Raw genomic sequence first — 72089 nt, forward strand, 5'->3', positions numbered from 1 at the left:
TCATCGGAAGATTTAGAACATCTGGATGGTGGTTATGTGATAGATGCCAATAACTAAGATGCGTTGTAACAAGGCCGCCGTGTTGCACTCTATTTCTTGCAAGATCTTTAAGTACTTGGGTTTGTGAAGCAGTGATGAACTCACTTTTTTTCTCCACTAATGCACTAATCGGGCTAGTATTGCACTAATCGGGGTTTGACAGTATCCACTAATGCTCTATATATTTGAAACACGCGTTTCTCCCAAAAAAAAGCGAAAAGAAAAGAAGAGAAGAGAAGAAAAAAAAATCATCCCGATGGGTTATCTGACAGTCGAACAGTTGAGAACAAATCTATGCGGCCGAGTGATAAGCACCGGGCATTATGCATGTGTTATCCCAGCACCCAGCTGATATAACCAATAACACAACTAGTAACTGAAATCGAATGGTTATTGATTTGGGTGTTAGCTAGCATTAGAAAAGGTGGTCTTTAATATTTTTCTAATCTACTAGCTGCACCTAATACTCTTGGTTAACTTTTTTTTTTGAAGCATAATTTTCTTCAGTATGACATCCCGCGCATCCTTGTGTCAGTGCATACTGTTCCCCATTCATCCTGCCAAAGCTGACCACATATCATGACGAAGCTACAGAATATGGTAAGTGCATACTAACACGAAGCTAGCTAGAAAAATGTGGCTCTTCAAAGCAGACCTAATTAATATTCACAAAGACTGTTAGGCGTTAACCACAACAAAAAAAGTTGGTGTGTAGTTATAATAATCTAAGTGATGGTTCCATGGTAGATAGTATGGATGGACTTGGTAAAGCAGGCAGCTGACAAATTCGATGTCTATAAAAGGTGGTGAATGCCCTGAGTAACGGAGTCTCAACAACACACCACATTTACATGCAGAAAAGGTCGAGAGTACTGCCGACCTACAGAATAACATGGATGGTCCTATATATTCCTATACACTCACATCATCACGTACTACTAACAGAAGGAAACAGTAGTAATAAACCACCAACAATTACCAAACTCGATCTATTATAAGCATTGGTTGACCTACTATTGTTGCTTAACAGTAATAACTAGAATTAAAACAGGAATGAACTGTTCTAGTTATTGTACACAGTGAAATCAGTTTCTAAGTATAGAAAAAGAATTATGTGGTAGTAATGACAATGAAAACTGGAGCTAGATACCCTAGATGGAGATGTTACACTGACGTTTCTCACGCCGTTGACTACTTTCAATGTAGTAAAAATAAAACCTACCAACAATAAAGATAATGCGTGTGGTTGCACAGTCATTTTTTTTTGAAGGAATTTGTTAATATGTTGAAGCCTTGAACAGAAATTTGATAATCAGAAGAGGGAAATGGAAGGAGAAGTCTAAATATTTTGGATTTATGGCGGCAACATGAAAACAAACAATACTACAATATTTTGTTAGAAGAAATGTAGTCATCAAGTGAAATGCCATAGGGACATATATTGATCAAGAAAGGGAACAATGCCGTAGTAAGGCACGTGATTTAGAAGTCAAGAATATGAAATCCCATTGGTATTGTTTTTTTCTAAGGTATAGGACAATTAATGGTGTTGGTGATGATTGAAATCTTATCCGATTCTCTTAACAATAATACTAGATTGACCAAGAAAAATATTGTTAGAAGTCTCGTGTCGAGATGCTTTGGTCGAAAGCTTAAAATTGCCCGGCTAAATTGGGCCCTATTGTAATTAATTTGGACCTATAAATTATTTCATCTATCTAATAGAAAATGATAAGGGGTGTCTAAATTTGCTGAAACTACCAATTTACCCCCTAAAAATATCAATACTACCAATTTATCCCCGTTAACTCTTAACAATAAAACTTAAACAAAATCAGATTTTCATTTCCATCCCCTCATAAACTGTTTCTTCTCTTCTTCTTCTCCCTCTTTTTTCATTTTTTTTAAAACCAAAACATCGTCGATTATCGACAATCCAAAAACGATTAATCGTTTTTTTTCTTCTATAAAATGTCGAAACGACCAAGATACAAACAAGCCACTGGAATTACTTATTCTAGTGAGAGTAATCCCGAAATTGTTCAAGCGATTGGAACTGCTTTTAATTATCTTGTTGCAACTGCTTTTGCAAGACAAACTTGCCAAAAGGCGCATATATTCCGTTCAGAAATTGGATCCTCTGAATAGTTACATTAAAATTGCATGTGTTGAAAAATATAGTACAATTCTTCTGCCTTATTTGATAGATACTCAACCTTTTATTTCCAAAGGTTGTGTCCTTTTGTTTTATTATTTGTGTGGAAAGTTGTTAGTTATCATTGGAGTTGCTGGTTAGAGTTGCAATTTGATTAGTGACCGTTGGATTAGCCGGTTAGATTGCGTTGACATGGAAAGTTAACGCTATGTGGCTTCACCAAATGCAAGAGTGATTATGGCGTTGACATGTGGCTATTTGGGTCCTTAATCAAAAAGAAAGATAGCTTTGACGGTTGCAGAATTAACCACTTGGATAAAAATCTTATTACAATCTATCCCCTCTTGTTGATAATAAATATGCTAACCAAATCTAGACTTATATCTATCTATCGTACCATCCGACTTTTGCTTTATCTTATACACCCACTTAAATCTTAATATGTTCATGTCAGATTCTTGAGCTACAATATCCAATATTTCATTTCCTACTAATGCTTTTTCACGGTCCCTTGCAATTTAGGATATTTAATTATTATTTAAAATGTCTTAGGCTCAACAACAGTAGTCAATAACGATGTATAAGCTTGAGCAATTGAATTTTTAGCTGATGCATGAGACATATGATTTGGAAATATTTTCCACTTTGAAATGCCTTTTGAGCTCTAGTAACTATAATACTAGTAGGATCAGACTAAGATGTAAGTATAATTTCAGTAATAAGACAAGAATCTGGATTTGAGTCAGGCATATAATTTTAAAAACAAAACTGAGACTCATTAAAAAATTTATGCCTAAAAATATAAGTCTTTTTAGGCACATGATTATAATATCTACAGTGCTTATGAAATGGACTGTAACCAATGATTTACTTAGTTAAAAGTTTATCAGCTCTTGAGTAAGTTAAACGAGGATAACGAACTGTACTAATTTTTTTGGTAAGAATAATTTGGAGGAACACCAAACAAGACCTTAAAAAGAGATTTATGATTGAATATCGGTGTCTTGTTTATGAGGTAAATGACAGTGAGAAAAATATCATACCACATTTCTTTTGGACAAGAATTACTAAACAGAAGAGCATTAACCATCTCACCCATCTCAGTAATGTTGATATTATATTTTAGCTAGGTCATTCTGTTATGGGGTTTTAAAACAAGATATTTTAATAAGAATACCATTTGACTCCAACAATACCTTGAAAGGACCTTTTACAAGTTCTGTTGCAACATAAACTTGAAAAGTTACTTAAAAATGATTTCTTGTATGAAATTTAAAACGTGTAAAACATTGTACAACATCTTTCTATAGCTCCAATGGATAAATCCAATATAATCTGATAAATTCATCCAAAAACATAATATAATGCCTACAACCATTCAAAGAGATAATAATAAAACCCCACACATCACAATAAACTAAAGAAAGTGGCTTCTTCTCATGAGGCTCGGCTGTGCTTGAGACGATCAGATTAAGCCGACTAGCCTTTCTTGAGCTGATAACGACTAGTTCATCCCTTATAAATTCAACCATTTTCAACTCTAAAATCACACTATGCATACCCAATTTTTTTTTATAGATTCACTTTAATTTCTTGATAATCTCATTCTAATCTTGAAAAATGCCTCATAGATTTCATAGTCCTAAGTATACTCAAGAAGAAGATTTTTCTTATGTTTTTCAAATAAGAGAAAATATCTATAGTCATCAAGCCACGTGGCATTTGTGTTTTTGGCACAACATTTTGTAATGTTCGTAAAAGAAACGAGGAACCCGAAAATGCGTAATGCTCAAGGATTGTCAAGTCGCTTTCAAACAATTAATCATAAAGTCACTCAATTCCAAGGTCAGGTAATGCACACTAACCGCAATAGATAAAACGGTGAATGCGCTGATGAAGTGGTAGCGATATGACAGTTATATAACGACAAACTTTTCGCTTACAAAGGTTGTTTCAACCTCCTTAAAGAGTTTCACATATTCAACCACTTTTTCCGCCTTGATGCTCCACCACCCGACAACTGAATGAGGATGTTAATTAAAGAGTTTTATAATTTGGTTTTAATTAAATGATAAATTAGGTTTAATTTAATGTACATTGCTTTAAAATAACAAAGGTTCAAATTAGTTATGGTAGTACATTGATGGTGCAAATACAAAGAAATTTTTATTGGTTAAACATAGCACAGCAAAATAGCCAGTTACTAAAAGATAAAACGACAGTGAATCAGTTCATACACTTTAATCCAATATAGTTTGTTGTTATTTTTCCATTATCAAATGTAACCCAATAAGTACGATTAATTTGAAAATAGTAATCAAAATTTTAAATTCTAATATCTTCGAATTAAATAACATTATTACCTCTTTTTTGATAAGATATAAACCTGGACAATAAAAACTTAAATAAAGACTTCAATGAAAATCTCGTACAATCTTTGGCCTCATAGTTATCTTCAACTGACGTCACTTCCATCCAATATTTACTTGAACAACTTTTCTGTGGTTTCTGTAACTTCGGTTGTCAACTTTCAAAACTTGAGCTCTTGTTTACCTATTAACAACAAATTTTCCTAGGTGAACTTCTAAAATTTGCACCCTTAATTTCCTCCCTTTTACCATTTTCAATATTTTTAAAATTAACACATATCTTATCAAGAGAAGCCTTAAATTTAGCTTCAGAAAAATTAACCATTTTCAATATTTTTATTATATTCAAAAACCCGCCTATTATCTTCGATAAGATTTATTGTTTTGATCCGTGGATTTACGTTTTTCTTTAGATCTCGTGCGAACCCGTCTCTCAGGGGGGTTTTCGTAGTTTTTTTTTTTTTAAAAAAAAAAAGGATCTACTTGCATTTTAGAGAAAAAAAAATAAAAAAAATCTCTTTTAATAAAACTTTAACCCGTGTATTGTAACTCGTATGTATTAATCCTCTCCTAGAAGAAGGTATTTCGCCAACTAACCCGATTCACGCGGATATTCCCGTTTTTCGTTGTTTGAAATTCCTTGTGCAGAAAGAACGTATTGTGAGTAAAGAAGGCGAGTTTCTGCGAGATTTCATTGTCGACAAAAGGACCCGTGATGGAAAAGACGCAGGAAGCGGGAAAAGCCAAAGCTTCGTCAAAGGAAACACCCAGGACGACCCCGGTCATCACCCGAAGCAAGCAGAAAGGAGACAAAGCTAAAATGACCAGTCAAAGGCAAGATACTGCGGAAATCACTTCACCTATGAACGCTAATTCAGTTGCAGCAGCGACTCTCAGAGCAGCGGCAACAAAGTACGGTGCGGCTGCGGTAGTCCTGAAGGCTGCAGAGGCTAGAAAAACTTGCGCTATGAATCAACTTCATCAACCAAGAGAAAGGGTGGATGAATCCAGAACATTCCAAACCGTGCACCTTCCATCTTGTGGAATGCCACCAACAAATGATCAAAATCAAACCATACCAGCGGCTCTAGCACCGCAGAGGGGCACTCACCCCTATTTGGAAATGCCAACAACCGAAGCTGAACCTCTGCCACCTTTAGTGCAGACCGTAGAGGAAGGCGGCACCATGGCCGTAGTGGCACGCGCTGGGACTCCCAATCAGGGGTCCAACCAATCACATCGACTGATGGCTGAGCTTGAGGAACTGAAGAAGAGCCAGCAGGTTTACGCAGATGTTGTAGCCCTGTTGGCCAGAGAAAATCAAGATTTAAAGGAGCGGATTGCTCAAAGCACGAAGACCAGCCAACAACTTGATGAAGCAAATTCCAAAGCACCAGAGCCAAACCGAGACTGTAGAGTCGTCATAGCGGCTAATGGAGATGCGACTAGGGGAAGTAGCGTATCCGACCCGGATTATGACGACGGATAATCAGACGGTAACGAGCAGAAGAACTTAGGGCACCACCGCGCGATGGAAGAGCTACGAGATGATGGCCGAGATCAGGCAATTAAAAAATAGACAAGGCGGGGGTAGGTTAGAAGAGGTCATGAGAGAAGCTAACTCTACGCCCTTAACTCATCGCTTGGCCAACACCCCTATTCCACTGAAATGCCCTGTCCCAACGTTCGAATGCTATGATGGATCCAGTGACCCTGCTGCACATATTCGGTACTGCAACCGTGTCTTAGCTAGATGGGGTCAGAACGACGCCGTACTCTGCAGATACTTCCCGTCAAGCCTGAAGGGATCGGCATTATCATGGTTTGATAATCTGCCGCCAAACTCCATCCACTTATACGACCAACTCGCAGAGAAATTCTTAAGAACATACATGTACAACAAGACTGTAAACACCGGAATGGATAAGCTCTTTTCACTGGCGATTGGCTACAAGGAAACCACGAGGGAGTACACTAACAGATGGCACAAGATCTGCCAAGCCATAGGGAGCGTGGACCCAGTGGTAAGCATCAATTGCTACAAATGGGGATTAGACCGAATGAGTCCCCTATTTGTTGAAATTCATGGAAGCGTGCCTAAGACAGAGGGAGATCTTCGAATAATTATCGAAAAGCACACTCGACTTGAAGAAATTCAACGGGAAAACCCGAGGGCATATCCGCAGAGATCTCACCGCACCAATTCAGCGGAACAAACCAATGGGGCCAAAAGGAGTTGCTCAGTGGAGAGACCTCACGAAGATAGGAAGGAACGAAGGGATGAACGAAGAACAGGTGACCGAAAATTCGAAGATCAAGTTTTCACGAAACTCAACGCTAGCTATGCTCGTATCCTACGAGAAATCAAAGGGAGGAAAAACCTGGAGTGGCCATGGTCTAAGGGAAAGCAGCTCCCGAGATCCGAGAAGTCTAAAGATTACTGTGAATATCATTGTTTCAACGGACACCAGACCGAAAAGTGCAAGAACCTTAAAATAATGATCCAAAAATTAATTGATGCGGGAGAGCTCAAACATTACGTACGAAAGGATGTTACCGAGGATAGATCCAAGCGAACCAAACCAGTCCAACTTCCGGAAGGAAACCGAACAATCAACACCATCTCGTGTTCCGAAGCCACAGGGCCCTCACTTACAGCGCAGATAGGAAAGAGGGTACGGAAGCAATTCGAAGACCGCTGCGAATTGTATAAGGTCGATGGGATAGCGGTGGACGAGCACGAAGAATGGATGGAATCTCCTATCATCTTCGATGCCGAGGATATCGAAGAAGATATGGAAGACCATAACGATCCCTTGGTCCTAACGCTACCAGTAGCTGGATGTAACCTCAAAAAGATCCTCATAGACGGGGGGAGCTCCGTAAACGTCCTATTTTATGATGCATTCAAACGGATGAAGCTCCATGAGGAACAGTTAATGACTTCTTATTACACCATCTACGGATTCAATGGAGCAGCCACGAAGCCCTTGGGAGACATCGTTTTGCAGGTTAACGCAGGGCCCATGAAATTAGAAACCTGATTCAGTGTGGTGGACACCCCATCCACCTACAACGCCATTATTGGACGAAAATGGATACATAAACTCAAAGGAGTTGCGGCAACGTACCACCAATATCTCAGATTCCCAACACCTGGGGGAGTAATGGAAATCAAGGGAGATCGGGTCACTACGAGAGAGTGCCAGGCCACTCAGGATCATATCAACAACGATCAAGAAGAGCAGCAAAAAATCCTAAGAGTAAAAATTAAAGAAACCACGAAAGAGAAGGCCATAGACATGTTCCTCAAGGAAACTACAGGGAAGGGCTTGACGAAAGATGATAATGTCCTAAGCACAGAGACAAGTACTTCAACAACCAGCGAAGAACAGAAACACGCTAAATAGCAATTAAAGAACGTCCCAGTCCTCGGAAATCCGAAGCCTGTGTTCACACCAGTGGAGCCCGTAAAAGAAATCAACATAGGAACGGAAGAAAGCCCGAAGATGATCAAAATAGGGACCATAATGGACGAAGGAAGGGAAGATTCTTTAACCAAATTACTTAAGGAATATGCGGATGTGTTCGCCTGGAAGCTAGGAGATATGCCGGGGATTGAACCAAAAGTAATCCAACACGAGCTACGCATCAAACCGGGCACGCCCCCGTTCAGGCAGAAAATACGAAAAGTAGCTCCAGAGTATCATGAGGCAGTAGAAACAGAACTTCGGAAACTACTAGACACAGGATTTATCAAGGAAGTCAAGTACCCTACCTGGATCTCCAACATGGTCATTGTTCCTAAGAAAAATGGAGGGGTTAGAATATGCATCGACTTTACTAATCTCAACAAGGCATTCCAAAGGACAGCTATCCCCTGCCGAGCATAGACCAGCTGGTAGAAGCAGTAGAAGGATATGAAGAACTGTCATTCATGGATGGACATTCTGGCTACAACCAAGTGGCCCTGACAGAAGAAGATCAGCCACACACAGCGTTCTACACCCCACATGACCTTTATTGCTACACTAGAATGCCCTTCGGACTTCGAAACGCAGGGGCAACATACCAAAGGATGGTCGATGCTATCTTCAAGCCGTGGATTGGAGGAACCTTAGAAGTCTACGTTGACGACATGCTCGTCAAAAGCAAGCTTCGTAAAGATCACACCAGGATCTGAGGAATATCTTCGAAGCAATGAGAAAACATCACATGAAAGTGAATCCGGAGAAATGTACTTTCGGTGTCACCTCGGGGAAATTCCTCGGGTATCTGGTAACAAAAAGGGGCATCGAGGTAGACCCGGCAAAGATTCAAGCCATAGTAGAGATGCCGTCCCCAAAGAATTTAAAGGAAGTACAAAAACTCAATGGATCCATAGCAGCTTTGGGCAGATTTATTGCCCGGTCCTCGGACAAATGCAAACATTTCTTCAATATTCTCAAAAAAGGGAGCAGGTTCGAATGGACCGTTGAATGCGAGGAAGCATTCCAAAAAATCAAAGAACACCTAGCCTCAATCCCGATCCTGCAGAAGCCAGATCCTGACGAGGTTTTGGCACTGAACGTAGCAGCAACAGAAGACACAGTCAGCGCAGTATTGGTCAAAACCAATACAAAGATAGAACAACCTATCTATTACGTCAGCAAGACCCTCAATTCTGCAGAAAGGAACTATACTAAGATTGAACAGCTCATCCTCGCATTGGTATGGGCTACTCAAAAACTGAGAACCTACTTCCTAACTCACCTCGTCAGGGTCCCATGCAAAGCATCATTGGAAGCAGTCCTCAAAAGCACCGGAAAAGTGGGCCGAATAGCCAAATGGAACACCCATCTGGACCAATTCAACATCATTCATGAAATTCAACATTCTCGGAAGTCCCAAGTTCTGGCGGATTTCTTAGAAGACCTCCCCCTTGACAACGACGAAGAGATTAAGGGAATACCAGAAGCCAAGGAAGAAAACAAGAATCCAATGGATATCCTCGAACCTGCGAGTCAAAGACAATGGGAAGTCTTCGTCGACGGATCCAAAAATAAGGAAGGAGCAGGAATAGGCATTGTCATTATCACCCCAACCGGAGAAAGGATTATACAGGCACTTAGGTTAGAATTCAAAGAGCATACCAACAACATCGTTGAATACGAAGCTGTCGTACATGCCCTCCGTATAATAATAGAGATGGGGGTAACCGATGTAAGGATGACAAGTGATTCGCAGCTTGTCATACGGCAAATAGGGATCGAGTATAATGTGTACGATGACACCCTCTCATCTTACATGGCCTTGGTCCAAACATTGGCATCGCAAATCCCGAACATTAAGTTCCGGCACTTATGCAGAAGGGACCTCAGGCACGCGGATGCCCTAGCATATATATCATCCATGCTGAGGGATAAAAACGTCGAAGTTATTAAAATAGAAAGGGCATACGAGCCTTCGATTGCATCTCAATTCTCCTTCGCTACCAATCAAGATATAGTGGAAGAAAATATCGAAGACCAGGTAGGAGAAGACATCCATAACGACTTTGACGAAGAAGATATCCTGTCAAGAGCAAATCAAGACGAAGACTTCAGCAACGAAGATGACTGGAGAGTGATGATCCATGCCTTTCTCGAAAATGGAAGCTTACCTGCGGATCAGAAACAAGCTAGGAAGATACTCTCCAAAGTAGGAAGATATGATCTTCGGGATGGGGTCATGTACAAGAAATCCTTCCTTGGACCATTACTACGTTGCTTGTCCCGGAAAGAGGGGCATCGAATTCTAAAAGACATCCATTATGGTGACGCGGGGAATCATAGCGGCATGCGATCAGTAGCTGACAAAGCAAAAACGCAAGGATATTACTGGCCGACAATGATACAGGATGCCGCGAGGATGTCCCGACGGTGTGAAGAATGTCAGCGCTTCGCCAAAAAGATCCACGCTCCGGCAACAATGTTAAACTCCGTCGATAGCCCGTGGCCATTTGCAAAATGGGGCGTAGACATCGTCGGGCCTTTCATCGAAGGATCAGGGAAATGACGATTTTTGATAGTAGCCACGGACTACTTCAGTAAATGGGTGGAGGCTAAGGCCTTGGCCAGGATCAGAGATGTGGATGTGTTTACTTTCATATTCCAGAACATCATTTGCAGATTTGGTATACCCGCTGAAATTGTATCTGATAATGGTAAACAATTACAGGGGAAAAATATAGACATGCTCTTCGATACTTTCAAGATAAGAAAGAACAAGTCCACCCCCATATACCCTCAAAGCAACGGGCAAGCGGAAGCTACCAATAAGACCCTCTCCCTTATACTCAAAAAACAATTAGACGAGCATAAAGGGAGATGGTGTGAACAGCTGCACAATGTGTTATGGGCATACAGGACAACACGAAGATCCGCCACGGGGGAATCCCCGTTTCTTCTCACTTATGGAGCTGAAGCAGTCATCCCTACAGAGATACTCATGCCAACCACAAAGACCGATGCGTGGGAGAAAAATCTCACAACAGACATGATGTTAGAGAGATTGGACGACCTAGAAGAAAGAAGGGAAGCAACATTGCAGAAGATGGAAAATTACCAGCGAAGACTTGCAAGGGAGTACAACAAAAAGGTAAAGCTCCGGAATTTTGTAGAAGGGCAGTATGTGTTGAGAACAATCCCACAGTATCAACGAGAGAAGAGATGGGGAAAGTTAGCACCTACGTGGGGAGGACCTTTTATAATACATGATATTGCGGGAGGTGGTTCCTACTACCTTCGTAATCTGAAAGGCGAAGTCTTCAAACATCCTTGGAATGCTAAGTGGCTCAAACCATACTTCCCATAGGTGCAACGCAGCCTTGCAACTGCGTGAAGGGTACCAGAAGAAGAAGGGAGTGTGAACACTCTACATGTTTCTATCTCTGGACGAGGAATTGCATGCCTCAACCTATCAATCAAACAAGCTTTCTATGTATCCACTAAACCTATCGACAATATTGGGGAAAGTAGTTAATCTACAATCTCTCAGGGCTCCCCCGTCAGTGTCCATAAGTGTAAGACCAGGGGGAAGGCACCCAGCAGAAAGAGATACCCAACCAATCTTAAGGCAACGGGTCGACGGAATGGGTGTATGTAAATTTTTTAAACCCCATATCCTAGAACGTTGCATCGGCCCCCACCGTCTGGGAATCCTCTGGCCAAGGGTTCGCCGGCGGGGAGACAGGTCTCAAGCCGATCACGAAGGTACCTCCCTTCGGGATCGCACCCAAACACTTAAAATCCTTTTTTATTTTTAGAGTCTTTCATCACAATGCATAAAATAAAAACAAACCAACATTGCAAGTATATCAAGAAAAGGATCCATTTCATAAAGGACGATTACAAAAAGTGAAGGGCCAATTCAAGGAAGAGTACACATCAAAAAATATTCCTTTTATATGATACTAGCAAAAAATATTCTTTTTACATAATTACAAAAAGTGGAGGGATAATGACGCTGCGGTCTCTACAAAATGCAGCGGTCTCTACCTAGATGACGCCGCCCCATCAGCAGGATCGTTCCGAAGACTTGAAGGGACGCTCCCACCAGATGCGGGTCCCGAGGAGCCAGGAAAGGCAGCAGGAACTGAACGACGCAGATAATTCTTCACAAGACCATGCTCGTTCTTTAGGCCAAGTTCTATCTTCTCTAGCATCTTGTTCGTCTCCTCAGCCAATTGACACCGAGCCTTGTGCTTAATAACTATCGTCCTCTGTTGGGCTTGGGATAACAACGAAGACAGACGACTCACTTCTTTAGAAGCAGCACCGACGGCCTCTTCGCGGGATGTCGCCAAACTCTTAAAATGCTTAGTTTGTTCTTCCTGCTGCGCTAAGGAAGATTGAGCCTTTTCAAGTTTTTCATTAGCAACGCGAAGTTGTCCCTCGAGTTCTGAAAAAGACAACACCAGGGAGTTAGCACAGAAAAGACACAATCACACTCGATGGAATAGGGTTATACCTTCGACACAAGCCGAAGCCTCTTCATACTCATTAACAACTGCATCTCGCGCTTCATCAAGATGATCATATTCCGCGGATAATTTCTTATAATCTAGTTGAAGGTTTGTGAGATTAAATTGACTGCCATCTAATTCTACCTGCTTCATCGAATCCATGTGACGAAGGTGGTCAACTTCTTTGTTTATCTCTGATACCCCCTTGCTCAATCTGTACATACACACTTCAAGATTCCTCTCAGACTCAGCCTGATGAGCTACTTCAACGCGGGACGCGGCAAGGGCCTTGCTTAGAGCATGGGCTTCGGCACGGGCATTGTCCCTTTCTCTGATAAGACACATCGCACTATCCTCACCTCCTGGAAAAGGGAGGGATCGAGACTTTTGTAATTCCTCTTCCAGCAGTTGTATCCTAGACTCCAACAAAGAAGTACGCTCACGGGATTCCCGCAGACTATCACGTGTCCACAGCAGCGTACCATTAAATAAAGCACGGTCATGGTTATACAGATTTTGCATGTCGACCATCTGAACAAGCCTTGCGCGCCATACCTCAGCCCGAGCATCCCATTTCTTGGCTTCACTTTTAATTTTCTGAACAAGTTCTTTAATACGAGATTTCTGCCGTGCCCTTTCGTTTCGAAGCCATATCAGCTCGGGGACACCACCCACTGGAGATAGGGTGGGGAGACTCAGACAGAACAACTAAGAAATAGAGGAATGACGACACACTGCGAGGGAAAAAGAGAAAAAAAGAACCAAACCTGTGAAAGCTGAAACTTGGCCGCGAGTTTCCTCTAACTCAGCGCGAGCAGCAACAAGCTCTGAACGAAGACTGGCCTCCGCTTCACCCAGCCTTTCTTTCTCCTTGAGGCTTTTCTTCCGCTCTTCTATTTCCACCTCAGCCGCAGATAATTCCTTTTCTCTGTGACGAAGCTTAGCCTCGAGCTTCAGAGATTTCGCTTTGAAGAACTGATACAACACGTGGTTACAATGCTCACTCCTCATCATCTACACATCAAGACGAAAAACATTATTTCACCGAAGAATTGGATCGTCACGTAGAAGTACGTACGAAAATTTACCTCTAAGACACGCTGCTGAGGAAAGCCATATTGATACCCGTCGGCTATGGCCATCATATCTGCGACGGAAGTAGGAGGCTCCGACACAAGGGGAGCTTCGGGAACACTCAAATTTCTTCCCCAGGCCTCAGACACCCGCGCCTTGGAAGACATTTCCATCATACGACGGGTATACGCGTCAGAATCCTTTTCACCAACAACAACAGGGGCGGGATGAGGGACAAATAACAGATTCTTTTCTTTGAGCCAATCCATTATGGAGTCTTCACCCTCAGATGTTGGCGAATGAGGGAGATCCGCAGCAGGCGAATCAATCACCGACTTCCCCTTCTCTGACGCGGCCCCATCAGCACAAATGTCGGCATCCACATGCGCACCATGCTCCTCCGCGCCACCATCTTGAACAGCAGCATCTCCGTTACTAGCACTCCCGAGGACATCCCAATCATCATTGGGGGACAGTAGAGAGAAGTCCTCAGGAAAATCGAGGGCATCATCCATAAACTCCCCCGTAGAATACAGCCGATCAAAAGAAAACTCTTGAGAAAGGGTGGGGAGAGTCTCCGTGGCATCCTCAACAGGGACAGAAATATCACCAATAGCACCGGCGCGGTTTCTCCCTTCATCACCATCTTGACTCGCACAGACCTCTTCTTCAACATTGATAGGGGAAGTACCAGTACGTTCCTCCCCATCTGTAATCTCCTCATCCTCAGCAAACTCTTCGTTCACCGGACTTGTAACTTCTTCATGGGCCTCAGCCCCACACATCAAAATGGTAGAAGACTGCTTCGGCTTAATCTTTTTCCTCTTCGACACCTAAAAACCAAAAGAATTATTTTTCCCGAAGAGTTGAATTTCTAAAAGAAAGAGAAGCGCAGCTAGAATCCGCGTACCTGAGCAGTCGAGGCACTCCTCGGTGGAAGTATAGCACCAGAACCTTCCTCCTCGTCTCCCTCCACGACGTCAAGGGCATAAGGAAAATTCATACCCGCGAAGTTTAAACGCCAGGGACAGAAATCTCCATAACGAGCAGGAGGAGATTCACGCGGCTTGCTACTCTCAGTAGGACGCCAACCGCGGGGACCAGGAATCCAACCGTACGCCCTTGGACCAACCACTTCGATAACAGTAGCGTGCCATTCGTAGTCGTGGTCGCGCTTGATCCTCTCGCGGGCCGGGAAAAGTTTCCGCTGACTATACCCCTCCGTGCCGGGAACATACTTCAGCTTGGCATCGCTGACCTCATTTAACAAACGAATTTCGCCCCGAGGAGCAGCGAGATTCCGGAGGATGACACTCCACGGCTTACGGTTCCTACTGTTGACGTAATCACCGAAGGAGTTATTGAAATTCTTAGGAGTATACCATTCCTTCTCCGCGGGATTGGGAACGTAACAAGTCATTGTCATTTCCCCCTTACTCCGCAGATAGCATTCCTTCAGGGCGCGGAGATAATTCCCCGATAGTTGCGATACAGAACGGCTGTGAGTATTGGTGGAAGAGCCTTCACGACTAGCAAGCACATCATAGTAGAAGGAATCACCTGACTTGTACAACGACAGCATAAGACCAGCTTCGAAAGCGCCAACCGTGGTCAACAAATGAAATTCATCGAACTCATACTTTGAGATAAGCTCATAAGTAATATCATCCTCAGGGGCATAGAAACGAACTTCGAAGGCTTGAATCTCATGCTTTTCCTTGAAAATCTCGAGATCAATGTGCTTGAACGTTACTTTTTTCTTACTGACCGAAACGCTGCGTATCAATGGGGCAGCCTCATCCTCCTCGGCGGGGCCGGATGAACCAATGAAAGCCTCGGAAGCCTTCCCCTTCAAAGAAGGAATCTTTGAAGACTCAACCCTCGGAACACTACCTTTGGTATTCTTCCCTCTAAATGAACTTATAGGAGGGGGCGGCAGACGCTCGGGCTCTACAGAACGTAAGGGAGAAACATCAAAACAGACAGCACGGGTCGGTGACTGCGTACTCCTAATACCATCCCGCGGACGAGACACCGCGCGATCAACAACCCTTCGAGACCCAGAAGGATTGGTCGAAGTAACCTCTTCCCTAGAAGATGAGGCCTTATCCCCAGAAGAAACTCGACTTCTACGAACATCATCTTGAGACTCTCTACGCGGAGGAGATCTCGATAGACCAGAACCAGGAGTCTGATAAGGAAGCCGCGGACGGTCAGACATGGCTGCGAAAATATTAATCATAAACAAGTCAAAAACAAACTCAAGGATATTACCAACAACCAAAAAACCACATAAATAGAAACCCACACATGATAACGTAGAAACCCTAAAATTAGCATACATGATCAAAATTCCATAAAATCTCTACCCTAACAATGGCCTCCTTGATTTAAGACGAAGAACAGGGGCAAACTAGAATGCAAGCATTGAAAGAACTTCTTCATCACAAACAAGGAACAAAAGTAGCAGAAAATTTACAAATTAACATAGCGTAAAACCATGGAAACAAAGAAAAGAAAAACTTACCAGCAAAAACAGCAGCAGAAAGAACAAATCAGAAATAAAGAGGAGGCAAGTGTGATTAAAGCTCAATGGAAAGAATTTAAGGGCTGAAGAATGAAGACTGACAGAGAATTTAAGGGCTGAAGAATGAAGACTGACAGAATTTAAGGGCTGAAGAATGAAGACTGACAGAGAATTTAAAGGCTGAAGAACGAAGAACTAAAATTAAGAGAATGTTTAGGAAGAATGAAATTAATTCTCTCTCCTTAATATACCCGAAAGAAAGAGAAGAAAATTAATGAAGGAATGGGAAACGTGCCCGTTACATGAGCATTTAATGCACAAATAAAAGACGTGCCCAAGTATCTAGGAAAAGTTATTAGGAGAGATAGAAGAATAGGAAACGACTGTTTTCTTCAGGGCACCCATTAAACATTCAAGCCCAAAGAAAAGGGGCAAATTGTGTATACATATATCTCACCATCAGACACGTGTATATAGAAAAATACGTGGAAAGCATGCAGGCCAGGACATCAAAATACGATGCACTACGGAACACCAAATAAACCCCAAGGAGTTACTTTATCTCATCCCCAAAAGAAGCTAAGATCAACGGTGGAGAGAAAGTTAGCTGACACGGACGTGACAGGGGCAGAAGACACTTGTCTGACACGAGCAGGCATCTCAACTACCCTCATTAAACACTCTGAGCAGTATACGTGTCGATCAGCCCGTGGGACGAGAGAGGATGTCTCTGCGTGATCAAGTGACAAACGCGGACGTCTGCGTGATGGACACAAGACACTAGAAGATAAGGTTCCAACGGCCTCCAGAGAGGGGTCCCACACTCTAACCCTATAAATACCCCCTCTCCACCAAGAGGAAAGGAGATCGGAAAAATCAGGAAGGGAAAAAGAGAGAGATTGCGAGTGCAAGGTAATCCTTTAGAAGATAAAAACATGTAAACCCAAAAGTCATTCGACTACTCTTGTAAACGTGAAGAATATAGTGAAACAACAAACCCCGTGGACGTAGGCCTTAGTGCTGAACCACGTAAACCTCGGTCTCGTTTACATTTCAGCACTTTATACTTGTCTAACCCCATGGATCTTTACTTGTACGTTTTGCTTTCTTTGTTTTTACCTATATCCCGTGCGCAAACGCCTCGCAGGGAGTTGTTAGATGAGGCTATGATAAACCCGAAGGTTTTGAGCCAAGGAATCAACACTAGGATATCATCATCACAAATCACTCTAGATTACGATGATTGGTTGTGAGCATTCGGATGCCTTCGTGATTTCTGTGTTCACCGTCAACAATGACTGGATAGTCATAGGAGATCTCAATCTAACCAACCATGCTCATGAAAAAAGAGGTTCAGGAAGATTCAAAAAAACTGAAGCCGACACAATTAAAGGTCTGTTAGTAAGAACAAATCTCCATGATGTAGGGTTTGTAGGATATCCGTTTACTTGGTCAAATAAGAGAGGGGATGCCGAGTTAACAGAGGCAAGACTAGATAGAGGAATGGCTAACACGAAGTGGAGTGCAAATAACAAGAACGCAACAATTAAGCACCTCATTGTTGTGGGATCCGACCATGCTCCAATAATGCTTAATATAAAACATCAATCAAACTCGGGAAGCAAACCTTTCAAATTTCTTGGAATATGGTTGAGAGAAACTTCCTGCAAGGAGCTGATCTACTCAACTTGGAATACTGAAGTTTCAGGAAGTAATGCTTACAAACTGGTCCAGAAATTGAAACGCACAAAACACGAAATTAGTAAGTGGAACAAGAACTCTTTTGGTAATATCAAAAGCAACATAGCAAAGGCAAAGAATGACTTAGAAAAAACTAGTTCCAACTTACTCATCACCAATAGAGCCCAGGTTATAAGACAAAAAGAGGAAACTCTAGCACATTGGTACAAAGTTGAAGAGAGATTTTGGAAAGATAAGAGCCGTGAAAATGAAGTGAAGCTAGGAGATAGAAACACGAGGTACTTTCATAGGAAAGCAGAAAATAGGTTTAGAAGAAATAAAATAGAAGCGATTAAGGATCCTTGTGGTATTTGGGTTGAAGAGAGGAATCAAGTGGCTAGTGTTATATCAGATCATTTTAGCAAAGTAGCTACCTCTTCCTGTCCTCAACCAGACAATAGTTACTTTGACCACATCCATAGTGTTATAACCCCTGAAGAGAATACTATTTTAACCCATGTTCCTGACTTGGAGGAAGTTAAAAGTGTAGTTTTCTCAATGCAACCAGATACATCCCCAGGCCCTGATGGGTATACCCCTAGGTTCTTCCAACTTAACTGGGATGTAGTGGGTTCTGATGTGTACAATATGGTCCAAGGTTTTTTCACCACAGGTCACATCCTAGAAGAAATCAACAATACCTTCATTTCCCTAATACCTAAGGTCGAGTGTCCACAAACAGCTAGTGATTATAGGAGAATCAGTTTGAGTAACATCATATACAAGATCATTTCAAAATTTTTGGCCAACAGGTTAAAAGGTCTGTTGCACAAGATTATATCCCCTTACCAAGCAGCCTTTGTACCCGGTAGGCAAATTAGTGATAATGTGCTAATTGCACATGAGATGATACACACAATGAGGACACAAAGAGGTAGTGATTTCCTTATGGGAATCAAAATAGATATGTCAAAGGCGTTCGACAGGGTCGAGTGGAATTTTCTTATGAAGGTGATGACTAGGATGGGTTTCAGTCAGTCTTGGTGTAACTTAGTGCAGCAGTGTATCGGAACCGTGTCTGCTTCTGTCCTTCTCAATGGAGTGCCATGTGAGCAGTTTTTTCCTACTAGAGGATTGAGGAAAGGAGACCCTCTCTCTCCTTACCTTTTCATCATATGCATGTAGGTGCTATCTTGGGCTATCTCTGATGCTGAAGAAAAGAACCTCATTCATGGGATAAAAGTGAAGTGTAATGCTCCACCTATATCCCATTTGCTTTTTGCTGACGATCTGTTGGTCTTCGCCAATGCTACTGCTTGTGAGAGTGAAAACATCCTCCAAGTTTTCAATGATTTCAGTATTGCTTCTGGGCAGCTAATTAATTTTGATAAATCGGGCATCTTTTTCAATCCTAACTCGCATCAGAGCACTATGGATAGAATCACCAATACCTTAGGAGTCACTAGAATCTCTCTTAATGATAAGTACCTAGGTTCACCTCATTTTACTCACATTTCCAAGATTGCTTGTTTTGAAAATGTTGTTACTAGAGTCGAATGAAAGATGCAGAATTGGAAGAAGGCCATATCCTGTGCTGGAAAATCAACACTCATTCGCACCTCAACTTCCACTATTTCTCTCTATCAGATGAATGCTTTTAGAATCCCAGTTGCCATCACTGATAAGATATCAAACCTGCAACGTGATTTTTTCTGGCGTAAAGAAAAAAACACCTCTAAAGGGGTATACATCAAAGCCTGGATTACAGTTAACAAGCCAAAGTCTATGGGATGAATGGGTTTCCTTAACCTTCGAGTGTTTAATCAAGCAATGCTTGCAAAACTGAGCTGGAGATTGACAAAGGAGCCTGATTCTATTTTGGCAAGTGTCATGCGTCACAAATACTATCCTGACAACAATCTCTTAAACGAGTACAACAGGTACCCTACCAAAGTCTCTTGGGCTTGGAGTAATCCAAGTAAAGAAGTGCATAATGTGAGAGAAAATTCTATTTGGATAGTGGGCAATGGAGAAAAGATAAGAATTTGGGAAGATAGATGGTTCCCTGGAAAGGAGTGTCAGCTGAAGCCACTCGACAGAAACAACCTACAATTTATTTGGGTAAGTGAATTGATGTCTCAAGAAAAAAATGAGCTAACTTGGAATGTCATTGTGCTGCATCTGTGCTTTGATGAAGAAACAGTGAAAGACATCTGCAAAATTAGGATTCAAAAAGATAGAGAAGATAACCTTAGATGGAAGCTCGAGGAAAAGGGGAATTTCACGACAAAGTCCCTCTACAACAAATTAATCAGGAGGGGAGAACCTGAAGATAACCAGGAAGCAAGAAAATGGGGGAGAATATGGAATTTGCAAGTTATGCCAACGATACAAACATTTTTATGGAAATGTGCACACTCAATTTTGCCCCTAAATGCTAGGATGTCACAAATTTTACCAAGAATAAACAGCTCTTGTCCCATGTGTGGGACTCAGGAAGAATCTCTAACTCATCTTTTTATGAATTGTACTTTTGCTCTATCTGTGTTAAGTAACTTAGGCATGAACGTAGATATGGTGATGAACAATCATGTTGAGTTTCAAATTTGGTTTAATAACTGGTTTATTAGAACTGATATGGAAGAGGGGAGTAACCACACTTGGCCTGAGTTTATGGCAGTAGTTCTTTGGGGCATATGGAAGACAATGTGTGACCTTGTTTTCAAAAAGAAAAAACCTAGTCCTCAGTGGACTGGAAGTGTTATAACCACTATCATAGATAGTGGGATGAAGTACAGAGACCTCGAAGACCAGGAGGATGATATAACAATATCACACTCATCTGGTCTTACACCAGTCGACAATGATGGTGTCAGGATAATTATTGGTCTAGCTTTTGGGAACAACAAAGATCAATGTGGAGTAACACTAATAGTTTCAGATAATACAGGTACTTATACAGGAGCGAAATGCGCAGGAATCGCAGGAACAACAACAAAGGAAATAGAGGAGAAAACAGCTTCTATGGCAATCAACTGGACACGAAGAATGAACTTTAGCAGAGTGCAGTTCCAAAGTGACAATATGAAAGCCCTTGAAGTTGTTAGGAAGGACATCATCAACACAAAAAATGAAACACCAAGGTTGCATGCAGGCAACATGTCGAATTTCCAGTTATGTATGAAGGGAATCAAAACTCTAAATTTGATCCCGACTTTCGAAAATTTTTTTAGTACTAAGCTAGCGGCTATATGCTTGGACTAGAATTTGTCAAGATCTTGGGATGAAAACTCTCTTTCTCCTAAATTGTTAGGAATAGTGTACATTGTGTACACATATATCTCACTATCAGACACGTGTATATAAAAATATACGTGGAAAGCATGCAGGCCAAAACATCAAAACATGATGCGTCACGAAAGACCAAATAAACCCCAAGGAGTTACTTTATCTCATCCCCAAAAGAGAATTTAAGATCACAGGTTCAATGAAGACTGACAGAGAATTTAAGATCACAGGTTCAATGAAGACTGACAGAGAATTTAAGATCACAGGTTCAATGAAGACTGACAGAGAATTTAAGGTCACAGGTTCAATGAAGACAGACAGAGAATTTAAGGGCTGAAAAAAAAAGAAAGAATGAAAACTGAGAGAGCGTTTAGGAAGAATGAAATTAAATTTTCTTTCTATCCTTAAAATACCCGAAAGAAAGAGAAGGAAATTAAGGGAGGAATGGGAAACATGCCCGTTACATAAGCAGTTAATGCACGAATAAAAGACGTGCCCAAGTATCTAGGAGAAGTTATTAGGAGTGAGAAGAATATGCGACGATAGTTTTTCTTCAAGGCACCCATTAGTCATTCAAGCCCGAAGAAAAGGGGCAAATTGTGTACACATATATCTCACTATCAGACACGTGTATATAAAAAGATACGTGGAAAGCATGCAGGCCAAAATATCAAAACATGATGCGTCACGAAACACCAAATAAACCCCAAGGAGTTACTTTATCTCACCCCCAAAAGAGAAGCTAAGATCAACGGTGGAGAGAAAGTTAGCTGACACGGACTGACAGGGGCAGAAGACACTTGTCTGACACGAGCAGACCCCTCAACTACCCGCATTAAACACTCTGAGCAGTGTACGTGTCGACCAACCTGTGGAACGAGCGAGGATGCCTCTGCGGGATCAAGGGGCAAACGCAGACCTCCGCGTGATGGACGCAAGGACACAAGAAGATAAGGTTCCAATGGTCTTCAGAGATGGGTCCCACATTCTAACCTTATAAATACCCCATCTCCACCAAGAGGAAAGGGGATCGGAGGAATCAGGAAGGGAAGAGGAGAGAGAAAGAGAATTTGCAAGTGTAAGTTAATCATTTAGAAGAGAGAAACATGTAAACCCAAAAGTCATTCGACTATTCGTGTAACAGTGAAGAAGATAGTAAAACAACAAACCCCGTGGATGTAGGCCTTAGTGCTGAACCACGTAAACCTTGGTCTTATTTACATTTCAACACTTTATATTTATTTAGCCCCATGGATCTTTACTTATACGTTTTGTTTTCTTTGCTTGTACTTATATCCCGTGCGCAAACGGCTCGCACGGAATTGTTAGATGAGGCTATGTTAAACCCGAAGGTTTTGAGCCAATGAATCAACACTTGAATATCATCATCACAAATCTCATGAGATAATGTTTGGTTGTGAACATTTGGACCCCTTCGTGGTCTGTGTGTTCACATACATAAAGAGGTTGTGAACACAAAATCTTTAAAAGGTTAAGCTCGAGCGCCAATTTGACAGGGTGCATGTGCAACTTGCTTTAAACTAGATGGATGGGCTTGGTATAGTGGGCAGGCAGGCAGTTGACAATTTTCATGTTTTCTAAAAGGTGGTGAATGCCCTCATTTGCTTATCTAAAAAGGATTATAGGCAGCACTGCCATAAACATGAATGGTCCTATACCCTATACACTCACATCATCTAGTACTGGTGTAAGTACAGAGACAAAAACAGTATTAAACCACCACCCCAACAACAATTACCAAACAAACTTAATCACAAGCATTGTTAGTTGTTGTTGGTTAACCGTATTAACTAGCTAAAACAGTAATGGATTTTAGGCAGTTAAATCAGTTTCTAAGTGTAGTAACATGCACCCAGTTTTACCAGCCAGCCCCAGTAAATAAACAAAAGAATAAGAAAGAACAATTATGTGGCAGTAATTAATGACAAAGTTAAAAAGGAGGAAGACAGGGATGTATCACTGACATCTCTCACTCCGTTTAACTGCTTCTTCCAATGCAGTGAAAGGATAGTGGGACCCACGGTAAGAAAAAAAAGGAGGCAACGAGTGGGCCCCGCAGAGGTGATGTTTCTGAAGAGGAGTTTTTGATGATCATCAGATCAGACGAAGAGAAATGAAAAGAGGAGAGGCAGATTACCTTCCCGAGTAAACTTTTGTTTGGTTTGCTTTTTTTGGCAGTGTATCAGGTACGATATGTATGGGTCATGGGGACCATGGGTTAGATGCTTATTTCTGTATAAACGGAAAATATCGTTAGTGTGATATTCATCCTCTCTCCGGAATAATACCGGTATTTTCATTTTCGTTAGTGTGCTAATCTAGCAGATAGATTAGCAGTCCATGTCAGTTAGAACAATCTCCTATGACTGTGTTAATCTATCAGTTTGATTAGGAGTTCACATCAGCGCCCATCGCTGTTTGATTTAGCGCAACCAATTTTAGCCATCGGATGAAAAAATGAATCTCCCAGCGCCGAACTATTCATTAAAAAGGTGATTTTTGTGGCGTTGAACCATTCAACACTGCTAATTCAAGTGCGAGCAAATGCGAGAACTAGTGTTAACAAATAGACAACCCTTTTGTTTTTTTGAACTGCAACACTTTTCTGCTAATCTAGCCCATATGACTTAGCCTTAGACCAGTTCCCGTGGACTCAACAAACCTGTAGTATGTTCATTTTTTCCCCATTATGGACTCAACAAACATGAAAAACGGATGGACAAACCAACAAATTTGAGGGTTTATTCACTGAGGCAGTATAACAAACGCGCGCTTGATGTAGAACCGGGAGGCTGAAGCAAAAACGCTGGTGTGTGATGTTTGACCGCCCCTCACATTTTCTCTCTCCAAATCTCGGTTATTATATTTAGTTTTTTTTATTATTATTTGTTTTATTAGTTAAATAATAAGTGAGACACAATACTTATTAGTTTATATTAATAAAATCACTAGTGACACCCTAAAATATCCGATTTATTTTATTTGAAAATGATTCTTAGAAGTAAAAAAATAACATCTGCGAAATAATTTTCTTTTTCTGCTTCTAATTTCTGTTTTTGCTATCCAAACAAGCTAACTTTTAGGTAGCACATCAGAAATAGCTTTTCGATTTCTAGAAATCAGAAAAATCAAAAATTAGTTTGATTGTTAGATTTCAAAAGGATTTCTAAAAATCGAGAAATTAATTGTTTGCGGAGCAAAATAATTTGCTTCTAACTTCCAATTATGGAGAAACAAATCTGTATCCAAACGCGCTGTAAAGCTACGGTAACCAAATTAAACCCCAAATCTACATCCATGACAGTAACACCGTTAGAATAGCAGGCAGAGAATGCAGAGATTTTAATAGTGAGAGAGAAAGAGAGACAGAGCTGTGGGGTTCTCCAAAAATTTATCAGATGACCAGGTAGTCATTGTCAACCACCATCATCATCCAATATCAGAAGATTACTGTTAACTCACAAACTAGTAGCTTAGCAAGAGATAAAAAAGAGAGAGAGGGTTGTCCTGTTTAGTGTGTTGCAGGTCTCTCTTTGTACAGCCAGCCAGAAATTGCAGTTCTTGTTCTCGTTATTTTAACACCTACCTCCCTCTTCATCTCTCTCTCAAATAATTCTTCTCTTCTCAAAAACAAAACCCATTCACTCATCACTCCCTCACTGTCACAGAAGAGATGTGATTGAACAAGCCAGTAACAGTAGCAGTAACAATATACATTACTCATTCATCCTTATTTCGTGATAACCTTGAAAATTGATATTTATAATCTCTAATCATCCCACTCTGTCTCACTGCAAGTAGTACTCTGCAGATTCTGAAATCATTCAACCAGAAAAGGGTCCTTTCGGTGTTTGTTAATAATACTCTTCAAGAACTAGAGAAGAAGGATAAGGAGGAGAAGACCTTCATTATCTCTTCAAAATGAGTACTACTGCTACTACCATTGTGCAATGAAAGCAAGCAAGGTGTTTGATTGAAGACCCATTTTGTGCATTTTGAGATAGATAGATAGATAATACTAGTACAAGAACTAGAGAGGAACTTGAGTAAGAACAAGCAAAGTGGTGGTGGGTGATAAAACAGGAAAAAGGGTTTGCAGTTATGAGATTCTTCAAGATGGGTTTAGTCACAATAGACAAGTGAATGTTCTTGACATCATCCAGAGACTAATTACAATGGGTAGTGTGATTCCAACAACAATTTTGGTTCTGCTTCTGTTTTGTTGTTGCTTCAGTACTAGTTTTGGTTCCCCTGCTTCAGACAATGGTGAGCTCCTCCTCCCTCTTCCCCTCCCCATCTAACTTTCTTATACTCTTTTGTGCTTGATTTCACTAAAATTGGACTGCATCTGCATTTCTTGATTCTGGGTGTAGGCTTAAAAGCCCCAAAATCCAAGTCAAGGGTTCTTGGTTGTTTTCTAAACTGACATGATTTAGCTTTCCTTGGTGAATCTAATCTAATTTGAATTTTTTTTTGGGTGTATTCTATACAAATCAAATCTTTTAGTAGCAGTACATTACATTATTAAACTATTCATTGATTTTATCTTTAGTTGTTTAAATAATTGGGAGCATTAGTGTTTGTTGTTAGACAAGATTGAGACATTCTTAGACTAATAATTTTTTTTTTTTAATTATTATTTTTCTTTGTTTTGTTTGTTGTTGTAAAGGAGGGACATTGTTGGATATCAAGAAATCTTTTAGAGATGTGGATAATGTGTTATATGACTGGACTGATTCCTCATCTGATAATTACTGTTCTTGGAGAGGAATCATTTGTGATAATGTCACATTTGATATCATGGCACTGTAATGTTTTAGTATCCCTACTCTACTCAATGTCACATTTGATATCATGGCCAGTTAATCTTGGATTTTAATGATCTGTTTGTTGTTTGTTTGCTTGGATTACAGTAATCTTTCCGGTTTGAATCTCGGTGGGGAGATATCACCATCTATTGGTAATCTGAAAGGACTAGTTTCTATGTATGTACTGTTCAACCTATTCTTTCTTTTGTTTTGATTCTTCAAACTAGTACTAGAGAATACTTTCTTTGAGTTGGAACTCTTTCGATTTTGTCATGCTTATGGATTCTTGTTGTAATGTACAGTGACTTGAGAGGGAACCATCTTTCTGGACAAATTCCGGATGAGATTGGTGAATGCTCATCTCTGCAGACCCTGTAAGTAGAGTTTGGTTGGTGGGGTGGCTGGACATCTACTGCTCGATCGCATTTTCTTCCGTGTATCCATTAACTGATTATCAATTCGTCGTGCCAGGGATTTGTCTTTCAATGAGATTTATGGGGACATACCATTTTCAGTTTCAAAGTTGAAAGAATTGGAAACATTGTAAGCTTCTATTGCCTGAGGAGTGGTTCAAATTTATTGTCTATTGTTCTGCAATTTTATCTAACATTGGAATTCTTTGCAGGATTTTGAAAAGCAATCAGTTAATTGGACCCATTCCCTCAACTTTGTCACAGATTCCAAACTTGAAAATCTTGTAAGTTTCACCCAGATATCATTTTCCCCCAATCTTATCTTCTCGATTTTTTGTAATCTAATATGAATGGTCTTTGTTCTAGGGACCTGGCTCAAAATAAACTTAGTGGTGAGATACCTAGACTTATCTACTGGAATGAAGTTCTACAATATCTGTAAGTTTATGAATCCGCGTTATTCTTGTTGCAATTAGTTTTGGGCAATTATTTGTAGGCCAGGGTATAACTGTTTCTGGTTTGTCTTGTAATGCAGGGGATTGCGAGAGAACAATTTGGTAGGGAGTCTCTCTTCGGATATCTGCCAGTTAACAGGCTTGTGGTTTTTGTAAGTTTATATGCTTTGTCAATTAGTCTCTCTACACCTTTTTTCCAAAGAGCTTTCTTCACTAATTTCATCATGTTTTACCTTCTGCAGTGATGTAAGAAATAACAGTCTTACTGGTAGCATACCCATGAATATTGGAAACTGTACGGGCTTCCAGGTCTTGTACGTATCAGTAAACTCATTCATGTATTTCTCGAAAATTTAAAGTTTGTGTTTCTAACTAATCCCCGGATCTTTCGTTCTTTGTTTGATAGGGATTTATCCTACAACCAGCTTACTGGGGAGATTCCGTTTAACATTGGCTTTCTTCAAGTGGCCACACTGTATGTAGTCCTTGTGTTCTTTTTGTTCTTTTCTTTTCTTCATTCAAAAATCGATTATGGGTCTATCTTATATATGATTTAGCTGATAACACTCGTTTTTCTGTTTTTTTTTTTTTGAATGGAAGATCACTACAAGGAAATAGGCTCACCGGGCAAATTCCATCTGTCGTTGGTCTGATGCAGGCACTTGCTGTTTTGTAAGCACTTTTTGTCTTATCGACAGTTGAGCTAATATCTCAAAATTCTGTTATTACCTCCTGTTCATCGTTATTGATGTGTTCAATACTTTATATTTACCGCAGAGATCTTAGCTGCAACTTGTTAAGTGGACTAATTCCTCCAATCTTGGGAAATTTGACTTACACGGAAAAACTGTAAGTTTGGTTTCTTAGTTTACCTTATTGATTAAAAAATGTTTCTAATATTCATTTGTCCGTACGGCTAGTAATCTCAATACCATATGGAGTGTGCATATTATATAATCGATATGGCTTTATTCTTGTAGGTACTTGCATAGTAACAAACTTACAGGAAGCATTCCACCCGAGTTGGGAAACATGACTAGGCTCCATTACTTGTGAGTACAATTTTTTGTTGCTTCAACTGACTCCGACATCTGATAACTGCAACATAGAATTACATGCTTCTCAAAATTAACACTCTGACTTTGCACTTTAAGGGAGTTGAATGATAATCAACTAAGCGGACGTGTACCCCCTGAACTTGGGCAGCTCACCGACTTGTATGATTTGTAAGTTTTGTTGAAACTCTTGTGTTTTTCAAATCTATCTTGATTGAAGCAGACCTTCTTTTTTTTTTGGAGGATTAATAATGCAAGCAATTTTGCAGGAATATTGCTAACAACAATCTTGAAGGGCCACTCCCAGCTAATCTTAGCTCTTGTACTAATCTCAATAGCCTGTAAGCATATGACTTCAGCCTGGTTGCACAACTGTTTCATTTTGGGCAAGTGGATGTTATCGACTCATTGAGCTTTTTCTTTGCAGCAATGTTTACAATAACAAACTGAATGGAACTATTCCCCCTTCCTTCGAAAGGCTCGAGAGTATGACATACTTGTGAGTACCATTTTCTTTCATCAGTTATATAACCACGTAATTGGGGTTCTGGCCCTCTATGTTGACCCCCGAGCTTCTGTCAATCTTGTTGATGACAGTTGAAATAAGTGATGCATTCTGTTTTTTAGTTTGAGCATCATTTCAAATTTGAGTCGTACTCTCTTAGAGTCATAGGTATCTTCAACTGATCACAGTTTTATCATCCTGTGCAGGAATCTTTCATCAAACAGCTTTAAAGGTCCAATACCTATTGAGCTATCTCGTATCGGTAATTTGGATACCCTGTAAGTGCAGACCTTTTTCAACAATTACGTTGTGCCATAATGCTGCTTCCAATCTAATCTCCGAGTTTATGGCATGTGTTTCTCCAGGGACCTTTCGAACAACAAGATATCTGGTCCTATACCTTCTTCGATTGGTGACTTGGAGCATCTCCTTACACTGTTAGTTTTCATACTCAGAGCTTAGGTTTCTTCAAGTTACATCCGTGTTGCTCCATTTTTTCTTCCTCTTGACACTTCGGTTTTTTGTGATAGAAATTTAAGCAAGAACCGTTTAGCTGAAGGGATTCCGTCAGAGTTTGGCAATCTTAGGAGTGTCCTGGAGATGTAAGAAAGCTTTCCACTTTTGCATTTTGATTTCATTATCCTTTATTTGTTATTTACTAGATTATAAACTTACCATTCTACTCCTATTCTAGAGACCTTTCACAGAATCGTCTCACTGGTCTAATCCCTCAAGAACTTGGTCAGCTTCAGAATTTGTATTCATTGTGAGTTCTCCCTTCTCTGTTTTCCCGACATGATGCTTATTTTTTAATGGGTAAGAAGTTCATTGGGTGATGTGACTCAACTTTTTGGGTGTAAAAAATTTCAGGAAAGTAGAATACAACAATTTGACAGGGGATGTAGTGCCATTAATATCTTGTCTGAGTCTTAGTGTGCTGTAAGTTTTCTCTCCCTACCGATTTAATGTTGTTTACACAATATAGGACAACTAAGCCCTTTGGAGATACTAATAGAAACTTCAATCTTTTCTCTTTCATGCAGCAATGTGTCTTACAATAATCTCTTCGGTGATATTCCCACTGGTAACAATTTCTCAAGGTTTCGTTTTGATAGGTATGGGAAAATTCATTTGTAATATCGTGTAGTCATGACCAGAAAATAGGCTTTTTGTCTTTGTTAAATTGACCACAAGTTCATCTTTCTGCCAGCTTTATTGGAAATCCCAGTCTTTGTGGTTATTGGCTTGGTTCTCCATGCCAGACATCTCATCCACCAGAGAGACGTAAGTTTCAAATAGATAGCCAAAGATTTGTATTGTATTTCATTTCCTTTGGCCTATGACCTCATCAGTCATCACATTTGTTTTTTGCAGCTCCAATCTCCAAAGCCGCCATCTTAGGTATCGCATTGGGTGCCCTTGTTCTACTTCTCCTTATCTTGTTAGCAGCATTTCGACCACACCATCCAAAACCTTTTGCAGAAGGATCGCCGGAAAAACCAGGTACTTATTCGTCAAATAAACAACATCCCAGGTCAATTATTCAAGGGGCTAATACATAGAACTCCTTACTTCTGCAGTTACGTATACCTCACCAAAGCTCGTGATCCTTCACATGAACATGGCCCTTCATGTGTATGAAGACATCATGAGGATGACTGAGAATTTAAGTGAGAAGTACATAATTGGATGCGGAGCATCAAGTACTGTGTACAAATGTGTGCTGAAGAATTGCAGGCCAGTGGCTATCAAGAGGCTCTACTCTCACTACCCCCAGTGCCTGAAGGAATTCCAGACGGAGCTTGAAACTGTTGGAAGCATCAAACATCGAAACCTTGTTAGTCTCCAAGGATATTCTTTGTCTTCCTCGGGGAATCTTCTGTTCTATGAGTACATGGAGAATGGTAGCCTATGGGATATCCTACATGGTAAGTGTTTCTAAGTAGTAGTCTTCCCAAATCACTTTTAGGCTTTTAGCTTGATCGTGGTTGGTGATATTTGCATTACAGGGCCTTCCAAGAAAAAGAAGCTTGACTGGGACACTCGACTTAGAATAGCGCTTGGCTCAGCTCAAGGATTAGCATATCTCCACCATGACTGCAGCCCTCGAATCATCCACCGGGATGTCAAATCTTCAAACATACTTTTGGACAGGGATTTGGAAGCCCATCTCACTGACTTCGGAATTGCTAAGAGCTTGTGTGTGTCCAAAACACATACTTCAACTTACATTATGGGCACTATTGGCTACATAGATCCTGAGTATGCTAGAACCTCTCGGCTCACTGAGAAGTCGGATATCTACAGCTTTGGCATTGTTCTGCTTGAGCTTCTTACTGGGAGGAAAGCAGTGGATAATGACTCCAACCTCCACCAGCTGGTAAAATTTCATTTTAAACCCTTTCTTAACTCTTTAGCAAATAGCACTTTATGTTCCAACGATCACTTACAAATTCGTTTACTCGTAGATTATGTCCAAGACTGCGAACAATGCAGTAATGGAAACAGTCGATCCAGAAATCTCCTCCACATGTAAAGATCTTGCAGCAGTGAAAAAGCTATTTCAACTAGCCCTGTTATGCACTAAAAAACAGCCCTTTGACCGGCCAAAAATGCACGAAGTTACTCGTGTTTTAGAATCCTTAGTTCCCATTCCTGATGTTAAACAATCTCCTCCACCAGGCTCAGGACCTCCACCACCACCATCCAACGTGCCCAGTTACATGGAAGAGTATGCTAATCTTAAGAACCCTGGCATGTTGTACTGCGCATCTGTTAGTACTTCAGATGCTCAACTCTTTCTGAAATTTGGAGAGCTTATATCTCAAAACACCCAGTGAACGTCTAATCCGAGCTCGGAAAATCCATAAATCTTCTGAATATGTTGTATAAAAATATCTATTTAGATAGCTAGCCATCCACAGTAAGATATGTATTTAAGATACCTAGTGAAAATGATGCTTTTCCCTTGGATTTTTTTTTACAATTCGCACTTAAAAGTCTCTGTTGGACCAAAAACGTTTTTCTCTACCCGGGCCAAAATATTACTGCCGTATATTTTTATTATTACTGCCATATATTTTTATCGCTTAATTTAAATATATTTTTTGTGGTATAAAAAATAAAATTTAAAATTAATGCCATGTATATTCTCTGGACCAATTAGAAATTAAGAATCCCAAAAGAATCTCAACCATAATTGGAAACATTGGGCCAAACCATTATAACCACGACGCCCACAATGTTGATGGAGCCAAAATTTGATTTTTGGAAAAAGAAAAAAAAACGTTAGGGTTTTCTCTGTAAACTACTCTAATCTCATTTGGTGTAGACCTTTTGTTATCAGAGAAGCAAATGGAGTTCAGAACAGTGGCAAAGAAAGGTCAGTTGATTCTCTCCTTTCTCTTCATTTTCCCTTCTAATTCAGTATATTTCATTTATCTCCTAAGTTTATTTTTTGTTTCTTGTATTGATTGTTCTAGTCAAAATGTTTAATTTTCAGTGATGGTTGTTGACGAATTTCCGGAGGAAATCGTAGAAAACATCGTTGTTAGGTTGCCTGTGAAATCGATTGGGAGGTTCAGGTGCGTATGCAAGGATTGGTATAAGTTATTGAAAGGAAACTCTAGGTTTGTTAGATTGCATTTGAAGCATGCAGTAGAATTGAACAGGTTTAAATTCATGCTTTATTCCTTAAATCCGTCTAAGAAGAACATTTACACCATAACTTACGATCCATCAACATTTAGTGTATCTAGCAGAAAATAAGTAATAACAAGTAGAAAGAATCTCACTGATGTAAAATACCCGTTTAAATCCGAGAACAATACTGGAGTTGGATTTTGGGGTTCTTGCGATGGTTTTAGAGCTACACATGAGCCGGTACAGTCCGGTTTTTTGTTGGAACCGGTACTTGTACACGGAGTTGACCGGTTCTTCAATTTGAGGACCTGTACCTGGACTTGTACTTGTCCCGTTAAAACCGGTCCGGTTCCACTCCGGTACCGTTTTTTTTACCTGAATTTTGAAACACACAGTAATATAGTATGTATGACAGTAAAGTAACAACCTAAGAGTCTAAGACTAAGTTCAACATTACAAAGTTCAAAATAACAAAGGTTTAAAACATCACAGAATAAGTGTATCACACTTTAAGTTCAAAGTTCAACATTAACACATAGTACTAAAAACAACATTTCCATAAGTCTGCGACAAGAAATGAAAAGAAATCCTTGCAAAGGATGGGGGACTTCTCGGAGTTTACATCAAGCTTCTTTTAGCAGAGAATCCCATATGGCTGCAACATGGAACAAAAAAGTAAACAAGAAAGTAAGCAAGTAATACAAGAAAACTTGAAAAGTAAGTTCTATTAAATAGAAGAAAACCTAATATATTACCTGCCTCATCTTCAACAGCATCATCAGGTATATAGTCACATAGAAGATCAAGAGCAATGGGCTTTTGAAGAAAGCTTTGTGTACAGAGCAATGCTTCGACTGTCCTTGTAGACATAGAAGCTCTCCATGGAGTCAGCACGCGCTTCCCGGTGCTAAAAGTTGATTCAGAGGCCACTGAAGACACAGGCATGGCTAATATATCTCTTGCCAGTTCTGATCAACATAATGAACGGTTACACAAATATAGTTATAATTAATTGGTGATGTCCATGTGTCCGTTGTCAAAGATACTCTCTGCTTAGATGTCAAGAAATAAGTTTTTAGGCTATTCTTCTCTTGTACATACATCTTCAATACATCCCTATAAATTGTCATACACCCTGGAACCTTGAATCTAGGCTCTGACACCTGCATCATTGCCACAAAACCTGACCCTTCTACTGCTCTAAAAGCTATTTCATCCCTGATTATCCACTCAACAAGAGCCCTTCTTAACTTTTCATAGCTGTAAGAATGAGCAACAAGTTTAACATCTTCACCTGGTTTTGGGGGTGGCATCAACAGAGTTTGTTGTCCCTTGTCTTTCTCTACCTTCCTGTTTGGATTTTTAAGGCATCTCTTCAAATGCTTATGTAATCCAAAAGTTCCATGTACGTCATTGTCAGCAGCATACAATCCCTTGCAATGATGACATTCAGCTTGAACGTCACTTATCCTGGTCATCTCCAACCAAACTTTAGATCTCACTTTACCATGCTTCTTTTTGCTGTCACCAACTTCAGTTGTACTTATTGGCGTAGGTTCAGTTCCATCATATGTGTTAGATGCAGCTTGAGAGGATGATCCAACTTCAGTTGTATTTGGAGTTTGAGTTGAACTTGGTGTAGGAACAGTTTCTTTTGGTCTTACACTAACAACAAGAATGCTATTACTGGAATCATCTGGTGCTTTGCGCTTCCCCATTTAGCACCTCAAAGGCCTGCAAGAGAAGTAAAGAACATTATATGCAGTATATTAGCCTTATAGACTTCAAAACAACATATCTGACTAACAAAATTAATCAAAGATGCAATGCAAGTTAAGTAAACAGAACTAACAAAATTAACCACATACAACTACATCAAAACATCATATCTGACTTTCAATGAATACAATTAAAAAAGACAACACACAATTGCATACTAAATACACAATTGCATACTTTCAATGAAAACAATTAAACAGAACTAACAAAATTAATCCATGAACTTTTTTACATGGATTCACCTAGGTATGGGATGCACAGCAACAGAAAAGACATGATACAAACAAATACAACTACACGAAAAATCACCCACCAATAACATTTCACTAGCTTCAAATCTTGTAACTACCAGCACACCGAGCTGTGTTATCACATAATCTTCAACCACTAGCAATAGCATAAATTGCATATACTTCAGAATCTAACTAAACTGAAATTCACAACAAACAATCAAAAACAGCAGTTCCAACAGTACATTAGATTTTCATAGTTTTTTTTTTATAAACCCCATATAACGATAAGCCAAATTAGCTTAAGTAATTTTAACTATACAATAACTCAACTCAACATCACAGATTTTGGGAATGGAATTGATAAAAACAAAAACTAACATATATCCATGTCTAGTTGTCTACTGCTTATCAAATCTCAACATGGGTATACACGGAATCACATAAATCAGTCAACACTGTATGTATGAAATTGAAAATAGAAAATTGCCTATAGATAAATTAAAATGGGTGAAGAAGCCTCACCAGTAACGAGAGCAATCCAGATGGGAGTTGCTTCAAGAATATAACCCTTTTACCCTTGAACCTTCCAGCTAAGATAATCAAAACTGTTCCAGGACCAGGAGTAATACTTTCCCTAATTTCTACCATAAACGAAAAACAAGTCAGATCCTAATTCAACCAACATGCAACAACTAGTCACTACCCATTTAACTCAACCAACACAACACAAAATAAAAACCCTAATTCAATCTCAAATCAAACCCTAATTCAATTTCAAATCAAACCCTATTTCAATCTTAGATTCTTAATAGTAACAAAACAATTGTTACTCCTAGTTTAAATCGATTTCAAATCCCAGTATCACACGATTCAAAGTTTCAAACCCTAGTTTATTCCATAGTCGATTTCAAATCCCATGAGAGTTACAAGTAACTTACAAATCTAAGAAGAAGAAGAAGAGCAAGTATCCTAGTTTATACCTTAACGAATCGATAATGGTGATGACTGGTCACTGGTGAATCATGAATGGTAGTGAAGAACGACTGCTGCTCTTCAGAGAAGAAAAAAAAAAGAAAACTGTAATGAAAGTCGATAGAAATTAGAGATACTGAGATAGGGTTATACCTAGGAGGGACGGTCAGGATGTAAGATTCCCAAAAAAATCTACGACTATAATTAACCGGGACATATGGGCCGGGACAGGTCGGGACTCACCCCAGAACCAGTACCAGTACCGGCCTACTCTGGTTCTCAGTTTTAAGAACCGGTACCTGTCCCGTCTACTCCGGGTCCGGTTCGATACGAGTCCGGTTTTTCCGGTTCCTGGTCGGTACAGGTAAAATGGACCGGGTCTTGTGCAGCCCTAGATGGTTTAGTTTGTCTTTGTCCAGGGTATTTGGTACGCATGAAACAAAGCCTAATAGACGTTGTTATGATATGGAATCCATCTACCGGAGAGTATAGGAAATTGCCACCTGCTCGGATTGTTGGTAAACCAGATTATATAGAAGATGGGTTTGGTTATGACCAAAGGATTGATGACTTTAAAGTATTGTGTCTGGCGGGTGATGACGATAAGTTCTGGTGTCGCACTTGTGTGTATATATAGGGAGGGTCTAATTCATGGGGACCAACGAAGAAGATACCTTATAATCTGGCGTGCCAAGAACTCGCAGGGCGGCTTCAAGAAGTACCCGATATGGGGCGGCTTCCGGTTAATGGAGCTATTCATTGGATTGCATTTCGTAAGTCAGGGCAAGTGGTCTCTAAAGTCATTTTGTCTTTTAATTTTGAGAAACAAGAATTCGCAGAGATTCAACTTCCCAACCCTTTGGATGAAAGATTTCATACGAATTTGTGCGTCTTGGAAGGGTCTCTCTGCTTACTTCATATGTCTAAGCTCAGAGTCGATTTAAGGGAGTTGTCGAACTATGGAGAGGAAAATTCTTGGACTATGCTTTTTACCATTGATGTCGAGAAGGTTTTTGGGTACGTTGGATATCTGATACCCTTGCGGTGTTTTGAGAACGGCAAGTCTCTTTTAGCATTTGATAGAGACGGTGCCTTTAATATGGGTTTGTATGATTCAGAGCGTCAAACATTTAAGGCACTCATGGTCTTTGGTGGTATGATCTCATACTCAGTTTGCACTACTATCTATGTTGAAAGCTTACATTCGCCTCGCAAAGATACTACTAACCGATTGAGGTCAGCAGAAGCAAAAGAAGCAGATTATGATCACAAGTACTCTGAGAAGAATGCGACGGTACGCTCTGCCACAAAAGAAAACAAACCAAAATGTTGCCAATAGATTTCTTTCTTGATGTTTCAAATGTTTGGGCATGTTCTTGTTTTTTTTATTGCACCTGAAAAACCAGAATAATGCTATGTTTTGAAGGACAATTCTTCAAATTGTTGTGCAGTTTTCTGACACTGTTTTCTTACTTAGTATCATGAACTTGGTTATTTGTTTTAGATCCTGCAGCATTTTTCTTTTGTGAAGCTAGCCAAAATGGCAATTTGGCCTGAATTATGAATGTTCCCCTACATTAGATTTAATAGATGTCTATGGTTAGCCTCTTAACATTTGACTTGGCTATAATATGTTTTTGTTCGAGTTGCCAATATAGCTGTACCCAACAATAACTCAGCAAATCTGAAACTTGCTTATTAAATACCTTATAAACTAGCTGATCGGTCAGCTCGCTGCAGAGTTGTGGAAATTGTTTTCCTCCATTGCGCAGTATTTTAATTGATAGATCTGTAAAGAGGCATTTGTTTCATGGTTTTGAAGCTTCAGTGGGTGGACTAAGAGTACATCATCTGCATTACGGCGCAGACACAATTTTTTCTTCATTGAATTCGGAGGAGCTTTATAATGAAGGCGCAGTTGAGGATATCTCCACAAACTGGGGATACTGAATGTTAAATAGGGTTGTTCTTTGGTTAAGGGATCCTTCTTTTTAGGTGTGAAATAACCATATTATCCTTATCCTAATAAAAATTAAAAAGAAAAACTAAAAAGCTATCCTTTTTAGTATCCCCTTCACTTTTCTTCTCCATCAAAAAAATCACTCGAATCATAACTAATGATTTTTGATTTAGGTTATCAAAAAATATCATTTTGAATAGCGACGCAAATTATGATAATCAAAATGATTTGAATCAAAACCATCTAGGTTATCAAAAAAAAAGTCGAAATTGTATTTAAATAAAAAAAAAATCGAATTTGAATTTCAGCAGTAGGTTAACATTCGATATTGTTTTCTTTGATGAATACAATACTGACAGTACTTTCGGCATTGTTTTGTCAGATGAATACAATACCGACAGTACTTTCGGTATTGTTTTGTCGGATGAATACAATACCGACAGTGGCTCTGTAAACGCAAAATTTGATTGACTTAGTGTTTGAATTGGATTTAGTTTGGGGTTTTTCATAGATGAAAGTTTGATTGTCTGAAAAAGGTTGCAATTAGGAGTCATTAAAATCAATTTAAGCACCTTCTCATATCACAGAAATCTTCCAAAATCCTTCTTTTTTTTTCATTTAACCAAAATATATAGTATTTGAAATATCCACCAAACACACTTGGATAAGGGGTACATCAATTTTGTTTTTTTTGAACATTACTTATATTGATACGAAAAAAGGATTACACAGGATGATCTAAAATGTTGGTTACCCTTATATCTTCTACCTGATTAGAGATATTGGTGTCTACCAACATGATGTTATCTCTATTCTGTAAACTTAATATAGCAACTGAACTAGAAGAACATAAACCCGAAATTAGAACATAATTTAAAAACTGAGGCATCACCGACCATTGTCATTTGTGAATTTATTGTTTTCGCGCTTCTTTAGCCAAAATGTCTGCCGCTTTATTACATTGCCTCTTTGTAAATATAAAGGCCAAAAAATTGTCACATGTCTTCAGTATTTTTAGTGCTTCTGAGACTATGCCCTGATTTCTCCAAAAAATATTACTTTGCTTGTCCTGAGCATAGAAGTTTATCCTCTGGAAATCACCTTTCATCCAAAAATCCTTTAAGTTCATACTGTTTGCCCCGATTGCTGTCTCTAGCATGCTCAAAGCCTCTGCTTCTTCTGCTGTGGAGGCCCTGAAATTCCCAGATGTAGCTTGGAATGCATTACCTGTGTCACATCACACAATTATACCATATCCAGCAGGAGAAATAACATCAATTCAGGATGCATCTAAATTAATTTTAAGATGGTTTGCCTGAGGTTTTGACCAACCACTAAATTGTATGTTTGTATGATTTCGTAAAACAACAAAGGAGTTAGAGTTTACTCCCTAATTTACTTGTCTCAGGGGAGACCAAAATACCAGGTGTCTCTGAATAGCCAGAGAAAGTTGAATACTTGTAGTCGATTTGGATTGGAAGATTCTTAGACATCTCTCTTTCCAAATCAACCAACATTTTGGGGTCATGATTTCTATTGCTGAGTTGTCATATACCCATGCTAATCAGTTATCATACATTTGAGCAAAGGAAGAGCTTATATCTCTACTTAAACTTGTTCCTACCATAGGAGGTAACAATACAACTGATTTAGCATAAGGACAATAAAAAAATAGATGCTTTAAAGACTCACAATTATGCTCGCAAAAGATACATTTCATGTCTATATTGTCTCTGTGTTCACCTAGTTTTTTTCTAATAGGAAGGGAATTGTGTATACACTTCCACAAAAAGATTTTGATTCTTTCAGATACCTTTAACTTCCAAAAACATTTCCAGAAGGAAGTAATATCCGAGTTAATGCTATTAATCGAAGGATGTTTTAGTTTTCTGTACATCGATTTAACAGTGAAATTTCCATCATTTGTAAGAAGCCATCTTAGTCTATCTTGTTTCAGTGACCTTTTTTGGTTAGTAAAAATTCTATTTCCTAGAATCCTATCTGCAATTTCTGGTGCAAAGCTACTTCGGACTTTCATTACATTCCACTTTTTGGTATTTGAGTCTATCAACTCAGATACAAGTGGTAAAAGGTTTTGTTGATTACCATAATAAGTTATGAGGTTTTGTGCCATACCTGTGACCCATTTATCTGTCCAAATGTGTATAGACTTACCATCGCCTACCTCCCAGCAGCTATATTTGAGAATTAAAGAAACTCACTGCATAAAACATCTCCATATCCACGAAGCATTATAATGTTTTTTGAAATGGAAAATGGTAGTATTTTAAAAGTATTTTTTCTTCAGAACAGAGCCTAAAAGGGTATTTTGTTGAGTTGTAATTCTCCATGCTAATTTAGTAATCATTGCTTTATTCATTTTGTTTGCTTCCTTAAACCCTAGACCTCCTACTTCAGTTGGTTCACACATAAAGCCCCAACTAATGGGATAATAACCCTTTGAATTTTTCTGTTTACCCCACCAAAAGTCCCTTTAGACTGCATCAATTTTATCTGTGATTTTTATAGGTAGGGAAAAGCAACCCATTTGATATATTGGCAGACTAGATAAAGCAGATTTAATTAGGACTTTTTTACCAGCTTGAACTAAAGTTGTACCATTCCAAATTTGAGCTTTATGTTCCATATTTGTAACAATTTTATCAAAAGTCTTAATTTTTGACCTATCAACAAATAAAGGAGCACCTAGGTAGGAGTCTGTAATACTAATTTTCTTAATCTTCATCAGTTTAATCATGATTCTTTGGTGTCTAGAATGTATTCTTTTACTAAAGAAAATACCTGACTTAGAGAAGTTTATTAGCTTGACCGAGGCACTACTAAATTGGTTAATTATATTTAAAAGGTTTTTACAGTTAACAAGACTTTCTTTAGAAAAAAAAGCAGACAGTCGTCTGCAAAAAGAAGGTGAGAGATTGGGGTACTATGTCTATAAATTTTAATTCCAATTATATGTTTGCTTTTCTCCTTTGCAAAAAGGAGCCTAGAGAAAACATCCATGCATAATAGAAAAAGGTAAGGAGATATTGGATCTCCTTACCTTAACCCTCTCGTAGGAGTGAAAAAATCACCTGGCGAACCATTTAGAAGAAATGCGATTGAGGCAGTCGAGACGCATTGATGGATTAGATTACACCAATCCTTACTAAATTCCAGTTGACTCTGTCGAACGCCTTGGACATGTCTATTTTGATGCCTAATCCTCCCTTTTTTGTTTTCATTTTCTTTATTGAGTGGACCACTTCATGTGCCACCACAATATTATCATCAATTTGTCTGGAAGACAAGAATGCCGACTGGAAAGGTGAAATCATTTTTTCTAAATGAATTTTCAATCTATTATCTAGAAGTTTAGATAGAATTTTATAAGGGGTATTACTCAACCCTATTGGTCTGAAATCACCAGGGGATTTTGGTTGTTTTATTTTAAGAATTAAGAAAAGAAAGGTCTCATTTAATTTTGGGTAATTGTTTTTGTTACAAAACATTTTATATTATTGCAACTATTTGATTCCCAACTAGAGACCAATTGTGTTTAAAAAAAACTCACCGGGAAACCATCTGGCCCTGGTGATTTATTTGACTTCATTAATTTTACTACCATCCAAACTTCGTCTGAAGTTGGAATCCGTAGTAAATCCTCATTGTCCTGCTCTGAAATGACCTTAGGAATAAGATTCATAAGCTCTTGGTCAGGGATAGTAGGAGAGACAGTGAACAGAGTTTCAAAATGCGTTTTCAGTTCCTCCACAATTTGAGTTTTTTGTTTCAAAATTTCCCCATTTTGGTTTAAAAGGCAATCAATTTGGTTACGTTTTCTTCTCTTTAAAGTTTTTATGTGGAAATACTTAGTATTTCTTTCTCCTAGTTTTACAAAATTGTCTCTTGACAATTGCTTAACGATTTCCTCTTGAGTGTTATACATGTCCTCTAATTCTAAAAGTTTATGATTTAAATGCAACTGTTTATTGTGGTAATAACTAGAAGACTGAATTCTCTCAATACTTTTTAGTAAATTTTTTATTTTCTTGTCAGGAATTCCGAAAGTATCTTTGCGCCAAGAAGTAAGGTTTTCGCCTAAGATTTTAAGGTTCTCGAGCACAACATCAATGACATTAAGTAAAGAAGGATTCCAAGTGTTGGTTATTAATTGAATACATAAGTTTTCTTTAAACCAGGTATCGAAAAATTTAAAAGGAAAGTTTTGATTTCGAGCTGAGGAAGAAAAAAAATCCAGTCTAATTAGGCTGTAATCAAAACCAAAGGAAGGCAAGTGAGTTAAAAAAGATTCAGGGAAATGAGATATCCATTCATCATTTATATAGGCTTTGTCAAGCCTTTCCTGAATATTTTATATGCTTTCGCTATGGTTATTCCAAGTGAAAGCATTTCCTTGAAATCATAAATCCAATAAACCATCCCTTTGAAGCAGCCTCTTAAAAGGCTCAGCTTCCATACTATTGAAGGGAAAGCCCCCCAACTTTTCATGTGGAATCAAGACTTGATTGTAATCTCCAATTACAATCCAAGGCATACCAGAGTGTGTTATCCTAGAGGATAAAATTTCTAAGTATTCCCATGACTCTAGTTTCGTAGGTTTATATGGGTTACCGTAAAATGCTGTTAAAAGCCAAACTTTATCATAAATTTTTTTTTTTTATCAGCACACTTAACATATTTATGTTAGAGTGCACAATTTCAAAACGAAAACGGTCGACCCATGCCAAAGCAGGACCACCTGCTTTACCAATAGGATCAACAAAATACCAATTTGGATAGTCAGTCAGAAGAGTTTTAAGATAATGCCTTTGAGACTTTGTCTCGGACAAAAATAAGATTTCTGGTTTTTGTGTTTGTATTATGTGATCTAGATGTTGCCTAGTTTTCTTCGTATCACACCCTTGTGCATTCCAAGCAATAATTTTCATTGTTAAAAAACAACAGACTGATTTATACTAGAGCTCAATAATTACTAGAAAAGGATAAACAGGCTAAAGAAAAACTAGTTAGTCTAATTAAAATCTATTAGTAATCAAATTCAGAATTCACAGCACATGTTTACTAATCTATAGGCAATCAAATTCAGAATTCACAGCACAGAAATTACAACACAAATAAAATTAAAACTCTAAATTAACTTGAACAAAGACCCAGAATATGTTTATGTATATGCTCAGCTAAGAATTATACTAATCATAAAAACATGTGAAAGATATGACAGCCAGACCAATTAGCAACACAATATCTGACTCAAGTAAAATAGCAGTGAGAAAAGAGATTAAGCTTATGAAAAATACCTGAGTCCACTGTTTTCCTTCATCAGCAGACTTCATTATGGAGACATTTTTCTCTTCTATAGGATTTGAAAATGACCCCAAATTTGATTGAACTTCTAAGAAAAACCCAAACTGATTAAAATCCTTTTGACTAGCATTAACTTCTAAATTTAAAACAGGAGGAGGAGGAGAATAGGGATTAAAGGGATCAATAGAAAGACCACAATAAGATAAAACATTTTTTTAATCAGAAGAGCTAGTAGAAGAAAACTCTCGCTTGAAGAATATGAAAAGGTAATTATGAATGCAGGTTTCACATGAAGTTCATTTTCCGAAGATGTGAGATTTATTACCGCCGGAGCCGTTGAAGATGATTCTCCCAAACAGAAATTCGATTCTCAACCAAGTCCCCTAAAAGACCATCTGCCCTAGTTTTGAAATCCCATTCTGTTATTTCTCTATAATCGGGCAAAGGAGAAAATCTATGGCAGATGGTATTTTCACGAGCGAGAAGAGTATCCCTATCACTTATGGCACGATCCCTTTCTATCTGAATCTTGAGTTGAGCCTCATGAAACTGCTTCAAAGCCTTCACACCATTAGCGGTTACCTGATATTTTTCAGTTATAAGAGTATTTTTTTTGGCTTCTAAAATTCTAATTCTCTTTTTATCCTCATGGGCGCGACGTTGAAAAGTCTTATTTAATAATGGTATATGATCACAAATAAGGGCTTCGTATTTTAGACTCAATTCCTTCCGGCTAAGATTCTCTAGACCACGCATGGGAAAATTGTCCAACGAGGCGTTAAGAAGCTCTAAAAGGGCGTCATTATCATCAGGAAGTCTAACCGCCTCTTCATTTAAATTATAAAGCTCTGCAGGTTTAAGTAATAAAAAAATAATATGAAGACACAACAAAAATTCACAAGGTATGAGGGAGCGAAAAGAAACACACCTATTAACTGATTGTTCCTCTGACGAAGAGTATCTTCCTCCTGCGTCTTGCTCAAAAGATCCCCTTTAAGCTTCACACACTCAACCTCCAAGGAGTAATTCTTCCTGTGAGAGTCAGAGGCAACATCATGAGAAGATCGCGCCACCTGTAAGGATCAAAAGACAAAGGAATTCAGAATAGTAAAGAAGAAACATTAGCTTAAACTTATCTAAGCAAAAGGAGAAGACATACCATGGAAGCCATAGCAAATAGGAACTCTAGAGATATGGCTGAGGCAGATCCTCGCAGAGATTCATGACTCAAAGTGGGAGCATCATATATGAAAGAAATCATTTGGCAGGTGCGAACTAAGTTATCATTACCAGCAGATGCGAAGGAATCTTTGAAGATGAGAGATAGATGGGTCATGGGGGAAGCTGAAATAGATTCATCAGGGAATGTTAGCTCATTTCCCTAAGAATGAGGAACTGAAGGATTAGGAGACGAGGTAATAGAAGAAGTCTTTCTCCTCTTATTGGGATTAGTCTTCTTGCTGACATTCTTCGCAAAAGACTTGGAAGCAACGGTTTTCCCCTTAAGCTTTGTGCGACTAGAAATCTCTTTCTCACCCTCAAAAGAATCTTTATCATCAGTGCCACCAATATCTAGCCCATCCACCTTCACACACAAATAAAGATAAGAAATAAAGGCAACAATATTGTTAAAATAAAATTAAAAGTATTTCTTACTTCATCGGTGATCGAACGTAGAGCTTCCAGTGTGCTTTGTTTCTTGTGAGCATTATAATCCTTCTTCAGCTTGGTAATCTGGAGATGAAGAAACTAGTGAAACGGAGAAAAAAGGAAAGTAAAATAAAGAAAGATTGATAAAGGAGAAAAGGTTAGAAAGACATATACACCACTTTCTCCTCCTCAATCAAATTAAACTCCCAAGGAGAGCAGAGCGAAAAACCCTCAGGACCATAACCGGTGATATATGGACCCTCAAGAATAACATGATAAACATCCTAGCGATTGTCATTAGAATTCCGTGCAGTGCGATTTGTCTTATCATTAAAATCAACATCTCGCATAATCCTTTCATGTTATACGAGGCCATCTTTCCTCGACAGACGAACAACTCAACGAGATGACTCAGACTTCATAATCACCACTTCGTAGTTAGCAAAGAAGCTATCAACAATATAATCGGTAGAAATAATTTCTAAGTCAGCATACGTTTTATTCCTGTATTCTCTAGGATAAAGGGATCCTAATCCAGCTGCACGACGAGAGAACTCCACCATAATCCTTATAACGTCCCCGCTCAGCTGAAAAATCGCACGTTTAAATTTATCGTGGGATAGGATTTTATAAAACAGAGGAATTCGCGGATCCAAGAGAGGGATAGGCAGACCAGCGAGAAGCTTCCCTACAGAGATGATGGTTTTCTGATCATTCCATTGATCAATCTTGAACCATTTAGGGTAAAGTGTTAGAGTAGGCCCTGATGAAGGAGGAACAGATAATGTGAAACCTTTATCCCTGAGCTCGACCTATAACCTATCAAACTGTTCTACCATTCTCCAACCTGGCTTGTGCCCCATTGTTGTTCTTCTAGAATGGGATTATAAATATCAAAGCAGTCAAGATAGACAAGATGATCAAAGGGGCGAGAGAATACAATAGATGGGAAACAGAAGCAACAGTTGGAATGAAGAAAGATTAAGGTTCAAGATCGAACGGAAAAATAACCACAGTAAGAAAAAAAAGGTTGCAGAGGTTGAAGGAAGAAGGTAAAAAGAAAGGAATGAAAACGAGAAGGGGGCTTATAAAGGATTTCGTTTCACTTTTATGAATACATTAATGAGTGAAAGGATATGCAGTGACAGTTGCAGGGATTAATCGCAACGTGTCCAAAAGTAAAACGATAAGAACGACACATGGAGGAATAAAGTCCGAGATCTCGGAATATTGTCAGTTAAGGAATATGAAAAGTTGATAAGGTGCGGAAAATCGCATAAAAGGTGCGAAGAGGATTATAAGAGCAGTTTCTCTCATCGCTCTTTCTATAATAATGATCGCTAAGAGAAGAGGCAAAATGTAGGGGTTAAATATCGCACACATAGGTATCATGCGAAGCGGTACTATTGTGGGGGGGGGGGGGGATTTGCACGTATTATATCAGATGACGGAATCAATGACGTCATAAGGTCACAAATAAAATGTGAAGCCAGTGCGAAGTTCAAGAGCACTTGCGAGAAGATCCAATACACGGGTGCGAACACATTGCACGTCGGATCCGAAAATATGGGCTGTATTAGTTGTCCTCCACTATGTAAAACTCTTATATATAGGACCAACCACCCTTGTGTTGAGAGAGATCTTTTTTGAGAGTTAAGGTAGAACTATAGGAGAGAGAGAAAGTTATTTACTCCCCAAGTTAGGGTTTTATCTTCTTTTTTCTTGTATTGATTTCTAAACTTAATAAAATTCATATATGTATTCTTCATGATGATTTCCTAGTTTGTTATATAGATTATCTAACGGGTGTAGTAGAGATTTTTCACTACTACAATATATGTTACAAACGTGAGGAATCATTATAATCTGGCCAAACTACCTCCTACATGTTGCAGCTAGGATCACCCGCATCCATGATCCGCTAGATAAGTTTGTTTTTTATACTTGGCTAATTTATTGATTAGAGTTTGATTAGTTTGGTAATCACAAAATAGTTATCACATTTTGACACTTTGTTGGCTTGCTGTTAGTTGTGAAATTACTTTGTTATTCTATTTGAATGAATCCAATTTTCGTATTAAAATAAATAAATATCAGTTGTTAAGATTAAAAGAAAATAAACTTGAATTGATTTCCCTCCCATGTCACTTCACTTTACAATGAAATTTTCCACTTCTGGTCAATTCTGTTGACTGAAATTCTTATAAGCACATGGACATTTGGTTTAAACAAATATATATTGAAATTGACATTTTATATATCAAACGAGTTCTTCTATCGGCAGCCTTGGGAGAATTCCAATATCATTGGTTTACAAACTTCTTTCAAGGGAAAGCAAGTTTTATAGAAAGCAAGAGAAAGTAAAAGTATCCTGAGATAACCTCTGCCTCCTGCTGGTACTTGGAATGGTAGATGATTGATAATACTACATTATTCATGTATATGATTATGGACAAGGACACTTAACAAATTTGATCCCTGGAACGATCATGCAACAGTCGGTTACACAACATACAATTGACTACATTGACAGGGGAATTAAATCAGGCCGGCGGCAGGCAGCCTAGCTAATCATCCAACGGTCGGAAGTCCATAAAAGAGATACACGGCAACAGGATTACCATATGCTTTAAAAATAAAAAAACACATGCCAATTGTTTGAGCTTTACAATTCTTTAGTATTACATGGTAGTAAGTAGTTGGAGAAATGACAAATTTACAGCAGGGAGCTGCACATAGGGGGCGCACCACTGACATGCCTCGTATAAAAATGTTTCGAGATATATTTTAGCCATGTGGAATGCACTTTTTTTTGTTTGTTTTACATGCCTCAAATACTACTCCAGATAATTTGTCTGGTAGCTTCCTCATACTCAATTTCGAGAAATATATTACTTCAGTTAATATACTTATTTACTAGAAGGGCGTTGCAGCAACTTCCTATGAAACTGAAGTGCTTCATTTGAGAATTAACAGTTCTTGATTGCTCTCTCTATATATAGAGGGTTTCATTAGCTATTTTATAATATCAATACAGAAAATTAAAACTCTACTCAGTTGTTAAAATATGAAGAGTTTTCTAAGTGCACCAACCTTGGTATTTCTCCTGGTGATTGGAGTTCTTGTTTTAAATTCCAGGCCAACCTCTTCTTGGTTAGAAGTTGGTAAGTTCTTGTTTTCCTTCTAATTCTCATACTTAGTTGTATTGAAATAGAGTTTTATGCATCGTGAATCTTATTGTCTATGTTGCATCCATGCAGAGGACCAGACAGAATTTAGTTACATACCTGGGAGCCCAAATGGACCAGAAAATTGGGGAAAACTTCATAAAGATTGGGCAATATGTAACAATGGAACTAAACAATCGCCAATCGATATCGTTTGCAACAGGATGATAAGCGCGCCATGGTTAAGGAAACTGAAGAAGTTGTACAAACCATCATCTGCAACCCTGACGAATAGAGGTCATGATATCGAAGTAAGTGACCGAGCAAAATAAATAAATAAATAAATAAATAGAAAAAGAGAGTGACATACGATTCAAGAAAAAGCTACATAAACCCTACTGTAGTTGCTTGGTATCTTTGGTCTGCCTTGCAGACCAAAATTGCAGCTGTTTAGAAAGCCTTATGTACTCGTTCTATAAACTTTAACGACCATTTGCAAAATGCCCATTAAATTTGAAGATTAAGGCATACTTTTGCAAAACATTGCATAAGAAACAAATTCAGTTAATAATAACCATTGTCGTGTTATGCAGCTCCAATGGGATGTTCCAGGAAGTGCTGGATTTATTAAGATCTACGGTACTATTTATACTCTTGATCGAGTTCATTGGCACTCACCTTCCGAGCACACCATCAATGGAAAAAGGTGATCACTCTTTGGTTTATAATTATGATTCAACAAGATCTTTTTTTTCAAGAAGATCTAATTGGGGGTATTTGTATGATATCAGGTATGATTTAGAACTGCATATGGTTCATAAAAATGTGCGACTCCAGAAGGTGGCTGTCGTCGCAGTTCTATACAAGATTTGTTCTGGATGTACAGATTCATTTCTTTCTATGGTATATCCTCTTTTATCAACCGATGAATACTCAATATTTGTAATAATTAGTGTCATTCAAACCTTAACTTTTGGATCTTACCGTGATCGTTTAAACGTTGGTGATCAGCTGGAGAGCGCTATATGTGAAATATCTGCAGGCACTGAGAAAAAAGTGAGTCTAGGCCTTGTCGATCCAAACGACATTGATGTTGGTAGTAGGGAATATTACAGATATAAGGGTTCTCTTACTACTCCTCCTTGTACTGAAGGTGTTATCTGGACCATCAAGAAACAGGTACCGGTCGGTCAATAATTAGGAGATTAATTAATCATTCTAAAGGTTGTTTAATTGATGTTTGTTATTTAATTATTTGTCTTAATTAAATCCTTTATTGTATATTATTATTCCTTTCCAAATTTTAGGTGATGACTGTTTCGAAAGAGCAAGTAATGTCACTCAGAATTGCTGTTCACGATGTGAGTATGTTTCTAATAGAATGTTTTTTGTTTTTCTTTGATACGGCATATCTGGATCTAATTTCCTTGAGCAGACTCAACCCCACTGCGACTAATATATACTGTTATTTGTCATTGCAGGGTGCAATTGGCAATGCAAGACCATTACAAGCGATAAATAACCGACACATCCTGTATTATCATCCATGGTTTCAAACCACATCACCGCTATCAACAGCCGATATGTAGAGAGTGCTTTGTGCAAGTTTCATTTCCGGTTTTCTTCTGATCTTTACCTAGCTGTTGTTGTTGTTATTGGAATAATCAGGTTCAATTACTGTTCCTAGAATTGTAATTCAACTGTAAGGAAGTTTGGTGTAAAATAAATAAAGGTTATTTAACGTTTGGTACCCAGCAAATGTCCAATACCTAGCTTTGGTACCCAATATTCAAAATATTAATTTTTGGTACCTTGACCAACAGTTGACTAGTAATGACTCCATTTGACCGAATTTTTTTATTTATTTTTAAACTTTTCCATATTAAATTATCGAATTTACTACTCTATCCTTTATTGTATTGATTATTTAAATCGAAGAAAAAGTACTTCTTCTACTCTCTTCTTCTTTCTTCTTTTCTTCACCTTTCCTCTGCTAATGATCTTCTGCTAATGACTTCAGTGATAGAGATTGATGTGGTTGAGTTGATCATGTAATGAGAAAGAATATATAAAGTACAAAGTGTTACTGCTGATGATGAAGAATCGATGGTGCAGTTTAGAAACTGAGCATCCATGAGGATTATTTTTTATTTTTATTATTAGAATCGATGAAGGTGAGGATGATTTTGAGACTGAGATCGAGAGAAGAAGAGTTGAATTAGGTATGGTTGATGGTGGTGGATTCGATTTGAGTGGTTGATTAAAAATTCAAAAGAAAAAGTTAATTCAGATTTGTTCAATTAGGGTTTCATGTATTCGAATCTGTTTAAGTGAAACTGGGTAGGGATTGTTGAATCTTACTTGGGTTTGTTCTAAATTGAAGGTATGAAGGTTGAGTTTTAGTTTAATTGTGAAATTTAGAGTCACAGATTAGGCTTTCTTGTGTTCTTCCCCAAATTAGAAACTAGGGTTTATGAGTTTGAAACAACATATAAATGGGTGATGGAACTGAACAGGATTTCAATGAAATTATGTTATGCAGATGATATTGGAGATGATTGACAGTGCATTTAAGGGTGTGAGATAATGTTGGTGGTAGTGTTAAAATGATGGTGTTGTAGATGCATGAAAGAGACCAGAGAGTTGTTAATGGAGATTAAATGGTAGAGGCAATGATGTGTATGGCAGAGGCAAGATAATATGGTTCAGATTTTTTTCTTTCTTTTTGAAGTTGAGAAACAAAGAGGATTTGATCGAGGACAAATCAACTGATATTCAAATCCATCGACCAGCCACAAGTTGTAGGTGAACAAGTATATGAAAACCGACAGCGCGACGATATAATCATGCGTCCTGTTATTGTCTTTGAAATTGTATCCGCTTTAATGGGTATGTCCTTGGAGTCATTCTGTTTAATTGAGTTAATCTTGAAGTCACCGATGAACTGAAGTCCCTTGGGTGATTTGTACTCAACGGACATCACCGATCGATTTGGTAAGAGTTCCCCTAATATACTGAATCCCAGCAGGCGACCGAGACCATCGTTACTGTTGTCAGCCATTTGGCATAGATACCAGAGACCTGAGTTGGTTCAGATTGAAATACCGAACAAGATAGCATGAATCGGTTCAGATTCAAGGGTAAATATGGAACATAATTATGAATAATAAAAATAAGTTACAAAATGGAAAATAAAGTCAAACGTTGACTTTGACGGTCAACGCCAGGTTTAGGTACCAACACTTAATATGTCAAATGTTGGGTACCAAAGCTAGGTACTAGACATTTGTTGGGTACCAAACGTTAAATAACCCAAATGTTCGGTTTTTATGTGAGCCAATTGCTAATTGTTGGGTACCAAAACAAAGTTATGTCAGGGTCTTTGTTTTGTTGTTGGGCATGTCACATTATGAATATAATAAGGCCTATTGCTAATTGTTGTTGACGTAAAATCTTCACTTACGCCTATTCCTATGCACCATGTCAAAAAAATGAGTTTGGCATGCCAAATGGCATGGCAATGATAGATATGCCAAATTTGATTAAAAACATATATTTAATTATGTTGGATGGAACTCTAATGAATAAAAAATATATTTGTGTTTGTGTGGTGGGGTATTTATAAAAATTTTAGTATTATAATATATCCAATGAAACCTTTTAAATATAAAAATATATTAGAATAATGAAAAAGTAGGAGAGAAGGAGAATTTATATATATATATATATATATATAAAATTACTCGGAGATAAAGAAAATATCACTGGAGATAAAGAGAATATCGCCAGCAATAAAATCTTTATCGCTCAACAATGTGATAGAATCTCTATCGCTCGCCTATATGTTATTCCTGACATAAAGGCAGACATATGAGTTTGGCAGTTTGGCATACCTATAATGGGTGCATATATGGCAAAACTTGATGTTTGCCATATGCATAGGAATAGGCCTTATTGCTATCAATTTGTTGGCCGAAATTCATATAATCACGTGAACCTCTGGGCAATACTTTGTCTCCCAGATGTTCGGTTTTTATGTCGTTGCGGAAATCAACTAAGACAAATGGAGTTTAGTATCATCCTGAATGGAGTTTAGCTTTTACTGTAGTTGCACGAAATCCCACAACTAACACCCCTTTAATAATTTCTAGATCTAAACTTATTTCATATGAAAATGAAGATAAAAGTGATGGAAATGTAAAATGAGACACAACATTTACGTGGTTCGATCAATGTGATCTACATCCACGGGGTTAGGGTTCACTATGATTGTTGAAATTACATTTGAATTACATTGATATTCTATTAATGTGTATTTGGCGCTCTAGGTTGGTGAAGGAAGAAGATGATAGCGTGCCTCTAGTTTACAAAATGTGTCCTCCTTCCTTTCTCTCTCCTGCTCTCTTTTCTTTATATACTAGGGCAACTATAATAGTGAATTACAAATATAACCTTTCTTACAAATGAAGGAAACTTGTCTAAGATAATATGTACACGATCCTATTTTGTTAACTTGCTTCGATTTTAGAATAGCGCCACGCGGTGAGTACCATTATTTGTATCTACATTTTGCTTCTTTTTTCTTAAATATTGCTTGAAGAGCGATTTTTAAGGAAAAATCCGTGTTGCTGTAGTTCTTGGAGCCAAACGTGTGGTGTTGGTGTAGCCTTTGATCTTCGTTATTGAAGGAACTAGGCGGAAGAATACTAAATTTGAAAAGTACGTACTTGCCCTTATTCTTTTGTGAAGTTCCGGAGCTTTGAGAAATATGAAGTATCATTCCTTGAAGTATTTGAAGTATGAAGTATCCTTTAAGAAGTATAAGAAGTATCCGTCCTTGAATGCGAATAAGAAGTATTGCGAACAAATCAAATGAAGCTACTACTCCATGTTTCCTACCCTATGGTATGCTGCAATGCAAATAAGAATTTAGATTAGTATTTAAAACTTCTTTTATCAAAAAAATTCATTTATGTGCAAGTTCAAATCGTTTTTGTTTATTTTGATTTCCGTTGTATGACTTGTTTCATCTCATTTGATAAATACCTCCCATGGAAATGATCCTAATGAGGTCTTATGCAGCCTTTGTAAAGATCTTACTAGCCTGTTGAAGAGGTCTTATTTTCCCCCCTACTACTCTCCATGTGAAATACCATATCATTTGAAGCAAAACAAATATTCAAGAGAAATATATAAATTGATATATGCGAGATTTTTCTCAGTTTTTGTAATTGTGCGATTGTATCGTGTTGTAGTAAACCAAATCAAAAACTTTTTATATGTTGTAAGTAAAATGTTCAAGAAAAGTGATACTTAGCTTTCATGTGATTTGTTGTTGTTGTCAATCTCGAACGAGAAATATATTGCATGAAGTGTATGGGTTGCTTGTGCGGAACTATCGCCCTTGAACAAGATAATGCCCTCCTGTCTTGAAATGTATAAATACCGCACAACAAAGAAATGCCCTCTTGGAATGTATAAATGTCGCGCACCAAAATCAAATGCGAGAAGCAAGCGCAAAATCAAATGCTATAAATGCCGCGCAGCTGTATAATGTCTCCCTTGACATTTCAAGTTAGAAATGTATTAAAAACGCGCAGCAAAAAGAAATGTGAAAGTGAGACTTGAATCCTTGACCAACCATCTATTTATCTTCGTCACGAACGCACATATTGTTCTCTTGACCAAATGTTCAAGCATCTTTATGTGACAAAATCAAATGCGAGAAGCAAGCACAAAATCAAATGCTATAAATGCCGCGCAGCTGTATAATGTCTCCCTTGACATTTCAAGTTAGAAATGTATTAAAAACGCGCAGCAAAAAGAAATGTGAAAGTGAGACTTGAATCCTTGACCAACCATCTATTTATCTTCGTCACGAACGCACATATTGTTCTCTTGACCAAATGTTCAAGCATCTTTATGTGAGATAAACGCATAACGTTTTTCTCTTATTTTTTATTCTCCCTTTGCATTTCATCAAAAATATGAAATGATGAATATCGACCTAAGAAGGACTCGAACGCGTGACCTGTAGCCTGCTCTATCCACCTTGAACCATTTGTGCTAGCATGCGATTGTGATAGTAGATGTAACGCCTGTAAATTATACGCACTTCTCCTGACTGACTAAACTTACTTCATTCTGTCGCCCTTTCTTTGTTTTCTTCACAAATTTGCCTCTTGCTTTTTCATGAACATGAAAAACTTCTACTGAAACTTTGGTTTTTTTCCTTGAATTTTGTAGATCCAGTAAGATTTGTTGCATGTACGATAAAATCCTTTACTCTCTCCCTGTTTCTGGACGCCAAAATGTTGTTGCAGGAAATCCCACAACTAACACCCTTTTAATAATTTCTGGATCTAAACTTATTTCACATGAAAATGAAGATAAAAGTGATGGAAATGTAAAATAAGACACAAGATTTACGTGGTTCGATCAATGTGATTTACATCCACGGGGTTAGAGTTCACTATGATTGTTGAAATTACATTTGGATAACATTGAGACTCCATTAATGTGTATTTGGAGCTCTAGGTTGGTGAAGGAAGAACATGATGGTGTGCCTCTAGTTTACAAAATGCGTCCTCCTTCCTTTCTCTCGCTTGCTCTCTTTTCTTTATATACTAGGACAACTATAATAGTGAATTACAAATATAACCTTGCTCACAAATGAAGGAAACTTGACTAAGATAATATGTGTGCGATCCTATTTTGTTAACTTTCTTCGATTCTAGAACAGCGCCAGGCGGTGAGTACCATTTTTGTCTCTACATTTACATATACGCGACTTGCATCTCAGTACCCGAGATTGGAAACCATTTACTTCTGCAATGCCAGGTTACAAGATATGGCTTGAAATATGCTATTTAGGCATCTATCAAGAGATCCCAATTTTCAGCAACACATGCGCGAGAGCGACACGCCTCCACATCTCGACTAGATTCCTTCTGTTCCAGGAAAACAAATAGATTTGTCAATTAGATTCCTCCTGAGCAGTAGTTTGCATTTAATTAAGCAATTTGTTTTACGCCATTTCCAGTTATCTAGATAAGTGGCCAGAAGTTGATTTACTCCATCTGAAAAGTTTAGTACCCAATAGCTAAAGTCTAGTGAGAGTATTGTCATTAGTCGAGAACCGACTTCTTTGGATTTCCTCGATAAAGAATTGAGGATACTTTCTAGAAGAACTCAAATTGTATTATCTACTATTTTCCGTTAGAGTTTCTTCTCATTCATAGCGTTCATTCGTTAGTATGGCGGCATAAGGCGTTGTCGCTGTAAATTCTAGATAAATGTAACGCAGTTGCATCAAGAAAAGAACCCTCCATGCATTATTAGAAAATGCCCTATCTAACACTACAAACACTTTTTCTTCTACGTTCTTTTAATTTAAAAATCATAAAGGAAAAGAAAAGGAAAAGAAAAATAAAAAAAAATAAAAGGTGCACATAAAATATTTGACTCCATAGATCACATGTTAATGCAAATATATATATATATGCGAAGTAGTACCAAGAGGGAAAGTCATGCACATTAACGTTGGTGTTTTTAGCGCTTTAGAATTTCTTTACTCCAACGCGCTAAATACTAAAGCTCAGACCGGCCGATTGGTGGTATGCACAAGTGGGATGCACTACTGACATTATGCTTTTCATTTTTAACATGAGACATTTTCGTCGTGCATCCCACATGCCTCATATGCTCCAAATAATTTGTTTGGTATCTTAGTCATACTCAACTCGGAGGAATATATAATTGCTATATACATTTTTCTATATATAAGAGGTTTCATTGTGCTCTAAGTATCATTAGAGTATTAGTTTTGGTTTAAAACATGAAGAGTTTTCTAAGTGAACCAACGTTGGTTTACACATATCTCTTGATAATTGGAGTTCTTGGTTAGAAGTATCATTAGAGTATGCTCCAAGGCCAACCTCATCTTGGTTAGAAGTTGGTAAGTTGCGCTAATCAAATGTTATCTATCAACTTGTGCTGATTTTTTTTTTCTTTCTAATTCTGATACTGAATATTTAGGCATCATTAATCTTATCGTCTGTGTTGCATCTACGCAGAGAACCAGGAAGAATTTAATTATATAGCTGGGAGCCCAAAAGGACCAGAAAATTGGGGAAATCTTCGTAAAGAATGGGCAACATGTAAGAATGGAACTAAACAATCTCCAATTGATGTGGCTTACAACAGGATGATAAACGCGCCATGGTTAGGAAAACTGAAGAAGCTCTACGTACCGGCGTCTGCAACCCTGATTAACAGAGGCCATGATATCGACGTGAGTAAAAAAAAACTTAAGTAACATACCAATCGACAAAAATGAAAAGAAAAAGAAATTCGCATCCTAGCTGCTTGGTAGCTTGCAAAGGAGGCGTGCCAAAGTTGCACCTGTTTAGCGTGCCTGATGAATTCACTCCACAAATTTTAGGGACGCATACTTTTGCGAAACCTTGCATTTGTAGTACTGCGAATTTCAGCAGCTTTCACAGCATACTGCCTAGCTAAGAAACATATTTTAGTACCAAATGCAAATAAATATATATCCTAGTGGTGTTTATGCATGGATGATGTCATATTTGCAGCTCCAATGGGATGTTCAAGGAAATGCTGGATTTATTCAGATCAACAGTATTACTTATGCGCTTGATCAAGTTCATTAGCACTCACCTTCCGAGCACATCATCAATGGAAAAAGGTTAACTCTCTGTACAATAAGCAAGGTTTATTCTGATTTAACATGGTCTAAGTGGGAGTATTTATATCTTATCAGGTATGATTTAGAACTGCATATGGTTCACAAAAATGTGCGCCTCCAAAAGGTTGCTGTTGTCGCAGTTCTGTACACGATTAGTGGATGTGGATCCAGAGATTCATTTCTCTCTACTGTGTATATATAGGTTTCTCTTAAATATAACCCACATATTTATCAACCATAGCCCAAAAAACATAAGTTAAAATGAAAAGTCAAAAACTAATATGAAAAATCAAACTGGTTTTAATTTTTTATTAATAATTAAATCTTTCTCTTATTCAAAATCAAAATAAACCCTAATTTTGTTTTTAATCATACTTAAAGCGAGTTCACTAAACCCGCTCAATTACGCTAGATAGTTTATTAGTTTGATTTACCCAATCATTGACTGTTCTCTTGATAGTCTTGTAGGATCATCCCACGGAAATAATTGAGAGATGGAAAGGGAGAAATACCATGAGCCAACCATATTACAGCATCTGCAAGAACTATATACAACTGAAAAAATTGATATCATGGCAGATGTCTTAATGAAGAAGTTCTGCTCTTGTCAGCTACTTGATTAAAGAAAAGTAATATTCCTAAGAAGGCGTGACACACTTGGATTCTCATGAACGTATTCTAAGAGCATCATACACTCGTCGATTTCAACCTGGCTATGGAACTACACAATCCATTGTTTCCTATACATTCCATTATGAAAATCAATGAAGATGGTTTCAGTACACCTGCTTTTTGTTTTTTTGTTGTTGTTGGTGTTGATTCAGGGATTTAATATCAAATTATTTGAGTTATATTTAATAATTATATATAATTTTGTGGGCTATATGAATGATTATAAAGATTTGTTTGTTTGGTTTAAGCACTTATTTAAGCGGGTTATGATTAATAAATGTGTGGACTACATTTAAGAAAAGCCATATATACACTTTTCTTTTCTTTTTTTTGGCTGTGGAAGAAAAATAATTTCACTACTTGTTAATTGGTGTCATTCAAAACATAATTCTGCGATCTTACTATGGATCCTTTAATCAGTTGGAGGGCGATATACGTAAGATATATATCTGGCACAACAAAGAAAGTAAGAGTAGGCCGATTTGATCCCAACTCCATTGATGTGTGTTCTAGTGAATATTACAGATATGTGGGTTCTCTTACAACTCCTCCTTGTACAGAAGGTGTTATTTGGACCATCAAGAAACAGGTATCGGTCGGTCAATACTAAGAAAATTAATCAATCAATAATCGAGCAAAAAAATAAATAAATAAAAATCAATCTTTCTTTGGGCTGTTTCATTTATGTTTCTCATTTAGTTATTCCTTTTCAAATTTTAGGTGATGACTGTCTCGAAAGAGCAAGTAATGTTACTCAGAAACGCTGTTCAGGATGTAAGCACATTTTTACTATTGACTAAGGTAAATATGCGGTGGTGCATGACTAATATTTACTATGGTTTTCATTGCAGGGGGGAAGGAACAATGCCAGACCATTACAGTCCCTAAATAACCGAGGCATCCTTTACTACTGCTCGCAGTATCAAACCACATCACCGTTAGTGGACGATATGTAGTTGTATACTGTTTTCTTTTTTGTTTTTACATTCATCAGCTACTGGCGAATGATGCTTTGCACAAGTTCCATTTCGGTTTTCCTTCTGATCTTTTACCTTGTTGTTGTAGTTGTTGTTATTGAATAATAAGATTCAATAACTGTTGCTAAAATTGTAATTCAATTGTAAGGAAGTTTGCTGTAATTCAATTCAAAGGGCGTTGAGGCTCAGCTCGTTGCTAGGCTCCCAACCAGCTTCTTGTAAACACAGTTTAAAAATACTATAAGTGAGCAAAATTTTTTTTTTTTATAAATTGTATGAATACCTAAAAAAATAGTTAATACATCAAATGAAAGATCAAACACAGCTGTGTTTCAAAAAAGAAAGAAAGATCAAACACAGCTTTTGGTTGGTATCCTAGCAACAAGCTGGGCTCCAACTCCTCTTTGAATAGCAACGCCTAATTTATGAAAAATAAAACTACCAAAACCATCACTAGCATCATTATTAACTAGACAATTCTTCAGACGCTTGAAAAAACACAAAGTGTCGGCACCAAGATCACCTAAAGTAGAAAAGGATAAAACACCCATACCATAACCCAAAGAAGTACACTTGTCCAAATACTTAGTGCGCTTTCTTAAAACTTCCTTAGAAATTGCCTTTCCTGGGAAAAATGAGCGAACACCATCATCAGTGAAGGGAGAGACACCAGTGACATCCATACAAACATACCGACCATTTTCCCAGTTGAAAACAAGAGTATCCGCAGGCATCCAGTCTATGTCATCATCTGACTGAATACCAAGAGATACTTCCTTACACGAAAGTACACTAGACGTGTAACAAATGTCAAACAGAACGTCACGAAAAAAATCATGTCGAAACTTGCTCCCAACATCTTTAGCACAATGAAGCGCATGGTCTCCAAAGATGTCCATAGATCGGTTACAGCTTGAGCATAAACCATTCTCAGCAAACAAAGGGATACCAAGTCTATAACAGAGCAAAGTTCGGAACTGTCTAGGACCGAGGCACTGATTAAGCATAAACCATGCTTGACACGGTCACACTACCACAAAATGGAATCTCTTTCAGACATATGATATTGGTCTGGGATTTGCTTCTTGAGTACATCAAAATAAGTGAATGCCAGGGCATTCAGGGGGGGGGGGGGGTGGTATCATCAACAAAATAAGAAGGAGGTAATCCACATACCTGGATAAAATTCTGAAGAGACAACTGATAAGAAGAGCCGTTGTTTGCTGAGAATAAATTACCAAGGATTATCTTCTGCAGTGAAGCTGTCTGGCTCTGAGAAGCAAGGTAGCAGTAGGCACGAGTGTCGGCCATGGTATAAATATGATTTATTGTGGATGTCCCATATCGATATTGAAGAACAATTTATAGTCTATCCTAGAATTACTTTGAATATGCCAACTATGCCCTTGGTGCTAGTATAAATTAGAAGACATAAGGCTAAATGAGGGATCTTTGGTTTTAGAATATTGTGTGAAGAATGAGAGGTTCTCTTCTTTCAAGCCTAATTGATATTTCTAGGGGGAATTAGATCATCTAATTCTAGAGTATCAACTAGATGCCTCTCATAATCTTATAGTTTCCAATTTAATTGAGTAGAAATTGTAAGTTATTTGAGAAGAATCTCCATTATTAGGTTCTTCCTTTATTCAAAGGGTAGAAGAAACTAAATTGGTTGATTATTTATCCTTTTCAAGTTATCAATTTCAATTTATTTTCATTGTAAGCTTCCGCTTCTCATCAAAATGCCAAGATCACCCTCTTTTATAGCCAATGTGGCTAATCTCTGCTATAGAGGACCAAAACCAGCACCATCTCCAGTGATGAGTAATCGTAAATGGTCATCAAAAAGATCAGTGGCTGGTTGCAAGGTTGCTGGATTGGTAGTACGTATTGCAAAATATAAACGAGATACGCCAGTGCAATTGCGAAGTAATAACATCTCAATTTGTGGGTCTTTGAGTTTTTTGATCGCCGCCATTAGTTGAACAGTCTTATTCACCCTGGTCAACAACATGTCACTAATAAAATTCAAATCTAAACTCACCGGCCCACCCAAAAGTTTAACACCATTAGAGGGTCTACCAATATCAAGGGAAAAAACACCATCGGTCGTTCTTCTGGGATCAATAGAAGGCCAAAAGACTTCCATTTTCTTCACATTAAGATGCAATCCCCTACTTGGCCCTTCGGTTTCTATTATGTTCAAGGCCTTGGCCACCTCCAAAGTATCACCAATAATAGTGCCATCATTAAGGTACCAAGTGTGTAAATCAAGTGTGCATCGAGAAGCAATGGACTTCACCAGAGGGTGAAGTGTCAACGCAAATAGCAAGGGACCGAGGGGGTCACCTTTTTGAACGCAAGTAACAAAATTCTACCCAACCAGAAATACCTGGACAATGTAGGCGAAATTCCTTGATGAGCTGAGTTCTGCTCACCATGTTAAAAGCATTAGAAAAGTCAATAAAAAACATTGACATTTTATCAGAATTCCCTTTCATCTCCAATAAATAATTTCCAACATGTAAAATCCCCTCCCCTCCAACAGACACTCCAACTCCAAACTGGTAATCGCCTAAGTTAGAAGTCATGTCCTTACCGACAGAGAAGGCAGCTACTTTTGAGACCAATCTTCGCCAAACCGTACCCACAACAATAGTCCGAATACCACCCCAAATTTCAAGTAAAGGAGTTAAGGGCGCACTGGCGATGAACTCTCCTAGTATCTCAGTACATCTACCGGCCAACCAAAGGTTGACAACCCCTGTAATCGAAGCGAGCAAATTATCTGCCACTACTGCCGCTGCTCCACTCATTACATAAACCATATGCTGGGCTCGGAGACCATCGCGCCGGCATGACGTACCTTTTGGGAAGCTTTTGATGGGTCCCAACACATCACGAGAATCCACAGTGATAGGGTCAACCAATATAACATCAAAGGGAATGGCAGGTGGAGGAAAAGGAGGGTGTTTATCTTGCAAGTCAAGATATGTTTGCTCACTGCGAGGATCCAACCCATATGAGGAGAGCACGCGTATAGCAGCTGCAAAGTGACCACATTCTATCTTCCTTTGATAGGCTATCACATTGGCAGCTCCCAGCTTTTTTTCTGTCTCCAAGTCTGTCTTCCTAGAACCGAAATGAACAGGCTGTTGTAGTAGTTTATTAGCAAGGTCATAGAAACCACCAGGTTCCTTCCAAAATGACAGTGCATGGTTGATGGAAGCAACCTGCAATCTCCTCCTATTGCCTGATTTTGCCTCGGCAGAACTTTTTGGACGGAACAGAGATAGAGTATAGATTGGACGGAGTAATACCTGTAGCCACGCCGAGAGATTACCTGGACTGACGATGATTCTGTCGAGACAAGACTTCAGTTCCCTCGAAAAAGCAATCTTGCACTTGTGCGGGATACAAGTATCAGTTGCAAATCGCCTTTGAAACATATCATTGAGTAAATCCATGGAAAGAAATGCAACATCACTAATGCATTGCTGAGAACTGATTACCTCAGTGCTGAGTAATTTCGTAGGCTCACCAACCTCAGTTGAATAATCCAAACAATCTGCACTTACCTCGACTGGTTTATCTAAACCATGGAGGAGAAAATTAGCTTCCGCAGCGTCATTGAGAGGTCCAGCGATCACCTCACCATGCACAACCCCATCCCGGCCTTTGCACAAAATCTTCCATGAGTGTAGATGCATACACCGACAACACATCCACATTCGAAAGCAATAGAGAGCTTTCTCCCACGCAAGATAGACATTCAGGTTGTTGGACATCAAGTCTCTGCAAAAAGATTTGCTGTCTTCGGAATATAAATGCATGTCAAGTAAGTGTTTCACGAATGATCCTTTGGCATATCCTCTTCCATTCACGCCATCTCCGCAACCATGGAAGGTCTTGAAAGGGCAATGACAGAATCCATCCCCTGTTGTGCCTATAACCGTGGAAGAGGAAGAACCAGCAGACTTAGCAGATGGAGTTGCAGGAATACGGGAGGGTCTAGGCGCTCTGGACATGGTGACAAAGAAAAAAAAAACCCTAAAAGGGAAAATAGAACTAAAACCCTAGACGAAATCAGAAAACAATGCTCAAAAGAAAGGAAAATAAAGGAAAAGAAAAAGAAAATCAAGGCAAGAAAGCCTAGAACAAAAAAGAAAATTGAAATAAAAACCAACAAAGAATACCAAATCAACCATGGTATTCTTGGAGATCAAACCCGATTTTCAGTCGTCGGGAAAAAATTGCTGGATAACCATAAAAACAAAATAAAACAAAATAAGAAACCCACAAATGGGGAATATGAATGTAACTACTGAAAATACAGTAGTACACCCAAATACTTGAAACACATAAAATCTAAGACATGTTTATAAGGACAAGATCAAACTCTTCTTTTATTAATGAATACGAAATAGAAATTCCTCTTTTAATAGATTATGATGATGAAACAAGTATAGAAAAATCCCAAGAACCCTAACTTACTTTCCCTAAACATAACCTACCCATACAAACTTTTTCCAACCCCCTTTACAATCAACTAAGGTCTCTATTTTTAGGCAAAACTTAGTGGTGGAATACAACTCGTTCTATTTCGCGGATGATCACACTATTCACGTGATTCTACTTTTTACTTCGCCCAAGCCATTTTTAATAAAGTTTTTCCCTTCTTTTCGCCGATAACTTCGGTACCTTGTCGGTACATCTGTCCTATTTCTTGTGCAACAATTCATGTATTTCGCCAGTTATCTTCTCGTCCAAGTAATCTTACTTCGCAGATCAGATATTCTCGTCCAGATTTATACTTCGCAGATCTAATATTTGTAAAAGTAACTTTGACAACTGATTTGACTCATCACTGACGTTTTTCTCGGGGTTAGTGAAAGATCTTCTGTTTCAAGATTTACTCCGTGTATTTCGTCCAACCTTGTTTAACCATGTGGCGAGTAGTATATATGTACCTACATTCTGCATTTTCTCTTCTCATTCGCAGATACTAAGGATGGGAAGAGAATCTTCTGTCGACTCGTATATGCCACGTCTCCTTAAATATCTCCTCCATGTCATCCACGTCTTCCCGTAATTGCTCGTAGCCGGTCCTATTTCTTCCATCACTACACTGACCATCTGTTGTGTGTCCAACTTCAAAAGGCGAATTATTGGTCATCTAAACATTGATATCCGAAAGACTTTGGATTCTGTTATCTCTTAGAAATAAGGTTGTCACATGTGTTTTAGATTGTTTTCGCTTCATATCATATTTTACTTCGCGGACCTATCATTTGTTCCATTTGTTTTCGCAGAATCTGAATAGTATCTCAAGAATCAAGTTCTCCATTTGTCTTGTCAAGAGGATGAATTCACCAAGGGGGTTTAGAATTTGGAGGAAGACATTCAGTATCTAGATCTGGATATTTCCAAGATGGAGGACTCAAATTCAAGATTTCAAAGGTCAAAGCTTCAATTCCTTTGAAGACATCTGATGAATCTTCATTCTCCGCATATCTTCCTGATCAATCTCGCATTGTCTTTACTGAAACATGTGGAACTGGAAAAGTTTCTGGTAGTGCTGGTGGCGGTGCTACTAAGGTTGAAGTTATTGGAGTTGTTCCCACTCGACAACTATCATGTCAGTCTTGATCATCTTCTTTTGGCCTTTGTTCCTGATATTCCATTTTATTTAACATTTTTCTTGAACCGGGGGCTCCCAAGCTTGGTGGGCATAACATTTTGGATTTTTCTTTTGACCTCTGGCCTTGCTCTAATATGTCATATTCTCGCTTCTACCTGTCTCAAAATTCTTAATGCACACTTTGGATAAACATGACTAACGTTTATTTGCGAAGTTAATTTACGATTCAAAAGTGAAAATATTGGACTTATCCTTGACATCCTCTTGCCTCTGGTAAATAAGCTCATTGTCCACGCCCAATAATCTTACCAACTATATACTTGCTCTTGCTTTTCTTTTGAAGGATTAGAGAAATTATGCGGATGAAATGCTCAAAAGAATAAAAAAATATAAAAGTATATACTTGCCTTTTATTCTTTTACGAAGTTCCGGAGCATTTATATACTTCGCTGCAACATTGAAGTATGCCTATATTTCGTGTTACTCTGTTTACCTTCTTTTGCCTCACTGCTAGTTCTGCCTTTGCATGTGGTGTTCCATTCTTGTAACTCGCTATTCCCTGCAATATTACTTGCTACTTCATAATAATGATTTATTATGTTGAATTGTGCTTTGCCTCTGGCTTATGTTTGCTTCTTGTACATATTTTGATGTTGTAAATTGTTATGGGTGCGGTTTCGTTTGTCTTCTACTTGCATATGGCTATACGAGGTCTTATTGCGCCTCTTAATTAAGGTATTATTGCCCCCACTCTGTTATTAAGGGTCTTAATTCGACGAAGTCTCAGGCGCTCTTTATTATTGCGAATAACGATCCATCAACCTCGCCTCAACACTTTCTTTTGAGGTCTTACTTTGCGGCAATATAACATGCCTAGTTATTCCCACGAATAATATCCCCGAGATATTTCCTTTTTTAGTCACACAGCTCCATAATCTGGAGGGTGTCGTCCCTTTATACTCCCCCTGATTGCCTTCAAGGAGGTTAACCCTAACATGCATGTTGGTCTCCTCTCATCCGGTTATTATGACATTCAGTTGTTTTCGTGACTTCTTATCCCTTCACCGATATGGCTCATGGTTACGAAGTCACGCCCTAGGTGGGGTTTCTTTTGGACCGAGTGCATCGTAGCCAAGACTTGTCATACGGTCATGGCCAGTAACACTCCAGACGTCCCAGGAACCAGCAGCTCAACCGAATATGTCGACGCCCTGGTCATATTTCTGCACCCCTTACCGAAGGCCATCATAAAAGGGAACCTCGGCGGATAGGTATTATCATTGCCCCTAGCTTATCTCTCCGGCGCGCGTTAGGACTTATCATTGCCTCTTACACTTTCGTGCGAACTAGGGTGCACGCCATGGATTCCTAACATTCCTAACGAAGGTTTTAAGTTTCCCTAGAAATTGTTTTACTTCGCGGGTCTTATCAGCCTCCTAATGTGAGGTCTTACTCGCCTGTTGTTAAGGTCTTATTTTTCCCGAATATTTCTTTATAAATTTATGAAAAGATATTTCATTAAATATTCGATTCTGCATCTGATTATATATCCTTTTTCTTTATTTATTCGCTCGTACCATACATAACTACGGATAATATTTTTTGATGTAAAGCGGGTTCTAGGGATGATCCAATTTTCGATCTTGTCTTTCGATTTAGCCATAAATTATATTTCCTTCGTCATCTATGTCATTTCTTTCGAAGTCTGCGAGTTCATAAGTTCCATTTCCTACCATTCTCTTCACTATATACGGACCTCCCCAGGTGGGCTCCAACTTTCCTCCCGAACCTTTTTGGTATGGTGGGATTTCTCTCAATACCAATTCTCCTGGCACAAATCTTCTTTCTTTGACTCTTTTATTGTAGTCCTGAGATAGCCTTTGGTGCACTACAACAAAACATGGCTTTTCAATGAAAAATATCGTCACAAATATTTGATTTTACGTCACAAATATATGTTTGTGACGCTTTTTCGTTGTCGGTCAATGTGTTATAAAAAGAGGTGTTGCAAATAATCCGACCGACACCAAAAGCGTCACTTATGCCAAGGGTTTTTCGCAGCACTTTTTTGTGTCACCAACATGTTTTCTGCGTCACAAATAGCTTGTGCGTCACAAATACTGTTTTTTCAGTTATACCGAAAAACCTTTATGTGACGTTTGTTTATGTAAATTTTTTTTTATATATAACGGTTTAAGATGTCACAAAAAATCCTTATTTTCGACGTATCAATGCGTTATAAATTGGTGCATATGCAACGGATAAAGCCGTCATTAATATATGTTTGTGTAACGGTTCAAAATGTCACAAACAATCCTTATTTCCAACATATTAATGCGTTAAAAAATTAGTGCATACGCAACAGATAAACCTGTCGTTAATATATGTTCGTCATATGGCGAAGTGAAAGTTTCCCTATTTTCTTCCAAATCATCTAACTTTGCGATAATTATATCTTATTTCAAACTTTTCTCCATGGTTCTCTCTTTGTCGTAGAGATAATGATTTCTATAGGTAACACTGCCTTTGTCCCATACGTCAAACAGAATGGTGACATCCCGGTGGCATCTCTTCTTGTGGTCCTATATGACCATAACACATTTGGAACTTGATCGCACCATCCTTTATGGTACCCGTCCAGCTTGGTTTTCAATGTGGTTGCTAACGTCTTGCTTGTCGCCTCTGCTTGCCCATTACTTTGTGGGTATATCGAAGTCGACTTTCCTGATTGGATTTTGAAGGCGTTAAGTAGCATCTTCACATTTCCCCTTCAAATTGTTTCCCATTATCGGAGAATATTTGCACCGTAATCCCAAATCTGCATATGATGTGCTCGAGAATGAAATCATATATATCTCCATCTCGGGTATGTTCTACTGCTTTAGCTTCTTCCCACTTCGTGAAAGAATCTGTTGCTACTATTAAATATCTTCGTTGTTTAGTTACAATCATGAATGGTCCAAATATATCTATTCCCCACATGGCGAATGCCCAAACACTTAATATGGAATTTAGACTTGTGGCTGGTGCATGTATCCGTTTTCCAAATCGTTGACATGCTTCACATCTTGTAGCAATATCTTCACGTCATTGTTCATGTGTGGCCAGAAATATCCTCGTGCCTTAGTTTTATAATCCAAACATCTGGTACCGCTATGATTACCTGCATCACCATAGTGTATTTCCTTCATAATTTCAATCCCCTCATTCTGTGTCAAACATCTTAGTAACGGACCAAAGAATGACCTTCGGTATAGGATTCCTTCTCGCAATTCATAATTCGTGGCTCTTCCTTTAATTTTGTGCGCTTCAAACTTATCTCGAGGTAAATCTCCTTTCTCTAAGTATCTATAAATGGTAGTTCGCCAATCTTCGTCATCTAGTTCGGTTTCTTCTTTCCCTACTTCCACGAGCATTGTTTCTACATTTTCAATTTCTTTGCTCACCGATGGCTGCATTAATCTCTCGATACGAATGTGCTTGATTGAAGAATCGATAATCATTGAGGCTATAAAAGCCAGAGCATCAGCATGTCTGTTATTCCCTCTGCATACGTGCCTCCATATTATATTTGGTATCCGCGAAGAATATTTTTTTACGAGTTGTAGATATTTATGCATTACGGGGTCACTTGCATTGTATCTTCCTTCAATCTGCCTAACTACCAATTACGAGTCACTTGTTATTCTTATTTCGTCCAACTCCATTTCATTTTCTATCATTACAGCCTGCACCACTGCCTCATATTCTGTTTCGTTTTTGGTTGCTTTATATTCTAATCGAAAGCAATAAACTATCCTGGCTCCTCCATGAGAAGTGAACATTATTCCCATTCCTCCTCTGAGATATTTGAAGATCCATCTATGAATATCTCCCATCTTCTCGGATGATGTTCTTTGAGTAAGTCTTCTGGATCTGGGCGTTCCTCATCCATATCTATTATCTCTTCTACTCCTTCATCTTCTTCCGAAGGAAACTCAGCCAAAAATTCCGCAATTATGTGTGACTTCGTCGAAGTTTGAACTTCGTATTTTAATCCAAATTGATCAATTCCTGTATTCCATATTTCAATCCTTCCTACTCTCTTCGTGTTCTTCAGAGCAGATTTTATCGATATTCTGGTTAGCACCTTAATTTTGTGGGTTTGTAAATAAGTGTAACTTTTCTGCTGCGTATACCAATGCTAATATTAACTTCTCGATCTTTGGATAATTTCTTTTCGCAGAATTAAAAGTTTTACTGACATAAAATATTGGTTTTTCTACCCCCTCATCGGAGCGAAGTAAAACTGCACTGAGGGCATTTGATGTAGCCGCGAGGCATATTAATAATTCTTCTCCAGGTTCCGGTTTTTGCAAGATAGACAAATTGATGAGATGTTCCTTTATACTTCGTAATGCTTGTTCGCATTCTTGTGTCCATGTGAACTTCGCTCCCTTCTTCAAGATATCAAAAAAGTGTTTACATTTATCGGAGGATCTCGAGATAAATCTCCCAAAGGCTCCTAATTTTCCGTTCAGTTTCTGCACATCTTTTATCGAGGCTGGGGACGACATGTCTAGTATGGCCTGAACTTTTGTCGGGTCCATTTCAATCCCTTTCTTTGACACTATATGCCCCAAGAACTTCGCTGATTCAACTCTGAAGATGCACTTCGCAGGATTTATCTTCATTTAGTAAGTCCTCATTTGTTCAAATATCTCCTTCAAGTCCTCCACATGATCCCCTGATTCTTTAGTCTTCACTAACATATCGTCCACGTAAACCTCCAACATCGTGTGTACCCATTTGGCGAAGATCTTTTCTACCATTCGCTGGTACGTAGCTTCTGCGTTCTTGAAAATCCGCATCAGAGATTGATGCTTTAGTTATAGAATTACATTGTATATCTCTACCTTTTCCTTGTATTGTTACGATTCTTGCGTTCTCCATAGGTTCTTTATTATTCTTCTATATTCCCAACAGTTTCAGATCTATCTTTTGAAGATTTTGCAACTTGTTAACATGATTTATCACCCAAAGATGTTTCTAGCGCCAAAAATGTAGTTGCAAGAAATCTTACAACTACACTCCAATGTATCTAGATTATTTCTCAAGTAATCATAATGAATTATTTATTAACTTTCAAGGATTATAATTGGATTCAATGGATAACAATGACTTTACAATGACTTTACTTCCCCTCCAAACAAACTTTCTCTCTCCTAGTTTCTTGTCTAACACACACCAAAAGATCTCCCTCCTATGTGATGATTTCCTTCCTTTATATAGCGATTCCTCATAGTGGATGACAGCTAAGAGATCCACTATTTTCGGAATCACTATGCCATACATTCGCTCCTTTACAATCACTCATTCTCGCACAGACTATACTTCGCAGGGAACATCACACTTTACTCGTGATCTTGCTAACATCATCCAATACGTCACTCTAGCTCTGCCATGTGCGATAGTCCTCGCTTACTTATTAATATACGCGATATTCCACTCCTACAACCCAAACCGCAAAAGGAACCCTGGAAACAGTCCAAGTGATGTCTTGTTTCGAATCTGATAAATGCCATCGCCACCTAAACCTGTTGAGAGCTTCCATTTCCATCCAGTAGCATGCAACTGAAAACTGTGACCAATACCCACCTGAAAGATATATACCTAAGATGCTTAATCTCAAATCAGTTTTAGCTGTGTCGAATAAAGCGAAAAGAATGCTAACTAATTACTTATTCCCAATACAAACAGAACTGTCGCTTAATCAGTTTTCTCCTAAAGGTAGGAGGGATCTCCCATATCCATTGGATCTTCAAATAACGTTTATAAACTAACTCTTTTAGAGGAGGAAATTCTAGAAGATCAGAAAGTATATCAAAAGGTCTCAGAAAATGCAAGTGTAAAGACCCAACTATATGTTGCTACGCTGAACTTAAAGAACCAATAATTGGGTATTCGAGAAGGCATTCCCCTCCACTTATGTCAGACACGAAAGCGAAACAAGATCAATTCAGTTACACTAATTTAACTTAGACAAATTGTAGGTTTACCAATTGTTATGTAAGAAACACCCCAGTTTTTTGAAACTTAGGCCTTTAATGATAAGATTATACCTCAAAAAATATATTCCACAACATTTCAGTGCCTAAGAATTTGCGAGAGCAGTTATCTTGAAAAGATAGACAAACAGTGAGTCATACCATAGATTTAGATACTTGGTTACTGGAATCTTTTTTGAAACTAGCCGAACATCATGATGTAAAGGTTCATACATGAATTTCCACCTTCGCGCAGGTGATAGTGGCTTTAACACAAATTTTGCATGGTACTCATTGCTCGGAGCGTTATAAAACTGCAATGTCATAGGAAATCACAAAATTAGTAATAAATCCTCACGTATATACCCAACTGCAACCTCTTTACTCCACTCAAACATGCAAGTGCAACATGATTATGCAATAACTCTTTCAAATCGACCATTTGCGTTATGCACATTTGCGAACATTGGTCGTGAACACGAAGATACCCTCGTTACTCGTTACTTCGGTGTTCACAGTTAAGTTAGCCCACATAAAGAAAGCTTGACTATTATACTAATTTCCATGACACACTTGATTACCCGACTAATAAAACGGAGTATAGATTTTTACACGTGCGTCGTGTCGGTGTCCCACGCGTGTCCTGTATCCGATACGCGCCTGGCGTGGAGGCACCAGTACTCCGTGTCGGTGCTTCACAGGTTGAAAAGAACAAAATTATCTCAGATGCTTTGTTTTCTTTACTACAGGCTACACCGCTCCATATTGGTTGTTTGCCGTTACAAACTGGAAACAAAGTGTGCAGACAACATTTTGCCTAATTCTTGGGCTTGACCGTTCTTTTGGGCTTGTGGATCTGGGGCTGCAAATAAGAATCCCGCCTACCACAACACAGATGAAACGTCATTTCATTTCTTGGAAATAAAGAACCATAATATTAGGCATGCCAAAAACTTTCAAGGCATACAAAATAGTTTTCTCATCCTAGGTGACCTTATAAGGGGTGTCTATTGGGTAGTTCAATCACCTATATACCCTTGAACTTAAAATCAAAAAATAAACTATCCTAAACATCTCTTCTTCTTCCTCTAGCTAAACCTCCTTCCTTTTCTCTCAGATTTTTTTTCATCACTGTAATTAATTATCGATTCGTGAAAATTCGATCATCGGTTAAATTGAACTATATAATGGATCGACAAAGAAAAAAGCAAACGTCAGGTGTTCTAAATCCTCTTCCAATCCATGAATTAAAAAAGAAGAACCAATTGAAGATGAAGGTGTAAAAACTATAATTGAACCGAAAATTGAATCGGAAATTCAACCATTTGAAGCTCCAAATACTAAAATGAGGATAATAAGGTATTCCCTACAAACCCAGTCTTTTATTTGTTGTTTTTCATGGATTGAATGGGTTAAATTGCTAAAAACTTAGGGTTTTTGACGGTTACAGTAGCGGGTTCGGCTGATAATTGAGTTGAGTTTTGAGCCGAACTGTTCTTGAAATTTCTCCCTGAAAGTGCCTATGAACAATTCGGCTAAACCGTAAATGTCAATTTCTAGCCGAACCCCAAAATGTGTATTGAATACGTCCCAGAACAGTGCCAGGTTCGTCTAATACCTTGCAAACCTTCCCGGCCGAACCTGAGAAGTGAAATTTACCCCAGGTGGTTGTCAGGTTCGGCTGACTCGATTAGATCACTTTCAAGCCGAACCTCTCTCTGTAAACACTTCGAAAATATTGATTTGCAGGCTCTAGGTTCGGCTAGCTCGTGTTATTGAGTTATCAGTCGAACCTTCTCTTTGCACACTCAAGTTTTTCGATCTTGTTTTGTCCATAACTTTTTCGTCCGATGTCGGAATGACCTCATTCTTTTTGCGTTGTGTTTGTATTTTTATTCTCTTGAAGTTGAAGATAAGATCTAATTGATTTTAATGAGTTTAATATGGACCTTGGTATTCTCCATATTTATTAGTCTTGTACGTGCAATCCAATATAATAACTTGTGGGAAGCATAGAGCCAATTGGGCGCATTCCGGGTGGGCAAGGAAAAGGTGTGTGACTACGCTCACAAATCATTTCAAACCGATCCCATCGGCTTTGTTGTCCTTTAACTAGTACACAATTTATCTTCATCGCGTGTTCCTCAAGCCAATCCAGAACTTCTGGTTTAGTTTTCCATATCTACGTTCATTCCAAAACAAGTAATTTGTAAGAAAAACTTTGGAATATTCCGACAACATTAAGGTAAACAAAAGGTTCTTACATACCAAATCATTTTGGAAGTGATCCTTGGTATCCTCGTGAATTATGTCTACTGGATCAGGTTGATTTTCCATGGGTCCAAGCACGATCTACAAAGAATATCACAAGGTTAAACACTAGAAAGGGAATATAATAACAAGGTTCGGTGCATTCGATAATCACATTATGTGCCGAACTATAAACATTTACAGGTTTTGGCTTATACGATATCCTCAATATGTGCCGAACCACGAACAATATTTTAACCCAAAAATTAACAAATTCATGTTCGGCTCAGACGATAATCATATTATGTGCCTAACCTTGAACATAAGAGGTTTCGGCTTATACGATATCCTCAATATGTGCCGAACCACGAACAATATTTTAACCCAAAAATTTACAAATTCATGTTCGGCTCAGACTATAATCATATTATGTGCCGAACCTTAAACATAAGAGGTTTCGGCTGATACGATATTCTCCATATGTGCCGAACCAGTAACAATATTTCAACCCAGAAGTTAAAAAATTATGTTCGGCACATACGATTTTGGATATGTAAGCCGAATTAGTAATGATTCTATTCCGGGCTATTCAGGATGTTGTTCGGCTTACTATGAAACTTTCATATAAGCCGAACTAGTGTCTAGCAAAAGGGTTGGAATTGGAAATTATAGGTTCGGCGCATGCAGTAAACAGATTCAGTAAGCCGAACCG

At 38.5% G+C, this 72089-nt stretch overlaps 3 protein-coding genes and 1 pseudogene across 3 annotated transcripts; all 4 read left to right on the forward strand.

Annotated features, from left to right (window-relative positions):
- The first annotated feature begins 24560 nt into the window (after positions 1-24560).
- On the forward strand, positions 24561-31403 carry LOC113340242 (LRR receptor-like serine/threonine-protein kinase ERECTA). Its single transcript, XM_026585450.1, has 27 exons — positions 24561-25403; positions 25807-25945; positions 26051-26122; positions 26248-26319; positions 26417-26488; positions 26571-26642; positions 26725-26796; positions 26894-26965; positions 27056-27127; positions 27220-27288; positions 27414-27485; positions 27591-27662; positions 27794-27865; positions 27968-28039; positions 28138-28209; positions 28296-28367; positions 28580-28651; positions 28739-28810; positions 28904-28975; positions 29068-29139; positions 29244-29312; positions 29417-29488; positions 29584-29657; positions 29748-29876; positions 29954-30301; positions 30383-30753; positions 30842-31403. Exons 1-27 carry the CDS (start codon positions 25313-25315, stop codon positions 31211-31213), a joined length of 2958 nt encoding a protein of 985 aa, XP_026441235.1. The 5' UTR covers positions 24561-25312; the 3' UTR covers positions 31214-31403.
- A 4056-nt stretch (positions 31404-35459) lies between these two features.
- On the forward strand, positions 35460-36563 carry LOC113339666. Its single transcript, XM_026584904.1, has 3 exons — positions 35460-35576; positions 35637-36293; positions 36504-36563. The coding sequence occupies exons 1-3, from the start codon at positions 35460-35462 to the stop codon at positions 36561-36563; spliced, it is 834 nt and encodes a 277-aa protein (XP_026440689.1).
- A 10311-nt stretch (positions 36564-46874) lies between these two features.
- On the forward strand, positions 46875-48855 carry LOC113339809 (alpha carbonic anhydrase 7-like). The gene is made up of 7 exons (XM_026585035.1): positions 46875-47098; positions 47195-47412; positions 47695-47807; positions 47893-48004; positions 48113-48280; positions 48409-48462; positions 48583-48855. Exons 1-7 carry the CDS (start codon positions 47002-47004, stop codon positions 48688-48690), a joined length of 870 nt encoding a protein of 289 aa, XP_026440820.1. The 5' UTR covers positions 46875-47001; the 3' UTR covers positions 48691-48855.
- Positions 48856-54938: 6083 nt separating this feature from the next.
- On the forward strand, positions 54939-57529 carry LOC113339667 (annotated as a pseudogene).
- Positions 57530-72089: the final 14560 nt, after the last annotated feature.

This window comes from Papaver somniferum, unplaced genomic scaffold (genome assembly GCF_003573695.1).
Source record: "Papaver somniferum cultivar HN1 unplaced genomic scaffold, ASM357369v1 unplaced-scaffold_21, whole genome shotgun sequence".
Taxonomy (NCBI): domain Eukaryota; kingdom Viridiplantae; phylum Streptophyta; class Magnoliopsida; order Ranunculales; family Papaveraceae; genus Papaver; species Papaver somniferum.

Coding starts and splice junctions, on each gene's coding strand:
- LOC113340242 (XM_026585450.1), top strand. CDS start 25,313: ATGGGTAGTGTGATTCCAACAACAATTTTGGTTCTGCTTCTGTTTTGT. Junction 26,123..26,247: donor CTGAAAGGACTAGTTTCTAT/GTATGTACTGTT, acceptor TGTAATGTACAG/TGACTTGAGAGGGAACCATC. Junction 29,877..29,953: donor AGGATCGCCGGAAAAACCAG/GTACTTATTCGT, acceptor TTACTTCTGCAG/TTACGTATACCTCACCAAAG.
- LOC113339666 (XM_026584904.1), top strand. CDS start 35,460: ATGATATGGAATCCATCTACCGGAGAGTATAGGAAATTGCCACCTGCT. Junction 35,577..35,636: donor AAAGGATTGATGACTTTAAA/GTATTGTGTCTG, acceptor GTGTATATATAG/GGAGGGTCTAATTCATGGGG. Junction 36,294..36,503: donor ACTCTGAGAAGAATGCGACG/GTACGCTCTGCC, acceptor TATTTGTTTTAG/ATCCTGCAGCATTTTTCTTT.
- LOC113339809 (XM_026585035.1), top strand. CDS start 47,002: ATGAAGAGTTTTCTAAGTGCACCAACCTTGGTATTTCTCCTGGTGATT. Junction 47,808..47,892: donor CACACCATCAATGGAAAAAG/GTGATCACTCTT, acceptor GTATGATATCAG/GTATGATTTAGAACTGCATA. Junction 48,005..48,112: donor CAGATTCATTTCTTTCTATG/GTATATCCTCTT, acceptor GTTGGTGATCAG/CTGGAGAGCGCTATATGTGA.